The 72,089-nt window shown below is 35.9% G+C and overlaps 5 protein-coding genes and 1 non-coding gene across 9 annotated transcripts in view; 3 read left to right on the forward strand and 3 right to left on the reverse strand.

The window, feature by feature from the left end:
- Positions 1-12,653: 12,653 nt before the first annotated feature.
- Trnaa-agc lies at positions 12,654-12,726 on the reverse strand. The gene has a single exon. It is a non-coding gene; the product is annotated as a tRNA-Ala (tRNA).
- An 8-nt stretch (positions 12,727-12,734) lies between these two features.
- On the forward strand, positions 12,735-19,271 carry LOC117345359 (39S ribosomal protein L51, mitochondrial-like). Of its 4 annotated transcripts, none has more exons than XM_033908429.1 (4): positions 12,735-12,864; positions 13,641-14,029; positions 18,364-18,468; positions 18,946-19,271. In XM_033908429.1, the coding sequence occupies exons 2-4, from the start codon at positions 13,699-13,701 to the stop codon at positions 19,167-19,169; spliced, it is 660 nt and encodes a 219-aa protein (XP_033764320.1). In that variant the 5' UTR covers positions 12,735-12,864; positions 13,641-13,698; the 3' UTR covers positions 19,170-19,271. The 4 variants fall into 4 exon arrangements, with proteins under 4 accessions (XP_033764320.1, XP_033764323.1, XP_033764322.1 ...); XM_033908432.1 differs by having other exon boundaries at positions 12,781-12,852; XM_033908431.1 differs by lacking the exon at positions 12,735-12,864 and adding an exon at positions 13,011-13,089.
- A 3,645-nt stretch (positions 19,272-22,916) lies between these two features.
- Positions 22,917-28,420, reverse strand: LOC117345361 (transmembrane protein 107-like). The gene is made up of 4 exons (XM_033908435.1): positions 28,093-28,420; positions 27,117-27,184; positions 26,699-26,799; positions 22,917-25,373 (listed from the first exon to the last, which is right to left on the reverse strand). Exons 1-4 carry the CDS (start codon positions 28,174-28,176, stop codon positions 25,210-25,212), a joined length of 417 nt encoding a protein of 138 aa, XP_033764326.1. The 5' UTR covers positions 28,177-28,420; the 3' UTR covers positions 22,917-25,209.
- A 37-nt stretch (positions 28,421-28,457) lies between these two features.
- Positions 28,458-51,096, forward strand: LOC117345360 (coatomer subunit beta'-like). The gene is given in 23 exon segments (XM_033908434.1): positions 28,458-28,579; positions 29,324-29,461; positions 30,372-30,458; positions 31,013-31,139; positions 31,928-32,076; positions 32,967-33,113; positions 33,889-33,988; positions 34,443-34,585; positions 35,013-35,114; positions 35,116-35,213; positions 35,518-35,717; positions 36,315-36,421; positions 37,792-37,935; positions 38,814-38,944; positions 39,705-39,912; positions 40,083-40,193; positions 40,479-40,693; positions 41,231-41,323; positions 42,140-42,320; positions 43,131-43,259; positions 43,894-44,004; positions 44,006-44,041; positions 50,856-51,096. Coding segments are annotated over 23 exon segments (2,796 nt in total). The 5' UTR covers positions 28,458-28,576; the 3' UTR covers positions 50,892-51,096.
- Positions 51,097-52,942: 1,846 nt separating this feature from the next.
- On the reverse strand, positions 52,943-56,436 carry LOC117345362. The gene is made up of 2 exons (XM_033908436.1): positions 56,356-56,436; positions 52,943-53,929 (listed from the first exon to the last, which is right to left on the reverse strand). Exons 1-2 carry the CDS (start codon positions 56,357-56,359, stop codon positions 53,478-53,480), a joined length of 456 nt encoding a protein of 151 aa, XP_033764327.1. The 5' UTR covers positions 56,360-56,436; the 3' UTR covers positions 52,943-53,477.
- A 6,222-nt stretch (positions 56,437-62,658) lies between these two features.
- LOC117344682 (nose resistant to fluoxetine protein 6-like) overlaps positions 62,659-72,089 on the forward strand; it is a 20,454-nt gene continuing 11,023 nt past the window's right edge. The window contains exons 1-7 of the mRNA XM_033907509.1: positions 62,659-63,101; positions 64,066-64,320; positions 67,701-67,794; positions 68,265-68,413; positions 69,076-69,243; positions 69,588-69,684; positions 71,099-71,191. Coding sequence (XP_033763400.1) covers positions 62,756-63,101; positions 64,066-64,320; positions 67,701-67,794; positions 68,265-68,413; positions 69,076-69,243; positions 69,588-69,684; positions 71,099-71,191 — 1,202 coding nt within the window. The 5' untranslated portion in view covers positions 62,659-62,755. The remainder of the gene's footprint in view (positions 63,102-64,065; positions 64,321-67,700; positions 67,795-68,264; positions 68,414-69,075; positions 69,244-69,587; positions 69,685-71,098; positions 71,192-72,089) is intronic.

Raw genomic sequence — 72,089 nt, forward strand, 5'->3', positions numbered from 1 at the left:
TCATCATCGCCATAATGGAATATGATGAAGGAGTTCATCGTCTGGCCAACTGGTAAATAACACACAATCTACCTTTTACGATGCCATCTACTTTCACTTTTGAACTTGATAGAATATAATACAGTCAAACTTCGTTAACTCGTACTCGGATAACTCGAAAACCCCGTTCAACTCGAAGTTTTACTCCGGTTCCGGCAAAAATCCTTTTTCTTAGTAATAAAAACTCTGATAATTCGAAAAACTCGGTTATTCCGAAGTAAAATATTGGTCGCGATATTATAAAACCTATGTAAAATGTACCGGTTATCCCGAAGTTGAAAACATCATTTTCAATTTTAAACAAAATGTGTCAACAAAATACTCATCGTACATTTGTACGTCTTGGTTAAATTGTTTACAATTTCGTGCACGGGAAATATCCAGTTTTTGTTTCGTTTTGTAATTAAATTACCTTTAACATATCTATTTTTACTGTAAAAACCCGTCTTTTTTAAGATCTAACAGTATTGATGTTGACAAACAGAACTTACATATTCCCTTTGATGATTAAAGCAGTGCGATAATTATACCCAAGTTACACCCAAGCTGGCGCCTCTGTACAGCTGTCTAGGTTACCATGTGCGTTCAGGCGGAACTATCCGACACACCTAAAATCACAACTATGGCCGGGTAACGTGTGAATTAATTCCAGGACTTCGTTTCTGATCGAACTATGATAAACTGTGCATTTTCTGCTGCTAATGCACTTGTCAACACGTGATCTGTGCCGATACATTTGTGTATGTATTATTTGCCGCAGACTTCGTATATTGGTTTTTTTTTTTTGATTTTTAACGATAATATAATTTTTGTACCACGACAGAAATTATTTAAATAGATTTTAAAGTGATGAAATTTTGTGTTAATCTTCTCGTCTTTCACTCACTTAGAAATGGCATGTCGGACACGCCTCCCAATCACAAATATACTGGCTTACTGGATTTCAAAACGATATGATAGTATTGTATCATATATAATTTACTTTTTAGAAATGTCGTGTCTAGCATAAATAATAAATACGATTTTTTATAATTAGTATTTGGAATCAAATAGGCGTGTTTCTGTTAAGGATGCGTTTTTATGCAGAGATGTAAATGATTTTTATAGATATAATATACCAACACGTCTACCTTGAAACTCGGTTAACTGGAAGACTCGGATAACTCGAAGTTTTTCACGATCCCGACGACTTCGAGTTAACGAGGTTTGACTGTAGTTTAAAATGGTCATTTAAATCTACTTACGCGGCACAACGCCGCAAAATAGGCCACAGTACATAGTCCTCGTCCTCCTATGCCGTTTCAGTCAATTCAAAACAATGCGGGTTGAAAGTTCACAAGAGCGATAACTCCTGCAGGTGCATTCGATCGACACAATATTACTAGGTAAACCTTGTCACATTCAAATTCGATGTAGCTATTAACAATTCCAGTTTAATTACCGGCAAGTGTTTCGACAGACTTTTTTTTGAATCATCTGGATATCAGCAAAATCGTTAAGGAAGAAAATGATAGTAAATACAATAATAGAACATTCTGTTGTAAACGGTCTAATATTGTTTTTTAAGACTGGCCAAATCCAAAGACTCGCCCCCTTTCTTCAAATATCTGGTTTCATATTTCAATATACAATATCATTATTTAATTTACTAAATGTTAGTTTGATCAGAAATAAAACTATCAACAAGTCATTCCTAAATGCCTCAGAGTAAAAAGAAATGGTTTTGGCTAATGATCATCCCAACGGTGGTTACAAAAACGTTATACATAAACGTTTATGTAGGTGTTGAACATCACTGCTCCAACATTGTGATTGGAAGTTTCTGATAGATACAGTAGCATCGCCAAACATGTCGAGAAGTAAAAAGTATTAATAAGCCATGATATTTAGAGATCTGAGGTATGTTTGTCTTCTCCCCTTAAAAATACCTTTCATTATATTTCACATTTAAATTAAATTTCAAGGAACTCGACGACAGATGGTCCAGGAAAAGTTCAAGAGGAAACATGTTTTATTTTAGAAATGCTTAATTTAAATAGACAGAAATATTGGTCCATTAGTACACGTGTATATGTATAGTCAGACTACCTTTGGAGGCAGAGGAGTAAGATCTATTCTCTGACCCGTGCTTTAGCCCTGGACAGGACTGACCAGTACAGCATGTATGCATGTGCAGATGCATGTATGTATGTATGCATGTATGATATATACACTTTAATGAAGTATCCACCAAAGAAGAGAAAAAGATTAATTTTATTACCCTATTGTCAATGAAGCCAGATTATTTCTAATCTGCCATCAATCTGTACAAAGGGACGAAATGTACCGAAACATGTTTTATTTTAGAAATGCTTAATCTAAATAGACAGAAATATTGATCCATTAGTACACGTGTATATGTATAGTCAGACTACCTTGGAGTCAGAGTAACAACATCTATGCTCTGTCTCCGAATAAAACTGCATTCAATTATACGTGTGTCCAGACCTTTCATTTTCAACACCACATCATTCATCTATAAGGTGAATGCTTTTCCCGGAGATGTTGGTGCCATTGACGGGACGCACATTTCCATAGCTGAGCCAAGCATTCATAAAACCTCTTACTTCAACAGCAAAAAAAAATCTATAGTGCTACAGGTACAAAAACATTTCTTTTAAATAATGCTTTATTCATACCAGATTAAAAGAACTTTCTTTCAGTTCGGCGTTTACGTATCTTTTTTTCTAATCAAAAGTTGCTTGGGTATTCATTTTCAACGAGGTTCAATGATACGAACATGTTTTTAACCCAAATACATAAAAGAAATGAAACATGAACACCTACTTTTAATGTACATTTTATATCTGTACAGACAGTGGTTGACCATATAGGATGGCCAGGCTCTGTACATGACGCCAGGGTTTACAAGACAGGCGCGGTTGGACCCAATGAGGATTCAATGTAACTTGGAAATTACCGTTAACATTGCATCTTTGACCCATATATATATATACATATAAGTATATCTACTGTTCTGTGTGGCAAGTGCGTATGCGTGTTTTGGGTAGCCAAACGCATGCATGTCGCACGCACGGCGGGCCGTCCTAAAATTGTACCTTTGCTGTTAATAGGACGTTAAACAAAATAAACCAAACCAAACTGTTCGGTGTACTTGTGTCGGCTTGTGTCAAGATGAAGATTCGGACTGCTTCGAAAATGACAACTTTAATTTATACATGAATAGGGCACAAGTAATATAAAATAAGATAAATTTTCTTTGATAATTTTACTTTTATGCCAAAATTATATGTGATGTTTTACAATAAACAGGATATGAATGAATTTAAAATGTTATACCAATATCAAAATGTCTACAGCAATTATTCATCAGCACAAAACAGGTGTAGATAAATATATGTGTTGGCTGATGCACATACATGGTACCAAGTTTACAAATGCAATTGTATTGTGACAAGACTCGCTAAACTGGTAATTTAAGACACAATATGTTAATACCAAATATGTGTATGTTTTTTCGTATAAAAAATGCCACAATTTCCATTTTTTGGCACCAACCAATGTAAGTGGTTTGAAATTCTCCATTTCTTACAGGTATAACTTACATTAAAACCAAGCAAAAGACCAGTTGGTTGCTATCTACAACGTTAGCCTAGTTAACGTTAACGTCGTTGTGTTGAACGAAACCGTCTGCGCAGGAACGTCGTCTACTCGATATCAAATCAATAACTTATGGATACTTTTAGGCATTTGTGATTCATTTGACACACAGTGCACTGAAAGTATTATAAATTTTGATCATTATTTTCACACGCTTTCATTTCTCCCGTGTTTGTTGACAAAAAACGCACTTCGCCCGGATATAGCCTAAAGAATAGAGGCGTAAAATCCGGCAAAATAATAACGATTTACGTCGTTGAGTTCGCCATGAACGCTGAGAATACCTTAAATATTATGCAACATGTACTAATGCAAATTCATCGTTTTCTGTTGAAATTCGACTCAAAGATCTTTCAACGGCGGCCATATTGGTTCCAACATGGAACCCTCAAATGAAACGTGCCAGACGAACCGGTTCGTTCCAGCGGAACGTCGCATTCCATTTACCGGAACGGCCGGTTCGAACTGGAACAACCGGAACGTTCCGCTAAATGGAACACGCTGCAACAGACGACAAAAAGTTTTTATAAATAATTGTTATTCGGATTTTGGTTTGATACATGCTGGCGTCCCTCAAGGTTCCATTCTTGGGCCTCTATTTTTCTTAATATTTATCAATGATATCTCAGAAATTCTTCAATCTACTGCACGTCTTTTCGCTGACGACACCTCTTTGAAAGTCTCTTCATCTTCATGTCTAGAAATACAAACAGTTTTAAATAGAGACCTGGATGCTTTAAACAGATGGGCGAGTACTTTGCTAGTTACTTTTAATCCAAATAAGACGGAAGTTATTTTTATTTCTAATTCGGATAACGTTGATGAAGATCTGGAACTGATTTTTGATGGCCATTTTTTAGATTTTAGTAGTAAGCATAGACATCTTGGAGTTACATTAAATTCAGATGCTAAATGGGCAGATCATATAAATGAAATTATAAGTCGGCTATGGGAAAAGTAAATATTTTGCGAAAACTTAAATATACATTAAAGCGTGATGCTCTTTTACGAATTGATAAAACTTATATTTTACCAGTTTTAGAATATGCGTGTGAAGTTTGGGATGGGTGCACTTCAAGTGATTCAGAAAAGTTAGAGAAGGTTCAGCGGGAGGCAGCTAGGATAATAACATGGTTACCATTATTTGCTAGAAACGAGTCATTGTATTCAGAAACAGGTCTAGAATTACTTTCTGTTAGAAGGAAAAGACGGAAATTACAATTAGTTTACAAAATGGATAGACATCAAACTCCAAACTACATTACAAATTTACTTCCCTCTACAGTCGGTGAAAACAGACAGGGTCTAAGAAATAATGAAAAATATAGAATCCCAAATTTCAGACTGTCTATTACAAACCAATCTTTTCTACCTTCCTCTTTGACGATGTGGAACTCTATACATTCTGATATTAGATCCATGCCTTTTTCTGCTTTCAAGTCAGCTTTAGCCCCTAACTTATCATGCTCAGTACCCCCTTATTACTTAATTGGTGATAGAAAACTTAATATTATTCACACTAAATTAAGACATGAATGCAGTTCCCTTAATCATGATCTTTACCGTTCAAATCTGGTCCAAAACTCAAATTGTGTAAATTGTGGCTATTATTGTGAGAATGCCTATCACTTCTTCTTTGAATGTCAATCTTACACAAATGCTCGAGTTGTGCTTTTAAATCATTTAAGTGATTTAGATATAAATATATCTTTAAGATTATTACTTTTTGGAAATGAAAATATGTCTTTGGATTTAAATTGTGTTGTATTTAACAAAGTACAAAATTTTATAAAATCCAGCGGAAGATTTTAACAAGATTTTAACAATATTTAACATGTTTGAAAATTTTATTGACTTTGTTATATTATTTTGTGTGAGTGCCTAATGTTATGTAGGCCTATATCTCTTTCGTACTGCAGTTGATCAGTCTGTAATATCATCTGTTGTCTATGTAACTATTGTAAGGAAATGGCTTCATAAGTTGTAATAACTTGTGCCAAATCCTATTTGCAAATATGTGTAAATAAAATATGTTTAAAGTAAAGTAATAGTAAAAACCGTGTAGTTATTTTTTTCTTATCTTTTGAATTTAAACTTATTTCAACTTATTGCTAAAGGTATTAAAGAAAATCATTTGACAAATTCAAACAATGACTAGCAATTCTACAAAATAGTCTTCTTCGAAATGTCATCTGCACACAGGTACAGGTACTAGTGTAAATAGTTTATATGCTTCTATTTTAGGCCAACGACGCCATAGGCAAATATTTACATTAGGAAGCGTGTTCTAAATTACTGGCCAAAGACCGCAGTTAATTTCCATCTATGTTCTATTGAAGAAACAAATTCAGAATTTTGAAACTTTGCATAAAATCTGGTTTCGATTTCATACTGTAGAACTATTCTCTCAATTTCAATTTCAATTTCAAACTATTTTGATATTGGGATAATACGGAAGCGTATTAGGGCCACTATCAAAAAAAAATATTAAATCGTACGTACGATTTACTAATTCGTACGTACGGTTTACTAATTCGTACGTACGATTTACTAATTCGTACGTACGCTTTACTAATTCGTACGTACGGTTTACTAATTCGTACGTACGCTTTACTAATTCGTACGTACGATGTATTGATTCCACTATAAACCAGTTGGTAGACATAACTAATAGATTTTATTCGGCAATTGATGATGGCAAAGAAATTCGGGTTCTCTTTTTTGACATTAGCAAAGCATTTGATAAGGTATGGCACAGAGGTCTTCTTCATAAATTAGAATATATAGGTATCACTTACAAAGCCCTACAATTTTTCACAAATTATTTACATGGACGTCAACAATGTGTTGTTATAAATGGTGCTTCTTCATCTCTTAAAACTTTGTATGCTGGAGTTCCCCAGGGGTCTATTCTGGGACCAATTTTATTCTTAGTTTTCATTAATGATATTGTTAATGAAATTACTTGCGATATTCGTCTTTTTGCAGATGACACAACACTTTCCATTGTAGTAGATAATCCCATCGCCGACTCTAAACTTCTCTCTTCTGACATAACAAAAATTTCTAACTGGGCTAGTTCTTGGCTTGTTACATTTAATCCTAACAAAACTGAATCATTGATTATTTCCAAAAAACTTTACAAACCTTTTCATCCAACTCTATATATGCTTAATACCCCTATTTCTGAAGTTGAACACCACAAGCACCTAGGTTTAAATTTTAGTAATGATGGAAGATGGGATGAACACGTTGATACAATAATTAATAAATCACAGTCAAAACTTGGAATTATGAGAAAACAAAAATTTTTATTAGATAGATCTTCTCTAGAAAAAATATTTATATCCTTTATAAGACCCTTAATTGAATACGGGGACGTGTTTTGGTCTAACATCCCACAAAACCTTTCAAATTTATTAGAAAATATCAATATTGAAGCCGCAAGAATCGTCACTGGCTCGACACGTCTAGTTAACACTGACAAACTTTTACGAGACGTAGGTTGGGATACACTTGAGACAAGACGTAGACACCATCGACTGATATTATTTCATAAAATGTATCATAGCCTAAGCCCTTCTTATTTGTCGAACCTTATTCCTCGTCTTACTGACCATCGCTATCAGACAAGACAGGCTAGAAATATACCTACAATCCTCTGTAGAACTGCAACATATTTCAACTCATTTCTTCCTTGTGTCATTCGCGAATGGAATGCATCGCCTGAACATGTACAAAACCTAACGGTCCCACAGTTTAAATCATATCTGTCTAGAAATAAGGTACAAGTTCCAAAATATTACAACAGTGGAAGTAGATTGGGTCAGATATACCATAGCAGATTACGACTTGGCTGTAGCAGTCTCTCACAACACCTCTTTCTCAAAAATATTACTGATAATCTGCGGTGAAGTAGAATCTCCTGAACATTTCCTCTTTCATTGTCCCCAATATACTCGTATTAGAAGAGAAACAATAGATACCCTCCCTTATAATGTTAACTTAAAGTCTGCTCTCTGTGGGGACAGTACTCTTCTTCCAGATCAAAATGAAGACATATTCCTTACTGTTCAACGTTTTATTCTAGAAAGCAGACGCTTCTCAAATTGATATCGTATATCAAGAGCTCGATCGGGTGATTCTTGGAGCTTTATCTGTCTTTCAATGGCATCATATCTCTAAATATAATATATATATAACTTGTTTATCATAATAATGTATTAAATAGAATATGCGCCAACATGTATCATGTACATACTGGTACTGACACAGTTGGGACATGGATTAAGATTTTGAATTATGATTTTCATTATTACCTAATTTTTCTGGTTTAAACTTTGTATTAAACTTACCATATCCATGCTCTTTTGACTTACCGTCGCCTGTATATATTTTGCTATTTCTTTTATAAGAAGACGAATTAATATAAGCTTTAGGCTTGTTTTCGAATCCTTACATTCATGTAATGTGTACAACTTTGCTGTTTACAAAATAAAATACTGTTTAAACCAAAGGGATGTCCCAAGCGAGTTAGAGCAGATATAGGCACAGAGAACGGTTATATTGAAAATATGCAAAAATGTTTGAGGTATGAACACCAGGATGACTTTGCAAGGAGATCGTTTGTTTAAGGATCGAGTAATCACAATCAGAGAATTGAGGCATGGGGGTGTTTTCTTCGACGACACAACGCCCAGTACTGGATAAATAGTTTTCAAGGCTTAAGAGACGAGGACCTTTTTACTGGAGATTTTCTTGACAAAAAACCTCATTCAGTTCTGTTTCATGAAAATTATACAGGTAAACACATTTTTGGTCATATTAACTAAGCATTGACGGTGATAAATTAACATAAGTTTTACATGTAGACAAATAGGCATGGTTGTCACTCACAAATATGGTATGTCACTTTTCAAATTACATAATAAACATGCATGTAAAAATAGGCTACAAGTAGCATTTATCGTAAAATTTCATGTCATACAATGAATGATATCGTATTTTCAGAAGTTAAGCAATTAGCATTTGGCTCGCAGAAATTTTATTCCATTGATAATAGATTCGAACCCATGACCTTTCCATCTGTACGTAGTAGTAGTAGTAGTAAATCGTACGTATGAATTAGTAATTCGTACGTACGAATTAGTAATTCGTACGTACGAATTAGTAAATCGTACGTACGAATTAGTAAATCGTACGTACGATTTAATTTTTCTTATATTGGTCCTAATACGCTTCCGTAGGATAACACCATTTTCTTCAATTTTCACATTTTTTACAATTGCAACTGTGACAGATAAGAAGAATTAGAAAGTTTAGACAGTTATTGTAATTGCAGGCCTCAGACTGCAAGTAATTACCCTCTATGTTCTACTTAAGAAAAACTTAAGAAAAATAGTTTTGAGACTTTGCATAAAATATGGTTTCCATTTCATATTGTAGAACGATTTTCTCAATTTCAAGCCATTTAGATATAAAGAAACACATTTTCCCATAATTTTCACTTCTTTGGTACTATTGGCAATATCTATTAATTATTGAGAGCCGCGATGGCCGAGCGGTTAAGGTACACCGGTGGTTTTTCTCCGGGTACTCAAGCTTTCTTCCACCTCCAAAACCAGGCACATCCTTAAATGACCCTGTCTGTTAATGGGACTTTAAACCAAATACACCAAGTTTATTATTATTGTAAATTATCCTTCAGAAGAAAAGGAAAGTTGACAATCAGGCCGGTATGTGCTGTCGTGGTTGTGTCTTTGGGCAAGACCACTTTACCCTTATTGATCTGGATGGCATGCGACGGGTCTCTTGTATGTTGTACAGTGAAGTAGTCACCAACTACTACAAGGAGACTCTGCCTCAAAATGACCCTGGCTGATCTTTGGGTGATAAACCAAGCAAACATAATAAAACAAACATATGTAAGAGTAAGACATGCTTCCTTAATTATAAAAGGTTACTGAAAACGTTATTTATTATGCTTGATTAAGCTTCATTTACATTAACTATTGCTCAAAATCACATAAAAAACATTTCAAAACTTGCTAAACACCTAATTTGTCATTTGGGATGAATAAAGGTTAATGATTCACTCATTTCTGGTCATGATACTAGATTGATTATAATGTATTGATAATTGAATAACTATTCTTTTTTGTATAACAAACCCAAGATAACTGATTGGGTATCGCACAATCCCTATAGACTTAATCCTGGTTTATTTTACCCGCTCTGTTAACCAGTAACAGTATCCATGGAAACAAATAAAGAAACTGGAATTTTTGTTTTTTGTTTTTTCAATTTTTTTTTTTTTTTTTTTTCAACAGATTTTCGTAATAATATACGGTATGCGTCAATTAAAATTTGATTTATTACAGCAGGAGCTTCATCGTTTAAGGTCACCTGAGACAGAGTGTCAACCTATTCCAAGGCCTAAAAAAAATGTTTTTCAATTAACCCTACCGACCCTGTATTTGCAGTGGCGTAGGAAGTCGTCAAAAAGTGGGGGGGGCAAATTTTTTTTTAACCTTAAATTTTACGCACTAAACAAATCGTATGCCATCTCCGCAAAATTAGCCAATAATTATCATTTCAACATCCCATGATAATTTTGATAATTTATGTAGTACAAAATAAGTTATTTACGCAAATCAGAATATATATATTAAATATAGCAAAACATGAATCACCAGGCCCGGCCAGGATTTTCGAAAGGGGGGGGGGTCCAGTAATTTAGTAATAATGCGAGCGCCGTAGGCGCGAGGCGATTTTTTTTTTTGCGGGGTCCGAGGGGCCGCCCAGCGGGTCCAGGGCAGCGCCCTGATATGGGGTTCAAGGGGGTCTAAGCCCTCCGCGGAAAATGAATATAGCACATTTCCAATAATTCGGGATCAGGCGCGGATCCAGGAGTTTTCGAAAGGGGGGTCCAGTAATTAAGTGATCAAGCGAGCGCCGTAGGCGCGCGCCGATTTTTTTTCCTTTTTGCGAGAGGTCTGGGGGCCGCCCAGTGGGTCCCAGGGTGGCGAAGCCCCCCCCCCCCCCCCCCCCTGTAGATCTGCAATCGAAAGGGGGGGCAGTAATTTAGTGATAAAGCGAGCGCCGTAGGCGCGAGCCGATTTTTTTTTTGTATTTCCTCGTACCTGTCGGTAATTAATATCACTCTATTCACGTTAAAACCGCGCATTCTTCTTCATGTTGTGTTTCTGTCTTTTTCTCATTATGAACTCAATTAACTTCACAAATTATCATCAACTTATTGAATCTATGTGATGATGTTAAGCAAAATTGCGTATTAAGATATAAATATTGACTTACCAGGCTATTGCAGACGACCGACACACAGGTCTGAGGATTGATATACTAGTATAAAAGTCGGAATGTTCCGGATGTACAAGATAAAGTTTTTATCGTTGCCTTCAAGAAAACATTATCGGTTCGGAAATATACAGATATTTATCGAAATGAATATATAAATTCGCGTTTTATCCCCTTTTTTTAGATTTTTGATGTCAAAAAGTGGGGGGGGGGGGGGGGGGCAAAAAGATATGTTTGCCCCCCCCACTGAAAAAAGTGGGGGGGCAATTGCCCCCCCCCCCCTCCCCCCGCTTCCTACGCCACTGCTTTGTGTGCCTACCTTGAAGGTGTTGTGGTTTTTTTTGTCATTTTCAAGAAAAGAATTAAAAGACAAGTTTCCTTGTCTGTATAACTTTTGTAACTTTGGTAAAAACTATTTTAGAAATAAAAAGAGCTCCCTACCTACCTGCCCTATTTTTTTTTTTTTTTTTTCAGTCATGTTAGCGGAAACACTCGTAATTATTGTCTAGGCCTAATTGCCCTTTGTCCTTCGTCGTGCGATGATCTTGCGTTGTGATCATTGTTTGTTATAGACATGTATAACCAGGGAGGGGGGGGGGGGGGGGGGGGGGGGGATTATTTTGAGGTTGAATGATGCATGACATTTTTTAAACTTTGATGGTATGTCACTATTTATCGATTAGAATAGGGCAAGTGCATTTCTTTCTAAGCTGAACTTAGATTGGTTTTGTTTGCTGGTTGTATCACCACATATATCAGTCAGGATCATTTTGAGACTGGGTCTCCTTGTAGTAGTTGGTGACTACCTCATTGAACAGCACACAAGAGGCACTGAACTTACGGTTGGATAGATGCCAATTGATGTCTCATTATCAATTAAAGTGTCATATTCCAGAAATCTGTAGAATTGTGAGAATTATTACACTGGTATCCCCAAAACCTTCAATTTCCTCGGGCCAGTATTAATTTTTAAACGTAATTGAGGGTTTTAAATGTCGCGCGAGTATTAAGTGCCAATGAGGAAATTAAATGAAAGTGAGGAAATTAAGTGCAAGTGAAGATAGCTAGGTATTAATGCTAAAGGAGGGGAATTTATTTATTTTCATCCGTCTTTTGTGCTCAAACAGAGTTATCGCCACTCACTGCACTTCATTCATTCTGTGACACTCCTTTAGGTGTCACCCTGCTAGTATGCATAGATTCGCAGACTCGAGAGGAAACTATCACAAGAAACAATCCCCAAAAGGTATATTGGATCCTTCGGGATGCTACACAACCGGTGATACAGGAATTAACGATGATTTCACCGTCGTTCAATTATAAATCTTGTCGACATTAAAATGACTTTTCTGACAGGTTCGCCGTGAGATCAAGACTACCGCCTCATGTGACGGGTAGTCTAAGATTACAGATTCGTGAGATCCAAACTATTCGTTTCATGATGAGTCCTTGGTAGTCATAACGGTTTTTGTTGGTTTTTTATTTTATTTTATTTTTTTTTTTTTTGCTTATTATATATTTATTTAAAATATATCTGGATCTATCTAAATGTTTCTCATTTAAAGTACTACAGTCTAAGTTGTAGTAAAAGATACATTGTACGTCGGGGACCAAAAAGGAAGAGAGAAAAAAAAATTTGGAGAATCCGGGTATCGATCCCGGTACCTCTCACATGCTAAGCGAGCGCTCTACCACTTGAGCTAATTCCCCAGTTACATCGACACTGGTAAAAACTTTATCTTGAACTCGTACCAGCTTCTGAATGGTCCCCTAAATGTTTGAAGGTAGATCATGGTCACAAAGCAGCTTGTTTAATCACGAAGAAGAACACGAATGGTTAGTTATTTTGTAAGTATACAGATAAATCATATCACACTTCCGATGAAACAGATAAACGGCTATGACACCATACCTATAACTATTTGCTGTAAGGAAGATAAACGGTTTCTGGTGAGAGTGCATGCGCGTCAGTTATCTGCAATAAACATTCCAAGGGAAATAACTCAAACGTACGTCCACGCTGTTACAGTCCTTTCGATTCCTATCTGGCTATGAATATTGTCGATTCTCCAGGTACTCTCTTTTGTGAACTTAACCACAGGTGAATAGAAGATGTATTTAATAGATTACTGTATAATTCAAAATTAGTTAGCTAAGGTGAAAGCGGGTCGGCCAATTTATTATGCCGGCTGCGACATAAGGTCACCTTATTCCTATAACATAAGAGGCCGCTGGTCGGCTCTTTTTCTATCGTAATGACGACTGTCAAAAGAATCTCGCCGTGTAAAACCTCTAACATTGTTATCCTGTTTTTTTGTAGGGGAAATAAAAATATTTATCAACTTTCATTTCATTTTGTTGAACTATTCAAACTGAGCTTTAAAAAAATAAATGTGAACTGAAAATTACCACATGTCCTGCATTTAAGATATACTTTTATATAAATATCAACACCTCACTTTATTAAAAGGGAAAATTACAAAATATCACTTCTCAAGCCTTGTTGACATGGTCCAGGGGAAACTGAGAATTTGTTAAAGTTTTGTATATGGTCCTAGCTGTTTAAAGTGTTTAATTTTAGTGCTGCCTTTGTAACCATGATGTTATTATTTGTTTTCTTTCAGATGGTATTTAGATGAACTTTAAGGGAGAATTAGACAACTGATCCAAACAACACATACCATGGCCTGTAGTTTAGGAAAATTACTTGGCTATCTACCAAAACCTTGTGCTGCGTCATTTTCTAAACTCTCTATTGCTCCATTGTTGGTAAAAAAAGAGCCATTACTGATTCGTCAGCCATTGGTGTCATGTATGCCAGTGTCGTGTTGTAGTACCTGGTCACAACGCCAAAAACCCAAAGCCAACAAGAAGAAAAAATTTGAAAATGAAGATCACTCTCAAATTCCCGGAACAAGGTTTCAAGATGGACCAAACAAATACCAGCCAAAGTCACCATTCAAGATCAGTACCCCGAGGTCATATGGATTTCATGAAAACTTGTTCAAGGGAGGTAAGAAAGATCAGCTATCGCAGCGAACCTCATTTCATATATATGTACATGTATTTTCATTTACATTGTACATATATCACAAGACCAGCTACCAAAGGGAACCTCACTTATATAGATGTCACACAAAGTAGTTAGGGGAAGTAAGCATATGATGATCCTCATTTAGATAGATATCACTCTACTAGTTAAGGGGAGGAAGGAAAGATCAGTTACAGACAGGATCCTCAATTAGATAGATATCACACGGGAGGTACAGTAGGAAAGGTCAGCTACGTACATACAGACAGGATCCTCATTTAGATAGATATCACATGGGAGGTACAGTAGGAAAGATCGGTTACAGACAAGATCCTCATTTAGATAGATGTCACACGGGAGGTACAGTAGGAAAGATCAGTTACAGACAGAATCCTCATTTAGATAGATATCACATGGGAGGTACAGTAGGAAAGATCGGTTACAGACAGGATCCTCATTTAGATAGATAACACACGGAAGGTACAGTAGGAAAGATCAGTTACAGACAAGATCCTCATTTAGATAGATATCACACGGGAGGTACAGTAGGAAAGGTCAGCTACAGACAGGGTCCTCATTTAGATAGATATCACACGGGAGGTACAGTAGGAAAGGTCAGCTACAGACAGGGTCCTCATTTAGATAGATATCACACGGGAGGTACAGTAGGAAAGATCAGCTACAGACAGGATCCTCATTTAGATAGATATCACCTGGGAGGTACAGTAGGAAAGATCAGCTACAGACAGGATCCCCATTTAGATAGATATCACACGGGAGGTACAGTAGGAAAGGTCAGCTACGTACATACAGACAGGATCCTCATTTAGATAGATATCACATGGGAGGTACAGTAGGAAAGATCGGTTACAGACAAGATCCTCATTTAGATAGATGTCACACGGGAGGTACAGTTGGAAAGATCAGTTACAGACAGGATCCTCATTTAGATAGATATCACATGGGAGGTACAGTAGGAAAGATCGGTTACAGACAGGATCCTCATTTAGATAGATAACACACGGAAGGTACAGTAGGAAAGATCAGTTACAGACAAGATCCTCATTTAGATAGATATCACACGGGAGGTACAGTAGGAAAGGTCAGCTACAGACAGGGTCCTCATTTAGATAGATATCACACGGGAGGTACAGTAGGAAAGATCAGCTACAGACAGGATCCTCATTTAGATAGATATCACACGGGAGGTACAGTAGGAAAGGTCAGCTACAGACAGGGTCCTCATTTAGATAGATATCACACGGGAGGTACAGTAGGAAAGATCAGCTACAGACAGGATCCTCATTTAGATAGATATCACACGGGAGGTACAGTAGGAAAGATCAGCTACAGACAGGATCCTCATTTAGATAGATATCACATGGGAGGTACAGTAGGAAAGATCAGCTACAGACAGGGTCCTCATTTAGATAGATATCACATGGGAGGTACAGTAGGAAAGATCAGCTACAGACAGGGTCCTCATTTAGATAGATATCACACGGGAGGTACAGTAGGAAAGATCAGCTACAGACAGGATCCTCATTTAGATAGATATCACACGGGAGGTACAGTAGGAAAGATCAGCTACAGACAGGATCCTCATTTAGATAGATATCACACGGGAGGTACAGTAGGAAAGGTCAGTTACAGACAGGGTCCTCATTTAGATAGATATCACTCAAACTAGATCAGAGAAGGTAGGAAAGATCAGCTAGACATTATCCTCACGATAGATATATCACAAAAACTAGTTAATGGGAGGAAGAAAGATTATCTATACATGTAGATGGGATCCTCATTTATATCATGAAAACTAGGTTAGAGGAAGTAATAAAGATCAGCTCTAAATTTAGATGGGATCCTTTATTAAGATAGATATCACACAAACCACATGTAGTTTAGGGGAGGTAAAAAAGTTAAGTAACTAAAGATCATCAATTATATACTATACAGCTATAAGCTAGATACCACAAAAACCTAGGCTTGATTCTGGTAGTTAAAGAAAAATAAAAGAAATATTTGTACAATCATTATGCAGGTACATGTACGTAGCTAGAGTAATATGAAACTTACTTCAAAGGAGATCAGCACTCCTTTTGATTAGCGCGCTTCATTAAATTTGCCTTCGTCCAGTTGGCATTCATCAGCCCATAACTTCCAAATGAAAGCAGTTCAATGCTTATATATTTACATTTGACAACGAATTTGAAAGACTATATCCAGGAATTTTACTCTGATAATGAATAAACAAATTATTATCGTCAAAGACGGAACAGCCTTTTCAACAGCCATCTTTCGTTATCGCCGACGTTACAATTATGACGTCACTATAATAATGACGTCATAATAAAGATTTGGAAGTTATGGACTCAGTGAGCTTGGTAAAGTTATATAGTGGGGCTGCAGTGTAAATGTAAATATATAAGAACAAATTCAGACAGGGGAGGTAATTATAAGAAATTGTACTCCTTTCTCATAATTCCACGGAATTGCTTATTTTTTGTTAAATTTGATCAGAAAGCCATTTTAAAATAGGTTTTTACGTGTGACAATGTTGTGAAAAGTAGTGGCTACTTTGTGGAACAGCTAACCATCTGCTACCAGGAAGTTGAAAACCCTTGCCTACTTCAAGAAGATTGAAACTCACCTGATTACCTCTGCTTTTTAGCCTCTCACTCAGATATCCTGTTCATATTAATACTATGCATATGCTATATATGTCTGTACTTGTGTAACACTTGTAGTGCATTGAAGTAATTTTACAAATTAGATAGAGCCATATATAAATGTTGTTATTGTTGTATTTGGTCACCAGAGCCGAAAGCTCATGATGGTGTTTTGTCTGTCATCATGCGTTGTCTGCTTACGCTAACTGTAAATAGAACATATTTTCATGAAACTTGGTATTTAGCCTTATATCAAAAAGATCTCATGTGACCTTAACAATCGGGCCAATTTAACCATAACTTACAGAGTTATGATCATTTGTATCTTTATTGCCATTGGACCTTGTGCACACGATAACCGAGTGAAAAATTAATGGATTTTCATGAAACTTGGCTTGCAGTCTTATATCAATAAGATCTTGAATGATTTTGATAACTGTAACTTACAGAGTTATGGCCCTTTGCATTTTTATTGCCATTGGACCTTGTGAGCATAACTTGTATAAATATGAATGAATTTTGATAAAATTTATTACGGCGTGAGCTTTACCGTACTTTGGGATAATTTGGCATTTTTTGCTCAAAATAGGGTGGTTAAATATTGGTGTCAAATTTTGGCATTAACCATCAGGTGTGTTAAATTTTGGCACTTACCTGGTACCTCTGGTAAGCTCTGTGGCTAAGTGACAGGATTCGATCACATACCTGAGATATAGCCTTTGTTTAAATAGGTACTTTCTGAGAACACTTCAGTATAAGTCTTTTGTATTTCGTCTCACCTGGTTGCACAGGAAAAGAGTCTTCGCTTTGTAAGTTACACAAGCTAATCAATCGATCGAGATGCGACTTTTCCTTGAACACAGCTAATTATACATCAATCAATATGAAAACAATGTGAGTGAATTTATGACACATTTAGATGAAAATATACCTTTATTGATGTGTTTTTATCAAAAAAACAATATTCCAACACACATCAACACAAATCGCGGAAGCTAGTAATGCGTATGATGTAAATGAACAGAAAGACGGTTGCTATAATCTTGATATTGTTCCGACAATTTTTTTTGTGAAATTTTGGTGTGTTTAATTTTGGCTCATTCACTCCACGCGCCAAATAAACCAAAATATAACCACATTCAAAATATCCCAAAGTACGGTATATCAATGAGATCTCAAACAATATCCATTTTGGGACCAATGCAAGCTGACCATAACAGTTTATGACCCTTTGCACTTTAGGTATATAAGGGTCATTATATTGGGCCTGTAGCTATAGCATGCTGGAATGAAAGATTTCCATACTTATTCAAATTGATTACCTTTGCCTTCTTTCAAAATCACGGGGTCAAATATGTTAAATCTTAAAGCAAAAGTCATTTATCAGTATGTATATATATCAGAACTCTGGTGCCCGATAAGGCCCACATACAGGCCTCTTGTACTCAGGTGATCGATAAGGCCCATAAGCCTCTGTAAGCTTGTACTCTGGTGATCAATAAGGCCTGTAGGATTCTTGTACTCAGACGATCGATAAGGCCCACATGCTTCTTGTAGTCAGGTGTTCGATAAAGCCCATGGGGCTCATGATCATTATTTCTTTTACTACATCAGCTATTGATCTAAGCAATTCATGGTTTTTTTCAGGTGTTCTTCCACGTGATGACAAGCCATTCAGGAGCATGAAAAAATATAGACCAGTTAATAGGTGGGATGAAAAGCACTCCTTATTTGGACAGAATGACTACATAGGTAAGTTAGAGAACATCAGGGCAAATTAATGAAACCATTTTCATGCTTAAGCATGATCCAACTTTCATTAAACTCGCTTAATAATGAAGTAGCAGTTTAAAAGAAAAAACTTAACATTGAAAATAATACCACACTTGAACTCTTCTAAAATTTCTTCAAATAAATGAAAGATATTAATTAAGTTATCATATTTACCACCAAACGTCTTCGAGTCAGAGCACAACATGTTTATTGTAACATGAGGACAGTTTCATGAATCCCAGGCCCCGACTTCATCAAGTAGGAATATTGATGAAACTTAAATTGTAAGATTGTAATTCCTTATATTTAAAAAAAAAAAATCTGACCTTGATCTTCAAACCCTAAAGCTCTTAGTTTTATTAAAGTTGCTTACTGACCTTGAACTTAGAACCATGAAAATAAAACAGATAATATGAAAGAAATGCATTGCCATAATAATCCCATCATGCTTTTCAGATATTCTCGGAGATGGGGATGTCCACCCTGCAGATCTTCAAAAGGGTCCGTCTTGGCTTATTGGTCAGAAAGACAGGTCTGAACTACACCGACTAGTCAGAAGACTTCGTATGACAGGGGGCAAGATGAAGAACATGTATCCATCTAAATATGAGGCCATGAACAAGAGAGTGCAGTATCTATATAGGAGATATAACAAACACCGATCTCCTAAAATAAGTTAAAGGTTTAGACATGAAATTTAAAGTAAGAGTTTTCACATTGGGGATTTATTATTGTGCATGTTTACAGGTGACAAGATATTGAAATTAAATTTTATAATTGAATTTGTTTTTTTGTATTCATTACATTGTTTTACACTTACACACTTTTTATATTTAATAGGTATGCAAGTGTAGAACTTGTGATCATGTTTAAGTGCTTTGTAACTAAACAAGAGATCCCTGAGGGATCTTGGGGCCCACTGTTTAGAAGTTCATGGAATCTATGCAAGTTTCATCTTCTCTCACCTTTTCTCCTAGCTCTTTCCTCTCAATAATTTGCTGAAACGACAAAAAATGAATGCACTTTTGGTCTTCTGGAAAAGTTGAAATTGAAGATGTACAACTAATGACAAGAGGAACTACAAATCAAATTATATATATCCAACTACTATATTCGGATAAAGATAACAAGTTGTAACATTGTCAAAATCTGTGATAGCTGCTTGTCCGAAATCCGATATCAAAATTTAGAAACAACTTTATAGCAAAACTAATAACAGAAATAGTGATAACAAATTTCAACAAGAGATCCCAGAGGGATCTTGGCGCCCACCATTGAATGATCTTTATAAGTTCCATGTCAGATTGATCTTTTCTATACTTTTCCCTTCCTCTAAGTCTTACTAATCTGTGTAAATTCAGAAACAGCCCAGACCAAGAGGAACCTACAAATGAAATTTGAGAAAGATCCCTTCAGTATTTTCTGAGAAATAGCGATAACAAACTTCAATTGTCAAAATCCAAGATGGCTGCCTGTCGGCCATGTTGTTTTCCTATTGGTCCCAAAATGCAATATGCATAACTAGGCACCAAGGGGAACCTAGAAAAAAATTTGAGAAAGATCCCTTCAGTACTTTCTGAGGAATCGTGATAACAAACTTCAATTGTCAAAATCCAAGATGGCTGCCTGTCGGCCATGTTGTTTTCCGATTGGTCTCAAAATGCAATATGCATAACTAGGCACCGAGGGGTACCTACATATGAAATTTGAGAAAGATCCCTTCAGTGCTTTCTGAGAAATAGCGATAACAAACTTCACTTGTCAAAATCCAAGATGGCTGCCTGTCGGCCATGTTGTTTTCCGATTGGTCTCAAAATGCAATATGCATAACTAGGAACCAAGGGGAACCTACATATGAAATTTGAGAAAGATCCCTTCAGCACTTTCTGAGAAATAGCGAGATACAGATACAGATATAAAGATACAGGTGGGGTACACATTGTTACCTTATAAAGATACAGGTGTGGTACACATTGTTACCTTATAAAGATACAGGTGTGGTACACATTGTTACCTTATAAAGATACAGGTGTGGTACACATTGTTACCTTATAAAGATACAGGTGTGGTACACATTGTTACCTTATAAAGATACAGGTGGGGTACACATTATCTTATAAAGATACAGGTGTGGTACACATTGTTACCTTATACAGATACAGGTGTGGTACACATTGTTACCGTATAAAGATACAGGTGTGGTACACATTGTTACCTTATAAAGATACAGGTGTGGTACACATTGTTACCTTATAAAGATACAGGTGGGGTACACATTATCTTATAAAGATACAGGTGGGGTACACATTGTTACCTTATAAAGATACAGGTGTGGTACACATTGTTACCTTATAAAGATACAGGTAGGGTACACATTGTTATATAATAAAGATACAGGTGAGGTACACATTGTTACCTTATAAAGATACAAGTGTGGTACACATTGTTACCTTATAAAGATACAGGTGTGGTACACATTGTAATCTTATAAAGATACAGGTGGGGTACACATTGTTACCTTATAAAGGTACAGGTGTGGTACACATTGTTACCTTATAAAGATACAGGTGTGGTACACATTGTTACCTTATAAAGATACAGGTGTGGTACACATTGTTACCTTATAAAGATAAAGGTGGGGTACACATTGTTACCTTATAAAGATACAGGTGTGGTACACGTTGTTACCTTATAAAGATACAGGTGGGGTACACATTGTTACCTTATAAAGATACAGGTGTGGTACACATTGTAATCTTATAAAGATACAGGTGTGGTACACATTGTTACCTTATAAAGATACAGGTGTGGTACACATTGTTACCTTAAAAAGATACAGGTGTGGTAACATTGTTACCTTATAAAGATACAGGTGTGGTACACATTGTTATCTTATAAAGATACAGGTGTAGTAACATTGTTACCTTATCAAGATACAGGTGTGGTAACATTGTTACCTTATAAAGATACAGGTGTGGTACACATTGTTACCTTATAAAGTTACAGGTGTGGTACACATTGTTACCTTATAAATATACAGGCGAGGTACACATTGTTACCTTATAAAGATACAGGTGGGGTACACATTGTTACCTTATAAAGATACAGGTGTGGTACACATTGTTACCTTATAAATATACAGGTGAGGTACACATTGTTACCTTATAAAGATACAGGTGGGGTACACATTGTAACCTTATAAAGATACAGGTGGGGTACACATTGTTACCTTATCAAGATACAGGTGTGGTAACATTGTTACCTTATAAAGATACAGGTGTGGTACACATTGTTACCTTATAAAGATACAGGTGTGGTACACATTGTTACCTTATAAAGATACAGGCGAGGTACACATTGTTACCTTATAAAGATACAGGTGGGGTACACATTGTAACCTTATAAAGATACAGGTGGGGTACACATTGTTACCTTATAAAGATACAGGTGAGGTACACATTGATACCTTATAAAGATACAGGTGTGGTACACATTGTTACCTTATAAAGATACAGGTAGGGTACACATTGTTACCTTATAAAGATACAGGTGTGGTACACATTGTTACCTTATAAAGATACAGGTGTGGTACACATTGTTACCTTATAAAGATACAGGTGTGGTACACATTGTTACCTTATAAAGATACAGGTGTGGTACACATTGTTACCTTATAAAGATACAGGTGTGGTACACATTGTTACCTTATAAAGATACAGGTGTGGTACACATTGTTACCTTATAAGATACAGGTGGGTACACATTGTTACCTTATAAAGATACAGGTGGGGTACACATTGTTACCTTATAAAGATACAGGTAGGGTACACATTGTTACCTTATAAAGATACAGGTAGGGTACACATTGTTACCTTATAAAGATACAGGTGGGGTACACATTGTTACCTTATAAAGATACAGGTGTGGTACACATTGTTACCTTATAAAGATACAGGTGTGGTACACATTGTTACCTTATAAAGATACAGGTGTGGTACACATTGTTACCTTATAAAGATACAGGTAGGGTACACATTGTTACCTTATAAAGATACAGGTGGGGTACACATTGTTACCTTATAAAGATACAGGTGGGGTACACATTGTTATCTTATAAAGATACAGGTGTGGTACACATTGTTACCTTATAAAGATACAGGTGTAGTAACATTGTTACCTTATAAAGATACAGGTGGGGTACACATTACCTTATAAAGATACAGGTGGGGTAACATTGTTTAGGGTAAGGGTTAAGGTGAAAGAGTCTGTCATTGCCATGGCTGCCATTCACCTGACTACACTGCCATCCCATTACAGAATATGCACTCTTTCAAAAGCTTGCAAACACAATGTTCAATTTTTTATTAAAGATTATCACTTTACCAAGGAAATAGATATTCTTTTACAAATGATAAATGACACAAGAACTGGTGTATCTAGTTTTTATTAAAAAATACAGTCAAATTCAATAACTATACAATTTTAAGTACTGCCAATACATGTAACACTGTAGATAAAACTTCTGATTGGACACAGTCCAATTCATAGCCCAATCTTTCAATTTGCCAATCCAGTACAATAACATTTAGAACTTTCAGTTTTTATTCCAAAATATGCTTCTTTTTCCCCAAGAAAAAAATATTTGCATGACAAAACATACAAAATGGAACATTTATAATTATGAAAAATTTTCATATTGAAATTGTTTCAACTTGATATGCATGTACAACTATCCTCTCTTCTAACTTAGCATATGCCGAGACAGAAACAAATGTGAAGTGTGCAACTTTTCAGAAGTTCGCTTGTCAAGACTTATTTATGGAACAATGCATACCTGTTATCTAATCAACCATGTGGAACCATGCATACCTGTGATTAAATCAACCATGTGGAACAATGCAGCATACCTGTGATTTAATCAACCATAAGGCAGCATAAAAATAAAGATTGCCACCTTAGGTTTGGTGTTTATTCACGTGACAGTACATTGTATTACTCAGCAATAAGACTTTCGTGTCTGGAACCTTATACTGAGTCTGTGACTTAGCCATAACATATCCCAAGGTTGCCGAGAACGTATGCAAATCAAAGCCTTTGGATATCTAGGATCTGAATTATATGTAACTATTACAAATTTCAATTCTTATTTAACAAAATGATTCCATCTACAGTTTATCATACCATTTGCATAGTAGTTGTTCAAGGAAGTCATGCTATCTATCATCAATGATGCATGAAAATATGGACGGCAGTATATACAAGTGTACATATATTTAAATTGTATTCTAAAAATCACAACCATGCACACCTGCATACATATATATAAAATTTATATATTATAAATGTATATGATATTATATTTCTCACCTAATCTTCATAACAAGCTCTCTATAATCCTCTCTTACTATCAAATCTATTACACAAAATAAGATACTACAACAATTCACAGTATGTTAATATTACAATGCTAGCATCAGCCTTTAGTCACCACATCCGAGCTGCAGAGAAAGACATTCAATATTATAATAAATTAACCTACAGAGTATATTTTATAGCAAATGTATGCAATGCTTGTTACAGTAAATTATTATAGACATCTAGACTCATGTGATTTGGTGTAGATACTTGCAGGCACTTACTTTCATGAAACTGGACAAAGATTTTACCGTAGATAAATAATATGACTATTAATTTACTGATGTGGCTGTTGTTCCTGTCTAAATGCAAACTTTGGCAGCTTACAATACTGATAGTTCAAACTAAAAACTCCTCTGCCAATAACCCTTCTGTACGAGATATACAGGACATTTTCCAATAGAGTAAGCTATTTACTTGTGTAGGTCTAGACCATATTGTCATATTGGGCAAAATCTGTCACGCCCATAACCTGTGTGTATAGACAGACTATGGGTGTTGGACAACATCAGATTTTTTAATTAACATCAATAATTGTCATTTTCTTTACTAGTCTAAGTGTTTATAGAAATAATCAGATTTCATACACATCATGAGAAAAAGAATAAGTTAACAGATATTAAGTGCTTTCGTTAGCAATTGAGTGATATTGTTACATTGTCAGTTATTCTTTGTGAATATTAACCAACATTTATTTATGGCCAACTTTCACCTTTGAAATTAACAAATCACTCACTAAAAAAAAAATTGTCAATTAGATAAAATAATTTGATGACATAATTTTTCATGCATGATGACAAATCTTGTACATGTATACATGTTAACCTCATGGACTCTGGTCATTTTCCATCATCTTCAGGACACTCTCCAAAATACTGACTGCAGAGACCTCGAACTGTAGTGTTATTCTTCACGATATGCCCTTCCTAAAGAATGCGACTCCAATCATTGTTATGATTTCTCCAACGGCTGGCAGAGCCACACAGAACGCGAACACGTACCAGTAATAGTCACATGACCATAATTGGAAGAGAAAGAATACTGAGAGTCACCGCACCAGAGGCATGAGCTGCTGTAGCTGGTATGTTGTCAAGGAGACAATAACGTTGAAGGGAGGTAACTCAGTTACAGAAAATTGGCTATATTTTTTTTACTGTAATTACAGTTGTATAAAGTAACTTCAATTCTTATTCAGGTCGTATAATTTCTAGCAGACAATCACAATTTGTGGAGAAAAATATCCTGATGTTATCAATGCATAATGTTATGATGATGATAAATTTGGTTTCCTAATTGATGAGAATGCTATAACCCACGCCTACAGAAACCAATGCCGATCATGGTGATGATCTCCGTCACTGTGGGCAACGCACTGCAGAAAGCAAACACGTACCAATACCTATAGCATGGCCAAGACCAAAACAGGAAGTAAGACAGCGACACACACGCCCCACAGTGAGCACTTATAGCTGAGTCAGCAGTCAAGGAGGAATAACGGTCACGACAGACTTCCTTACATTCATCATGTAACATAGGGCTAAGGGGAACATGATTATATTCAACTTTGGACATTTTTAACTGATTTAGGAACACATACCTGAACATAATTGTTTGTTTTTAGCCATTTTAAACTGATTTAGGGACACACACCTGAACAAAATTGTTTGATTTTGGCCTTTTTTCAACTGATTTCGGAACACATACCGTATTTGACCTAATAAGGGCGCAGGGCACGGGTAAATGACAGTGGGGGCGCCCTTATTAAGATTAGTTATTCTGAAGTTTTATGAAACAGACTATACCTTATAGCAGAATACCCAAGGTTGTGGAAACGGTAAAATATTCAGTCATAAAAATATTCCAGATGAAGATATCTATTCATTATCATATATTAATTAAGCTTAAACATCACTTGAATACTCCTGTAAACTTGTAAACCATGCCAGCTGATCTTTAGACCAGAGAACGTGTGTTCCACCATTTATGTTCAAATGGAACTCTTTTGTGTTCTATTTATAGAAACAGGTGATTTCCCAGATCATATCAGACATCGTTTTCTTTGACCTAATAATTGATTTACAATGTCTTTTACTAGCTTTCTGTTCTGAACAAAAGTTATTTATCAACAAGAATGAAGTCTTTACTTTATCTTCAAATAAAGATGGTAAGTTATTATTTGTATGTGTGTTTAGTTTTGGGTGCTGAGAACTTTGCACTGACATGTCATATGTAGCCTGTAGGAATACACAAAATGTGGCGAAAACATGTGTTCCAGTTACTTAATTTGCTGAAGAAAATTGAACACATAAGTAGTAAAATATTTCACATGAATTATTACTTTTTAACACCATTTTGACACTCAGTCATAGATTTATTTCCTTGAAAAAAGGTAGGGGCGCCCTTATTAGGGTAGGCGCCCTTATTAGGTCAAATACGGTACCTGAACAAAATTGTTTAATTTTGGCCATTTTAACCAATTCAGAATTTTTTATACCTGTAAACAATTGTCTTTATAAATAATACTTGTTACATTACAACTTTTCCTCTACCAATTGAATATCAGTAAAATGCATTGAACAGAATTCCAAACAGGCTTCCCAACATAAACTCTGTCTCAATGATAACATCAACCAAGAACTAACTGAAAACACAGTGTTAATTAATACTACCAGATGTTGCAATGGGCACCACACAATATCTCTAGGTAAAAATATTATATCTATAATTGATATTATACTGTATGTTTAGATACCAACCATCATTGTAAAACTGGTATTCTTTATGAAAAGGATACAAAGTAGACTTTGGAATGGCATAAACATGGAGATACCACCAATGAAGCCGATAAGTTCTATGACAAATAGACCCAGTGTCACAGATAGTCCAATAATCATTCTGTAATAGAGGTAATCAAATTGTACAGAGAAGTTAGTGTTATTATGTTACCAAACAGAAAATAATTTCATACCTGTGATAAATCCCATTTTTTTTTTTCTTTCTCTTTTTTTTTTAATTCAAATAAAAGTATGGACACATGTTGTAATACAGTGACAAATAAAATATGATCCAAGTGATTATTTAGTTTTCTGAAAAATAGATACATATGATAAATACATAAGAATATATCATTCATATATATATTTATCAATATAAATAAAAAGTTGTAATAATGTTTGAAAGTAAGAACAGATAAAATTGCCACATATACTTACTCTGTGTCCTTTGTGTTGTATTCATCTACTGTGTAATCCAAGGGGAGGCATTGCTTAACATTATCCTCCTGGCAAAAATAAAATAAATTAATATAACATCACATCAAGTATGTTTTGTACACTGATTTTATTTTAGGACTTTAAGAATTTCTGGTCAGATATCTATATTTCAGTAAAGAATATTTAATATAATCTGTCCAAATGGATGCTCAGAAGATGTTTAAATATATATAATAGCCTAAATATAAAATGACCCCTCTGACCTTAAAAATGGATCAAGCTCATTCGTTTGAATGAACATTGTTGGCCTTAACACTATCAAAGCATGTTACAATACACACCCAAAATCCTGACCGACCCTATGCCTTTTGATTATTAAAAAGTTATCCAAGATTGAACACATCAACCTGATAGTATATATCAGAAGATGATCTGTATCTTATTCAGAATTTGCATCCCATTGTGTACCTACTGAAAAGAAGCCAAAAGTATCAAATGTTTTTTCCTACTACAACAATGAAGGGGAGAAAGAATTTGCTACTTGTAATTGTAATCACAGCATAGATTCACAGCAGAGTAGCAACACAGGCGTCTGAAGTTCTGACAGTAAACTTTCTTTTTTTATAGTAGATACTCTTATTTTTTCTATGGTATTATATCTCAGTTTACTGTCAGAACTTCAGACGCCTGTGGTAGCAAGTTATATGATACGCCAAAAAAAGTGGAAAATATGCATCCGGCTAGTGTTCGGAGGTCCCGGGTTCGAACCCAGGTCTGGCCGTGCATTTTCCACTCCTACTACAAATATGCAGGATTTCCACTTTTTTTCAGCAAAAAAAAATCCCGACCATGAGCATTTCTATGCATAGCTTATCAGGCCTATCATTCAGTAAATATATGTCAAAGGTGGGCGATTATTATCGTTTGAAATACAAAATCAACAATTATTATCGTTTGAAATACAAAATCAACATACTCGTGACCATAATATTACTATGACGATGACCATATGTGCAATGATCGTCAGAAATCGAGCTGGGACGAGGCCGTTCACCCTCATTTTGGCGAATTATCCTCTCAAGGCTTGAAGACACCTGTCCGCTTCCTTATCAACACGCTATAAATGTTGCAAATTATTCAGTTCTGCGTCCCTTATCAAATCTAATTATTTGTTTTCAGGATTCATGTCATTAAGGCTACATCTAGTCCGAGATGTTGCGATGAATCAATCTTCAAAACCAGCGAAATCTAATTTACAATGAGGAACGCGATAGTGTCTGTGCTTGTTTCGCGGCCATTTTCCGAAGCGGTCTCGCGTCGTTCTCGACAACGAGATTTCCGGTAACGCATGGGCAAACACGAAGCCGGACGGAGCCACGTAATTCTAGCAAACGTACACTTATTTTACGGTCTTGAAAACAGCAGAGTTTCTCTGCCTGCAAACAACACAACAGACAAAGATGGTAAGGTTGCGGAAAGACATCAGATAAAAAGTAACGATACACGTTACCATTATCTGGTAAACGAACTCTTTGAACTTGATTATATTCATTTCACACTAATGTGTCAAACGTGCAGGGGGGGGGGGGGGGTATATTTTTGTATTAAAATCAGTGTTTTGTAGATAGATGTTCTTCACGCTAGACCAGCGTTGGGAATGTTATATAAAAACTTATAGTATTAGTTATATCATGTTGAAGTAAATGCTAAGATTACCTAAATGCATCATACCATAATTAAGTAAGCTCAAGCTGCCATATACGATATGTCTTACCGGTGTTTTAACAGTCGCCCATTTATATAGAAAAAAAACGTGCCTGTACTGAGTACAGTAGTTTTCCAGAATGAAAACCTTGCTTGGTAACAAAGCCATGTTTTTGTCCTGTGTATTCAACGTCCTTACCATTGCTACAATTGTTAAATCAATGCCTCCACTATAGCAACTAAACTCTTGAAATATGGAACCTAGCCCAAGTTTACTCTGGACCTGACACCATGTCTAATGTAGGGCCATAACGCACCACTATATGTAAATGTGGAATTCTCTGACATTGTTTTGTAAAAACTTACGATTAGTCTCTCCAAAAATTGACATGTGTTTCTAATTTAAAAGAATTCTAATTTTCCAGATGAAATGCATATTAACTGAATTTATTACATGCATCTTTTCTGGTGTAATGATAATTTGATTATGATTTTTTTTTCAGCCGCTTCGTTTGGATATCAAGCGGAAACTGTCCGCTAGATCTGACCGAGTAAAATGTGTAGACCTGCATCCAAGTGAGCCATGGATGTTGGCCAGTCTGTATAACGGCAATGTCCACATCTGGAACTATGAATCACAAGTAAATCAAACTCTTATTAAATTGTGAACTGTCATGCAGGATTATATCTATATAATTATGCACTGTATCTTTGATGTTTGGGTGAAATACTTGCGAAATTGTACAGTGAAACCCTTGTAAGCTCGCCATGATGAAGTTCATGGAAGCTATTGCTATACCCCTGGCATCAGCATTGTCCAAAGACAGCTATGTTTAAGTGTTGTAATACTTTTGAGGATACAGCTTAGGTATTTGCTATGTGTGTTAAGACCTTTCCATCATAACTACATTTGCGGAACTGCTGATCATGGTTATGACCTTTGACCTACTTTTAAAAAAAACTTAAGCCTTGGCCACTGTATGTTAACTGTACAGGATAGGGCTTTCGTATTTGGCATGTGTATTCCTTGTGACAAGACCTTTTCATTGGAACTACATTTGCGGACCTGCTGACTGTGACCTTTTACCTACTTTTATACAACTAATTACGAATTTCAAACCACTCAACAAGATATGCTATCTTCTGACAACTCGTTGAATTTAGTTGATTAGAAAAATATTTATATGAAAGACCTTAATCACAATTTCTTGAGGTATTCCATCCAAACATGTATATATATATATACATTGTATATGTAATTACCGACATCAAAAGGTTAACTCATGAGTGGGTACCTTATGTACATGGTGCCCACATTGATATTTCTCTCATGTTTACCAAGATCAAGTAAATGTTTAGAAGTTTACACATTGAAAATATTCTTCTGTTATTGTTCAAATTGTTTTGAAAACAAATGTTTTTGAGCAAAAATGTTATTTCTACTTGTCATTTAAACAAGTGAATTTAAATAATTTTTGTATTGCATAAACATTTTATCTTTGTCACTGAAATCAGTTTTCTTTGTGTAATTTTGTTTTTAACTCATTTCAGCAACTGATAAAATCGTTTGAAGTATGTGATCTGCCTGTGAGGTCAGCAAGATTTGTTCCAAGAAAGAATTGGATAATAACTGGATCTGTAAGTGAGAACTAAAGTGAGAACTAGAATATCACGAGTCACAACACACTGTTTCTGGATTTTAATGTTATTTGATAGATGGAAATACCAATATTCCGTTATCAGTAGACATTTGTTGTTTCAAGTGTGCTGACTTGATCATTGCAGCAATTCATTTTATCAGACACAAAAAATGTCTGATTCTGCTAACCTGGTAGTAGTGGTTGACCCTGTAATCTTTTTTCCATCCTGTAAATTTTTTTGGCGTTTTCAAGGAGGGACTTCACTATTTTGGTAGATTCCTTCTCGTTATAACCCGCTTGTAAAACTTTTTTAAAAGTGGAAAGATTTCATGGCTTTTTGTTGGTGGAAAGACATGTCTATAATTTTAAATCTGCTACTATATACAGTGAAAGATCCTGAATGATATCCATTACATAAAGTAAATATAATTTGTAGTAATTTAAAAGTGATCCAAAGGCCACTCATCATTTATTTCAGTATTATACAATTAAACCTCAATGACATTTATAAAATTTTGTGGCTTTAACTGATAATTATTTCCATTTGCACAGGATGACATGACAATCCGAGCATTTAACTACAACACACTTGAAAGAGTTCACCAATTTGAGGCTCACTCTGACTACATCAGGTCCCTGGCTGTCCATCCAACACAGCCATTCATCCTCAGCAGCAGTGGTCAGTTTAAAACATATGTTATCATTTGATAAATTGTACTTAAATGAAATAAATGATAATGTTGATATTATAGTAATATGTCTTGGTTCATATAGAGACCTTGAAAAGTGGTTGAATTTCAGATCAGTGCTTGAAACATTTTCATTTTTTTCTTAGAAGTCCTTGAAAAGTGCTTGAATTGTCATATTTTTTTCCTTGAGATCTATTGAGAGTGTATGATTTGTTTCATGTGGACTTAAGAAAAAATCAAGGACATCTTATTTTTGCTTTAATTTTCTAAACGTAGTGCATGGATTTGATTTGTTCATGAAAGTAACTGAATTCGGACAAAACAATGCATGTGAAAAAATGCTGGAAAAGTGCTTGCATTTTGATATGAAAAATATTTATGAACCATGCATATCAATATTTTTGTATAGGCAATATATTTTACAGCAACATTTCAAAATATCTGGACACCTGATATATAATAGATATATGTAAAGATTCTGGATTCGTGTACCTTGGATGGTTAAATGCAAATTTGTTATCATCCATCCAATAAGCTGTACAGAAATGACCAGGGTATACACAAATGGGTTCTTTCTGTTTCTTCATTTGTTCAAATTTTGTGAGGGAAAATTATTTTAATACAAATGGGCATGATCCCTCCTTTTGAAATTTAGTAAGTTTTTTAGTGGGTTTCATCCATCTGTTTGTCTGTACAAAATCAGGCATGTGATGAACATGCTTTTTGATGTTTGAGTACCATAATGATTTTATTTAACATTCACTGTGTTTATTTACAGACGACATGTTGATCAAGTTATGGGATTGGGAGAAGAAGTGGACATGTACCCAGGTGTTTGAAGGACACACCCACTATGTGATGCAGATCATCATTAATCCCAAGGACAATAACACATTCGCCAGTGGATCTCTCGACAGGACAGTCAAGGTATGGGGGAATCTTTTGTAGACACATTAGTATATTTATCAAAACTTTTGCCTGTTAATAACCCCACCCATGTCTATAACAAATCTGACAGTGAAAAAGCTAACAAATCCCATTGTCCTTGTTCTGTCTGCGTTTTAGTAAAGTTTTGTTTGTCCCTTTGACTTGTGAACTGATAAATATTGTACATGTGTATGAAAAATAAAATTGTGATTAGAGCTGTTCCAAAATCATCTATGTATGAGGGTTGGGCTTTTTTTTTCGGAGACCCTACCAACCATCAAAAAAAAAAAAATCGGGAGACCCTACCACCCGTAAGAAATACTAGGAAAATGGGGCATTCTTCCACCGCCCCATCTAATCTTAATACAAGAGCCTCCCACCCCTTAAACACATGATTTTGGAATAGTCCTTTACTGAGTTTGGTTATAAACCGCTGGATTACTTAGATATCTCCTTCAGATTTGGACAGTGAAATTGACTCCTATTAAAGGACGAGATATGTGAATGTCCGACTTAATCAGTCCTTATTCACAAATAGGACTGTGTTTAGATAAACTGCGCAATGAGATATTAATTATTAGATTTATTGACTTTTGTTAATATGTGGTGCTTCATAAATGAATTAATAATGTTAACAATATCATTGTAAATGTAAAGTGAATGATAGTTACTACACCGAGATCAATATTCAGGTTTAGTAGATTTTATTTTGATGGGTGTCATAACTTTCTTAGAAATACACGGGCAAGAGTGATAACAGTAGATTTACACTAAAACCTACATGTAGACTTAACTTTAAACCATTAGACATGGGTAAGATTCACACTAGTAGATTTTGTCAAATCTTCTTGAAGATTATACTTCAAATGTTGTACGTTTGCCTTATGTAGGTCTGGCAGCTGGGTTCCCCAACACCAAACTTTACACTGGAAGGACACGAGAAAGGTGTTAACTGTCTGGATTATTACTCTGGCGGAGACAAACCATACCTAATCTCGGGGGCTGATGACAGACTTATTAAAATCTGGGATTATCAGGTAATCAGAACATACAACAGTACAAACATTACAGTGATACATCAAAAGCCCACTTACTCAATCCTGTATTACAGCATTTCACTACAATAAAATGCCACTTACTCAAACTTGTATTACAGCATTTCTATACAGTAAAATGCCACTTACTCAAACTTGTATTACAGCATTTCTATACAGTAAAATGCCACTTACTCGAACTTGTATTACAGCATTCTCTACAGTAAAATGCCACTTACTCAAACTTGTATTACAGCATTTCTCTACAGTAAAATGCCACTTACTCAAACTTGTATTACAGCATTCTCTACAGTAAAATGCCACTTACTCGAACTTGTATTACAGCATTTCTCTACAAAAGAATGCTATTTATTCGAACCAGCTTTAAAACATTTCTTAACAATAATTTCTGTATTTTCCTAATGAAGGTTCGAGTCAGGATAGAAAATGCCTCTTAGACAATATCTGACTCACTGTTTGTTCAGTATACATGTTACATACTAGTTTCTCTTGTACAAAAACCAGATTTAACATAACTGAATTTAGGTACATATTCATAGTCTACAAGCCTTTTAGTGTTGCTGAATACTTTCTGAAATTCCAGTTCTTTCATCACAGACAAACATTTCATTATATTTGTAATAAATGCATCCAAGTTATGATTCTATGGAGAAACAGAAGTACATTTTTCTAGATAAGCAAATCTCATGCTCTCTTGAAGGAAGATGGAAATTACATAAACAAGTTTGAATCAATAACATCATTTATGTTTTGACAGAACAAAACCTGTGTACAGACGCTGGAGGGACATGCCCAGAACATTTCAACAGTTTCTTTCCACCCTGAGCTACCTATTATCATGACAGGGTCAGAGGATGGTAAGTTTTGTTTTGACAGCGTTTGGTAATTAAATTAAAATTAGTAACTCAATATGGTTGCTGACAACAAAACTAAAGATTCAGAAACACAGAAATGTCTACCTTTATAATTATATGAAGCATATGGGCGAAAAAAGCCAAATTTGGATGACTTTCGGAATTGTTATTATTTTCCTTGAGATTTAAATGATTTAAATATTTTGTTTTCATAGTTGCTTATTGATCCACCTCTCCAAGTGTAGACCTTTGTGATATATATATATATATATTGTTATTTCAACTCGATTGGTTAAAAGATCTTATCAAAATAAAGAAGCAAGTACATGTATGATTGTCTGCAATTGCACAGCATGGTCAAAGCAGTGGTGCAAAATGTTTGTTTTTGTGCTGTTGTCCAAAATCAAGAGTCATTAAAAACAAAAATCCGGTAATGTTTATTTTCATTTCCTTATAGGGACAGTTCGTATCTGGCATGCTAATACCTACCGATTGGAGAGTACGCTGAACTATGGACTAGAGAGGGTGTGGACTATTGCCTGTCAGAAGGGGTCAAACAATGTCGCCCTCGGCTATGATGAGGGAAGCATTATCATCAAGGTAAATATACAACAAAGGCAGGAGTAATTGTCTAGTCGTATACAATACATGTCTGTACCGGTAATAAGTTATTCTGTCTAGTCATAGAAAATATGTGTCTGTACCGGTAATAAGTTATTCTGTCTAGTCATAGAAAATATGTGTCTGTACAAGTTATAAAGTTATAAAATATGAATTATGATGATGAATAAAATCCAGAAACATTTTGCAAATTTCAGTTCTCTCAATAGCCAATGAAGCATTATATATATATATATATCAGAAAGCCAAAATTACTAGAAATTGTGTTTTAATGAAAACAAATACCCAGAAACAGATTACAGAATTTTTCTCTGGCTTGGGAAATAATTTTTGAATTAAGAATACAAAAATGATCTTACAATGAAAAGCCCTATGCAGCAGTAAAGATTTATTGATTTGTCACTAGCTGGGACGAGAAGAGCCAGCAATGTCGATGGACAACAGTGGAAAGATCATCTGGGCCAAACATTCAGAGATCCAACAAGCAAATATCAAGGCCATCAGTGACACAGGAGATCAAAGACGGCGAGCGTTTACCACTGGCTGTCAAAGATATGGGAAGCTGTGAAATATACCCTCAGAATGTCGCCCACAATCCAAATGGAAGGTAAGTAGTACTTTATCAGGGTTTGCCCTCCAAAGGTGGCCTTCAATCTAAATGTAATGTAAATAGCACTTTGTGTAGGCAGGGAAAATTATTGTTATTTTTTTCCCTCTGTGCATTAGATTTGAAATTGTAAAGGCCGCTACATAGATTGCTCGCAAAAAAAAATTAGAATGGAATACAGAAGACACAGACACCTTAAAGTAAAAAAAACTGGGATACTTAATTTAATTCTATGACATGAACAATTTTAGTTTATGTTAATGTTAAATTAATAGAGACATACACGTAAATAATGTTTTTGTAGATTTGTTGTGGTTTGTGGAGATGGTGAATACATCATATATACAGCTATGGCCCTGAGGAACAAAAGCTTCGGGTCAGCCCAGGAATTTGTCTGGAGTAACGACTCGTCAATCTATGCTACAAGGGAGAGCACAAGCATGGTCAAAATTTTCAAAAATTTCAAAGAGCAGAAATCCTTCAAACCAGATTTTGGAGCAGAAGGTATGATGTTCATTTTCATATGCATTATGTCTTCATGACACATGGAAATTCATGGAAAATTAGTTCCAGTTTAGAAAAAACTGATAGGGATATAAATTTGAATTTTATCTTATATAAGTTGTCTGACTGAAAGAGTCAGGATGACCTATATCCATCATGTTTTGTGTGTTACGATGGATACAAGTTCAGTGACAGTAAGATCCTCTTTGTTTGATGCAAAATAAACGACTTTCAAGTCAGCAAGTTCTTCTGAATAAACCAACTGATGTGAAAAAGGGTATTTCTGAGCTGTACGAGATCAGAAAATGTCCTAATTTGTTGTAATCTGCCTTTAAATTTTCACACTGACTAATTGTTGGTTTTAAGCTCTGATGTTCTCGAACAGATTTTCTTAATCATTTTCAGTTATTATCAATGATCAGCACTTTTTGCTTAGATTCATCACTACCTGCCCTAACTGTTAATATATGTATATATTTACGGTATGTTATTTAGGGATATACGGGGCCACATGCTCGGTGTACGGTCTGACAGTCAGTGGCCTGGCTTATAATGATACATGTTATTATATGTATATATTTACGGTATGTTGTTTAGGGATATACGGGGGTCACATGCTCGGTGTACGGTCAGTCAGTGGCCTGGCTTTCTATGAGTGGGACTCCACAGATCTCATCAGGAGAATTGAAATAACACCAAAGTTTGTAAGTATAAACATGAATTCATATTTTATACCTACCTTAAACTTGCTTATATAGCACGCACCTTTTTTCAAAATATGACAAGTGAAAAAATCCACTTCGCACTAAACACAGGAACAAGCCTTTGCTAGTCAGATGCATGGATGTCATGAATGTGATTTGAGATTTGTAATCGTCATTATAGGATTATGATTTAATACTTAAAATAATAATATAAAAGTGAATAATGAACAAATAGTCAAGAAAATGTATAGCTGTTTTTTATGTTTAATTCCTTGAAATTGTGTATCTATTTATCAGCAATTACAAGTATTTATCTTTGTTGAGTCGCACATTTCACACATGCTTACAATCTCGCTTGAGCAACTTGTCATACTCAGGTGCATCACGATGTAAAATGGCTCAATTGACAAACATGAAATGATAACTCATAATTCTAATTAAATCACCTTAATAATTTTTGCCTGACACTTATGACTTTCAACATGTTTATTTATGAAAGCAACATAAGGCATATGCAATTCGGCAAGATAACACTAATGCCCAGATTGTGTGCGGCAGTCACATAACCAACTGGCCCTATAAATTATGACCTGACTGTGAAAACTGCGTCTGCACTGCACAAGTGATCCTATTGACATGTGTATTTCAATGATATTAAAATAGTGACCAGAAAACCGACAACAGAATTTTTCTATATACCAAATGGCGGCCAGTGTTACATTACATAGCCTACACTTGCGTTCAGCTTTCCCATCAATCTTATTATAATTGGGCCTTATCAGCATTGTATACGTTGTGTAAAGATACCATAAAAGATCATACATACGTGAAAATCATGAGCCAATTGATTACACAAAGAAGGATGAATTATTTGTTTGTACAAATATCATAGATGGGACCACTCCCATTTCCATGCTGACTAGGCCTATTGCGATGTATTGTAAACAATGTGTCAGTCAAATGTTGTCAAATCTGACGGATGATTTCATCTAAAGGATATAACATAGTTTTAAGTTACAGATTTTTATTGTTAAATGCTGGAGTATTCAGCTACCTTGCAGTTAAAGGTAAACATTGAAAAGAAAACTAAAAAAACAATACCTCCTATTTTTTCTGAAAATGGAACTCAAATACATAACTGCGCACAATATGAACATATTAACATTAATTATGCAACATATTGTTTGGATATTCTTGCTAATGACCACAATCACAATACTGTATTATTGTGTTAAATATTCAGTCATATTTCACCACATTTATTTCAAAAGTGGGATTGCTGCTTAAAGCTGACAACGCGAGTTTAAAAGATTTCGTTTTCATATTCCCTGTGATCAATATTTAATGAGTATATTTTCTGAATGTTTTAGGTGTCGTGGAGTGAGAACGGTGAGTTGGTGTGTATATGTACAGACGACTCGTTCTTTATCCTCAAGTACAATCCTGAGGCAGTGGAGAAGGCTAAGGAGAATAAAGAGGACATCACAGAGGATGGAATTGAGGAGGCATTTGATGTATGTTTACTACCTCATCAGTAACATTTACATTAAATACAAATGAGTATTCCAGAATGAAGATGAATGTAACATCCATTTTCTCTATTTCTCAGGAGCATACATTTGTAGACTGGCATATATGTGTATGTATTAACCCTTTCACCCCTTTTGACCATATTGGACTTCAAATTATGAAAGAAGGGCAGAGTCCACTTAAGTTTCTAAAGGCTGAAAGGGTTAAAAATTGAGTTGGAATCACAAGGCATGTTTAGGACTATTCCAGTAAAACATATGTTCTAATGGAGGACTCAAGGGAATTCTATACCTGGTGGATGCTGGAGAAAATGCAACATATCATATGGTGCTGTTTGAATTAAATCTCTTCTTTTGGTGGTTCCTGTTTGACAAACCGGGATACCTCCAATTGGTTAGATATTTACTGGAATAACCCCTACAATAATTCTATCGGTTTAATACATTATAATCCTTAATTGACGATAGTGATTTTAATCCATTTTGATTGTCAAGGGCAGTCGTTTATAGCCTGGCCAACATTCAGAAAATGGGACTGGTGTATATTTTAGAGGTGATAGATTTATATTTTCCCTGGCAACCACAGGATGACCCTGTGAAGTATGTGAGAAATGTATTGCTTTAGCAATATCCAGCATGCTTGTTTTTCATGAGTTCATGAAAAGAATAGAACATGATTTTTTCTTCTATTATGTTGTCTCCCCTGTGACGAAACATTGCTACACAAGATTTCAGAGTGTCACTTTCTTGGCAGCAATGGCAGCAACAGCAGCATCACAGTCAACATATCATGAAAGTATTGACTTTAGATCTGTTAACTGAAAAGTATCTTGTTGTAATTCAGACCTGTGATATATTTGTAGGTGGTGGGAGAGATTGAGGAGACAGTGAAGACTGGTATCTGGGTTGGAGACTGTTTTATCTACACCAACAGTGTCAACAGACTCAACTATTACGTGGGAGGAGAGATCGTCACAGTAGCTCACTTAGATAGGTAATAGTAACTGTCATTTATTAATATCAATTTCATATTAATGAGGTTTTGATGTTATTTAATAAAAGTGTTTGTCATTTAAGAATCAAATGTTTAGTCTATTACATGTGTTCCTATTTCCCTTTGTCTTTTCTGTTCATTGTAATACCGTGCTTAAACTGAAGTTAAAGAATGATTAATTAAATGTCCAGTATGTACAATATCTGGGCAGAGAGTCATGTAGTGAATAGTTTGATAGGGAGCAAATAACTACAAGGTATTCATGAAAAGTAATATGTAATGTACATTGTGATATTGCCAAGTAGATGGTAATGTAGATTCTGGACATCACCAAGCAACAGAGCTTTCAATCCATAATATCAGCTGAGATTAGTTTAACAGAAACTTTCAAAAGGGTCATTGGAATGCATCAAGAAAGATCTGTAGTTGCTTGAAAATTGTGTCAAGTAATATCAGCCAATATATATGCTGAGCTCATCGGTTATCTCCAGAACACTGTAAATCATTTACATTACATGTGGAATTTATTTTCTCCTTGATATTCTAGGAGAGTCAATCACGAAATCTTAAGTGATTTACAGTATGCTGTAGAAAAGTCATTGTAATTCTTTGAATACCCTTGTGTTCCGTGATATCAGATAATGTTTGTATTATGTACAAAAAAAATTATCAAAGTGACTGAATATATGAAATCCTTGCAAAATATACACAGTATGTACATGTATAACAGCGACTCATGTTCTGTTTATTACTATTACAGGATGATGTACCTGTTAGGATACATTCCCAAGGACAACAGACTGTACCTCGGTGATAAGGAATTAAATGTTGTCAGCTATTCACTGTTATTGTCGGTACTGGAGTACCAAACTTCCGTGATGAGGAGAGACTTTGAGACGGCAGATAAGGTTCTACCTACCGTTCCCAGAGAACATCGAACAAGGGTGGCACACTTCCTCGAAAAACAGGTTTGGTGATGTTTTCATTGTTGCCAGTTAAATATTTTTCAAATCTTGTTATTTTAAGAAATAATCATGAAAATAATGGTTTAATTTTATTCTGAAAAAATATTAATTCAGCATTTTCCACATATGTTTTACTGTTTTGTGAGAGTGAAAATATCTTTGTTGTTTTCCAGGGATTTAAGTCTCAAGCTCTAGCAGTAACATGTGATTCTGAACATAAGTTTGAACTTGCTGTACAACTAGGAGATCTGAAGATTGCTTACCAAATAGCTAAGGAGTCTGAGGTAGGGTATTAAGGACTTAAATATGAGAGGACTCCAAAACAAGTAATTCTAAGAATTTCTGAATATATGTAACGATTTCTGAATACTGAAACTTGGAAGCTTTTTAACTTGCACTGACAACTTTAATTGAATGGCTTTGTATATTGCATATCATATCATTAAGATGATATCTTTGTTATGGTGTACTGTGTATGGCCCAGATCACATTACTTCATTGATGGACTGTACAAGACTTTAAAGGAGGAAGTAACAGACAAATAAGTTAATTCCTCTCCCACATTTCAGGCAGAACAGAAATGGAAACAGCTGGCAGAGTTGGCGATTAGTAAGTGTGAGTTTGGACTAGCCCAGGAATGTTTACACCAAGCACAGGACTTTGGGGGTCTACTTCTCCTTGCCAGTTCAGCAGGAAACAGTCAGATGGTGGCCAGACTCGGTGAAACTGCAGCAAATGCTGGTCAAAACAATGTAGCTTTCATCTCTAACTTTGTACTGGGAAAGTAAGTCTGAATCCGTATCAATATGATATTCCTGAATTGACTATAATTAGTGATTATAAATCTTTATCAATATGATATTCCTGAATTGACTATAATTAGTGATTATAAATCTTTATCAATATGATATTCCTGAAGACTTGTCATACCAATTATATTTAGCAAGTGTAAGTCTGTATCAATGTGATACTCTTGAATAGACTTTCATACCAACTATATTTCATTAAGTATAATTCGTATCAATATGATATTTCTGAATAATAGACTTGTCTTAATGACCAACTGTTTATGAAGGAGATTAATTAATCACGAAAAGAAATGTTGTTTTACTGAATTTGTTTGTCAAAAGGAGTAATATGATAAACTAAGGTACTTTTCTGAGACATGAACATTTTCAACAGTTGAACCTCCCTTAAAGAAATTACAAAAAGTTGGTAAATTTTGGAATTCTATCATATTAAATCTATGATTTTTTTTTCCCCATACTTATTGTTTACATTTACTTATATATTTTTTGTCACAACTGTACTTTATTTATAGACTAGAGGAGTGTTTAGAAGTATTGATAAGGACAGAACGGATTCCTGAGGCAGCCTTCTTTGCTAGGACCTACCTGCCCAGCCAAGTATCAAGGTAAATACAAGTGTGAAGGTTTAGCAATACTTGTTCCAATTCATATTCTCACATTTTAAGTGTAGAGTTGTGCCAATTTGAGTGCATAGCGGCAGTGCAAGAAAGGTTGTGTTTAATCTGTTAGCGCCGAAATGACAGCTCCGACTGTATCCGCCCCGGGGAGTTGAGATAGACATTGGCTGGTTGCTAAAGGCCCTGTCAGTATCCATTGATGATTGTTTCTGAATTGCTTGAAGACAGTTACATGTTGTTGTTATATAATGGTCTATAAAACGGCAAATCATTATTATTTATTATACACCTTTCTAGTACAGGGTAATATTATAGTAATTGTTTTGTCTGTGTATCTGCATGTGTACATGTGAGTGGGTGATGAATGATAGCGTCGGTGTCCGTAGCACAAAGCTTGTGTACAAGATATGTCATGAACTCCACAATGAGTTGAATTCATACACCATTTTCTCATGATATCATGTAACATCTATTTAGATTTTGGTGGTTCTGGATCAACTTTAAGGGTCAAAGGTAATTTTTGACCACTTTTGAAATAAAAAGGTTAATTTACAAGATGAACCTCTCAATCATATTCGGATTTATACCATGTACCATGGTGAAAGAATGGAGAATTGTATCCAATCATAGATCTACTAGGTGTTAAATAAATGATGGAAGTAGCTTGGTGTATGTAGGTTATGATATGATACTGATGACAGGATGTTATACCATTAGGATATAATAATATTTGTGTAAATCTAAGTCTGATGAACTGAAAAACTGATGTATGTCGACTTAAGTATCTTATTGGTGATGTTTTAGAGTAGTAGAATTGTGGAGGGAGCAGTTGTCTAAAGTGAACCAGAAAGCCGCAAGTTCTCTGGCAGACCCTGGCGAGTATGAAAACCTGTTTCCAGGACTTAAGGAGGCGCTGAAGACTGAACAATATCTACGGCCACAACGGTCACAACTCCTCCCCGCCAATAGTTACCCAAGTGTGCCGGTAAGTGGCAACTGTGACGGACAATATGTCTGGTCTATTCTATTAAAGTCTACCTCTTTTAGGACTCGAAAAAACATCTGATAAGTCAGAATGTTGACCAATCAGAAGTATTTTACCGTCTGTAAATAAGGAGAGATGCCTAACTCCAGTTGGAATATTGACCAATCAGAAGTATTATGTCATCTGTAAATAAGGAGAGATGCCTAACTCCAATTGGAATATTGACCAATCAGAAGTATTATGTCATCGGTAAAAAAGGAGAGATGCCTAACTCCAATTGGAATATTGACCAATCAGAAGTATTATGTCATCTGTAAATAAGGAGAGATGCCTAACTCCAATTGGAATATTGACCAATCAGAAGTATTATGTCATCGGTAAAAAAGGAGAGATGCCTAACTCCAGTTGGAATATTGACCAATCAGAAGTATTATGTCATCTGTAAATAAGGAGAGATGCCTAACTCCAATTGGAATATTGACCAATCAGAAGTATTATGTCATCGGTAAAATATGGAGGGATGTACAACTCCAGTCAGAGTATTAGACAATCAGAAATTTCTTACAGCCGGTTAACCCGGCCAGTTAACTTAAAATATTTTGTTATACCTGAAATTTGGTATAGGGGTTTAAAATACTAAAGGTTTTTCCAAATTTCGGATTTGTTTTACTTCATAACAATATGTTAAATATGGACATGGTTTTACCCTTAATGTATTTAATAGTTGTTATTGGAACTTTTATATTTGTATTACATATATATCGTAAATCTGAATTTACTAATTAGATAACCTTTGTGTATATACTGTAGCTTAACACGAGTCGTGTACCAGTGGAGGAGATGAATCAGGCTGAAGAAAGGGGAGCATTCAACTTCACACCAAGTGGAGTACAAGATGAAGATGAACAGTTTGAGGAAGCATCAGCCCCTGAACCACAGGTAACATTTTACTGCCACTTCCAGTTAGACCCAACCTGGACTAGAAGTTACTCTACTGGACTTGGACAGTAGCTATTATTCATCCCCTACCAGTACACTGGAGGGAATTTTAGATTTTGTCTCCATCTGTCACTGTAAATAGACTTCAATACGGACAGTAGCTATGTTTAGTCCCCTATCAGTAAACTGGAGGGAGGTGATAGATTTTGTCTCCATCTGTCACTGTAAATAGACTTAATACGGACAGTAGCTATTTTTAGTCCCCTACCAGTAAACTGGAGGAGGTGATAGGTTTTGTCTCCATCTGTCACTGTAAATAGACTTCAATACTGACAGTAGCTATTGATAGTCCCCTACCAGTACACTGGAGGAGGTTATAGATTTTGTCTCCTGTCTCAGTCTGTTAGACTTAGAACCTTGTAACACTATTACTTTAAACTATAATTATTGAGTTCTTTTGAGCAAGTGTAATTTATTGGAAAACTGGTATTTAAAGTTAAACCTTCACTTTTCAGGGATGACTACAGCTAAGCTAATCACTTAAAGTAACATAAAAGCCAATTACGGAAACTGAAATGATAATAAAAAAATAATAGAAAAAAGTATTTTTATTTCTTTACTTCTATTAAAACAGGAACCCGTTGCAGCCCAAAAACCCTCGGAGCAGCCAGCTGACGCTCCAACACAGGATGGACAATTATCCAGTGCAGACATGGCAGACATTGAACAAGAATTAGAACTGGACCTTGGAAAACCTCAACATAGATAACCTGGACTCAGTGGTAAGTTTTAATTGGCTTCACTGAAATAACGCTAACAAATCTGAAGCACTTTCTGTTTGTTTTTTGTTTTTTTATATTTTCGGCTTTTTCATGTAGGTGATTACATTTAATTAAACAAAGTACTTTTGTTATAATTAATGATGTTAGTTGTGTGAAAGATGTGAGGATGGCTTTTAACAAAACATCTTTTATACTGTTATCAGTAAACCAATTTTCTTTAAAATAACTAAATGCTTTACTGTAACTTTCATTGCTTTATTGTTTTCATTTCATAATGTTTTGCGGGGCTTTTGGTTATCATTTAATTTTCTTTATATAATTTGGTGCTTAACAATTACTGTGGCTTTGGTTTGTCCTCATTTTGGAATTAAAAATTTCATTAATGGCTCTGATTTTAGGAAGTAGATGACAAAGAGTTAACAAATTGATGAGGTAAGAGGGTCACTGTATGACTGATTTCTACATATCCTTTTACTTTTGGTGTTTAGGTGCATTTTGTTTTAGTTTGAATGCTTCTAGTTGTATGTGATTTATAACATTTCATGTTGATAAATTTCAATCAATCAATCCAATAAAAGTATGAGTGTAATCATATCTGTGTCACATTTGAACTCCATTTGGCTTACTTTTATTTGCCATTGAAAAATCAAGCTCGATAGTAAAACCACTGACAAGAATTGGTAAACACAATTTACTTTCATAGGTCAGAGATAGCAATTATACAAGACAGATTTTAATACTTTTATTGGCCAGATTTAGTAATTATACAAAGCAGATAAATAACTTTATTGACCATATTCATTCAGCAATTATACAAAACAGATTTTAACACTTTAATTGGCCAGATTTAACAATAATACATAACAGATTTGAATGCTTTTACTTTAACTTGTTACTAATAAAGATATGTATGTATAACAACTTCTATACAATATGCTTATTAGGGCCCTGTATCAGATAGGGGTGTCCTATAATTGTTATCTGTCTGTCTGTTGTATTAGAGATACAGGTATCCTATAATAGTTATCTGTCTGTCTGTTGTATTAGAGATACAGGTATCCTATAATAGTTATCTGTCTGTCTGTTGTATTAGACATACGGGTATCCTATAATAGTTATCTGTCTGTCTGTTGTATCAGACATACGGGTATCCTATAATAGTTATCTGTCTGTCTGTTGTATTAGAAATACAGGTATCCTATAATAGTTATCTGTCTGTCTGTTGTATTAGAGATACAGGTATCCTATAGCTTAGTAATCAATAAGTCCACCCGTCCTTCTGTCCACAAATTTAGTTTGCGGCTGATATCTTAAATATTTGTTGACTGATACATGAAATTCGGTCAAGATGTTAAGTTTACAAAAATACTGAGGTCAAAATTCAAGGTAAAATATCAAGGTGATTGGATGCAAAGCCCTTGGTTCAAATTTTGTACAACCCTTCACACGAATACTAGATCTCTTGACTGGAGAATATTTTGTTGTGACATTATCAAGCAAAGTTGTTTGGAATGATACAAAAAAAACCTGACCAAAAGATGAGGTCAAATGGTCAAAGATTGAGGTCAGTTATTCCAAAGGTCCATGTCAAATTTGTATCTTTTCACTAATAAATATTTTGTTATGATACAAATTCAACTGACCAAAAGCCATGGTCACAAGATCAAAGGTCAAGGTTAGTAGGTCAAAGGAGGTCAAATTCTTCTCACTGTCCGATGAATATTTTATTATGATACTCATAAGCAAAGTTGATCAGAATTAAACAAGGAGACAACTGACCAAAGGTCAAGGTCACGGTGAAATGGGTTAAGGGAAGTTTGGGGATATATAGCCACACAGCAGGCCCACTGCTGATCTGTCAGTGTTTTTGCTGCATATTGAAATTGAATGGACCATCATACTCAATTTAAATGTTTTGTTGTTGTTTTGATTTGTAATTTTCTAAAAAGTAACAACTAACATTATAATGAGAATATACATACATGCATGCTTTGTAAAACCACATTTCTCAGCTGAAAATAGGCTCTTTCTGGGTTGAGATTTAAATGTTGGTTTGAATGTCCCTACATTATAAAAGGGGAGGATAAAATAGCTTTGTTTCATGAAACCTTCAATAGATTAAGGTCACATCCCCACTTTAGACTCCATTGTAAATATGTATGGTGGTCTTTGGTTTAGATGTAGGATGTCGCTTGGGGGTTGAGGTGTAGGGTGTCATTTGGTGGTCAAGGTGAGGGGCGTCACCTGATGGTCAAGGTGATGGGCATCTATGGTCTCATGTGATGGTCAAAGTGTAGGGTCTCACGTGATGGTCAAGGTGTAGGGTCTCACGTGATGGTCAAGGTGTAGGGTCATGGTGATGGTCAAGGAGTAGGGTATCACGTGATGGTCAAGGTGTATGGTCATGGTGATGGTCAAGGAGTAGGGTCTCACTTGATGGTCATGGTGATGGGTGTCATTTGATGGTCAAGGTGATGAGCATCTAGGGTCTCATGTGATGGTCAAGGAGTAGGGTCTCACGTGATGGTCAAGGAGTAGGGTCTCACTTGATGGTCAAGGTGTAGTGCGTCGCTTAACTGCAGATGACAGTATGGGAAGAATTTCTGTGTTGATCACTAACTTGGCTTAAATGTTGTGGACTCAAAACTATTTGAAAAATTCTAGGTTGGACTACTAGTATATATGAATAAATTTGAAGTTTTTGATTCCATTATTGAATTGCCTCATTATATAACCTGCTTTTAACACCAGGTTGCTAATACTTGGTGTCTGATGTGGAAGTTAACATCAATTTAGTGAAGTTTTATTTTTTTTAAAGAATATTCATAATGTGTTTTCACTTAATTACTGGTATTTGGAATATTGGTTTAATATTGTATAGTAACTGCTGTAGCATACAATACATTATGGATATTGGGAAATTAAGGAGACTGTTTTAGGAGGAAAAGCGAATTTTCACATGATTTGGACTAAAGCGTTTTTTGGCTTAATTCAACTTTAAGTTAGAGATTATACATTATACGTTCAATGCCGGATATAATCAGCATAGCAGATGTGGCATTAAAGATATAAGTTTTCGAATATTTTGTACATGTGTCCTCTACATTTGTCAGTTTACACCTGACTAAAATACTTACGGATCATTTAACATTTGATTGTGATATCTACTAATGCTATATCCTCCCTGACAGCTTGTGACGCACACCTGTGATAATTCCATGAATCATGTTAACAGCTTGTATCAGTTATCACTACGTAAACCTGTTATTTATTGAGTGGGATGGTGTGTGAATATCACGAGCATTTGTCATGAAGATTTATTTTGCAGGTGAAACAAAATACTAACATTATACTGCATTGTGGAATGACAAGTCATTCCCTTGCAATGGTTTCTTTTCTTAAGATAATGATTTGTAGCCTTTCCCAGATTTAAGTTTTAACGAGTAATTGATAATATTAACTGATAAAGGTGCTCTACTATAAAAAAGATTAACTGCTAACAAGTTTCCAAACAACACATGTACAGTTCACAAAATATGTTTGTAAATCCTACAGTTTCATAAGAATTTATTTTCATATTTATATAAGGAATTATTATATACAGTTAAGTTATGCATTGTTAGTTCAATTATACAGGATATTCAAATCTTCAACTACCGGATCAACAAACACTTTATGTACAGTCGAATCTGTATTAAGCGACCACTCAAGGGAAGTTAAAAACGGTCTCTTAATGGAGAGTGGTCTCTTAATAGAGATGGTATCTTAAATTTAATAAATGTTCATAAGCTTTTTATTCGCTTTATAAATTGGCAATAATGATTCATAATATATATGAAAAATGAACCACCACTTTGAATAAAACAAAACAATTTTATTTTTTATTTTTTTGTGTATTTTTTTTTTTAATAATTATTACTGTGCTAATTTTTCATCACTATATGTATTTTTTGAAATTCTTTCAGCATAGCAAAATAAATCGATTTAACATGAGAAGTATATTTCATTGGTTAATTAGATTACTTTCAAATTATTTATATATTTTTTTTTAATTCCTGAAATCTTGGTCCGGATTTCCGCTCCGATTATTATTTACGTTCCTGCATTTCCTACTTTAAAAACGGCGACTTTTTCACTGGCAAATATCTGTTTTAATGTCTCAAAAAAGATAACAAATCACGATTTAACAGTAAGTTAACTGTTTATGCATTCCTTCATTGTTATATTTCGTATGCAAATTGATATATCGTATATAAAACGTCTGAAAATCGTCAGAATTCCAGACGGTCACTTCGCTTCATCTCCCGTCCTTTAGCACGAAAAGTAAAAATACTTGGGTGTGATTAAGGCGAAAATGGTTATGTAAGGCATTTTGGAGACTTCTGGTCGCTTATTGGAGAGTTATTTTCATCACGGGAACGAAAAATTGTGGTCGCTGGTCGCGTAAAGAGAGGGTCGCTTAATAGAGTTAAAATATATAGCGACTGCACTGGACAATCACTGGGATAATACCAACAAATAACTTGTGTATATATATGAAAAAGGACAAATTAACTCATTGCACACCAGATGTATATCACATTGTAAACATTGTAATATCAATTGATATGGACATAGAGGCTTACAGCCTGCATCCATTATTTATCGTATTAAATCGTATTAAATCGAAAACGCTCGGGAGGAATTGAAATGGTCGCTTAGAACAGAGGGTCGCTAAATAGAGATGGTCGTTCGGACAAATTCGACTGTATTTGAACTCTGAATATATATTATAACATAGACAGTTTTTGACTTATGCCCTGACCGGTCCTCAAGCTCACAATCTACAGCATCAAATCCCCTAGTCAGGAAAAACCAAAGCTGCTATCATTAAGATATGCAAATAATTAATTCACAAAAAGAGATATTAAGATCTTATGAAAGAGTAACATAAAATGATAAGTGATACCACTAGTGAGAGTTTTTTACCCATTTTTAGCTCACCTGTACGAAGGACAAGTAAACCTTTCCATTGAAATAACTGCTTAATGACAAAGAGGCCCAGAGTACTGGTATTACATTGAAATAACTGCTTAATGACAAAGAGGCCCAGAGTACTGGTATTACATTGAAATAACTGCTTAATGACAAAGAGGCCCAGAGTACTGGTATTAGGCCTGTAGCCTGCTGGGGTGAAGGGCTTCCAAGTTTGATCGAATATGACCTTGTCCTGCCTTAAAGGTCACAGGGGCCAAATGTGCCTAAATCTTGAAAGGTCTTATTATAAAGAGCCCCAGAGTCCTTATAAAGGGCATGAAGCATGCTGGGGCATACGGCTACCAAGTTTGTTCAAATGAATGACCTTGACCTACTTTTTAGGTCACCAGTTGTACTAAAATAAAATAATTGTACTTATGATGTGGTAATCAGTATAGCATCTGCATTAATGAGCTAAGTCAACTTACAAGTTACATTAGAAGCAGTTGAGCAATATAGGTCCTTTGAGCCTCTTTTTAGATTACCTATTTGAAGATTAATGCGGTTAAATTCAATTAGCACAATCATTGTTTAGTCTTTGTGTGAAAAGGGGGCTGAAATATAGAACAGTAGAGCGTGAAATATTTTGAGTTCACTTTCTTTCACAGTTTGAATTTCATGCCATTTAAAGATAGGTATGTTAATGGGGTATCTTAAGAAATTGCAGTCTCATATTTCAACTAAATTAATTTTGCTGTCAAAACCAAAAAAATTATATACACCACACACATGTGATACTATATACGGTAAGTCAGTTTCGCTTCATGAAAATAATATCACAATTAAAATGAAAATACAGTTATAGTTGTTATTACTGTATACCTGGTATTGTTCGCCCCTGGTTATTTTTGCCCTTGAGCAACACAAAAGATATTCGGCCCATTTTAATTTTGCCCTAAACTGCTTTTACAATCGGAAAATTCCGTTCGGAATTCTCAATACAATTGCACTCTGAACACTCGGGATTTATCGAGTTCCCCCATTTTCTTTTCTTTGCATATCCCGCTGAGGTGTGAAATGTAATCAGGTGTGAAATATACAACGTTTACCTGTGTTTAGATTTACTTTTGTCCTATATTGATTCAAATAGTATCAGGTATGCATGGTCAATTTTAAGCAAACATGATGAGTGGTAAGTTCACCGTGCCGTGACTAATTACTAACCAGTGTTTTCTCTTGTTCATTTGTCATCGATGGAAGCCACAAGCGACAGTGAACTCATAAAATAAGTCTTCACAATGGCAAGAATTTGATGCTATTTTGTGTGCATCATTTTAAAAATGACTGAACTTTAAAAGTTACTTAGTATTTAGAGGTTTTTTTTTAAATCAAATACTGTATACTAAACCTAGTACGCTGGCTTAGCCCATATTCTCGATTTAACTCAACGTGATATTGTAAATTGACTAGGTCTAGATTTAGATCTAGATTTTATTTCACATGTATAGATTGGAATAAAAAACAATACATTATTTTGTAAATTTATTGTAAATATATAACACGTGTTGCTTGTAATTGTATAGAATAAAACACACTTGAAAACTACGAGGGTATGTTTTGGATCCGACAACAATTAGTCTATGTACGATAACTTGTAAATCCTGCAATTGATCTTGAAATTTTCGCTGTCATCTTAAATTCGCCCTATCATCAAAGTGCGAAAATGGCGCAAATTAAACAGGGGTGAAAATTACCAGGTATACAGTATTACATTTCGCATGCTGTAGTTTATGTAAGTTGGCTGTTAAAAAGTGTAAAAATGGTAAATTTAATACTCGAGGTTCTTTTTCTGTTCTAGGATGTGAATTTGGATGAAGAGTTTCTTGAGGATTGATGGAGACATATTGATATAAAGACAGTGTGATATATTGATACTGGGAACAAGGCAATGTATACAGACAAGAGTGGTCGACAGAGATTCCACACATCATACATGCTCCAAGTGATCTTCAGAAGAACAATGATTCAATCCTTGTCTCAGTTCTCTGAAAAAATTCCTTGTACGATGGAAAGGTTTTCGTATTGGAAGGAAATTGTTTATGAACCAATAAGTACTGTTATTGGAATTATATTTCCGGACGAGGAGTGATTCATGAATTTTTATCTTAGCATATATAACAGAAAAGAATTTGTATGCTACTTTATCAATAGATTAAAAATAATCTTTAGGATATAAATTTATTCTTTCCGTTCTTCATCAACACTTCATTGCTGACATCACCTAAATAGCATGTTTTCTCTAAAAAGTCTAACTGGATAGTGCTTTTAAATCACTAGTTCAAAATTTTGATGTTTTGTGAGTTCAACGTTTTCTGGAAATGCCTTCAATTATTGTTACTTATCATTCAAAAATATTTTGAATATTAATCAGCATGTTAATAAACAGTAGATCAGGAAAAAAACATCAAACATAAATAGTTTAACTGTGATGTTCATCAATATTGCTTTAAAAGTGATTGACACTCCAGGATACATTGTAATTTGCTTCACATTACATGGTGTGTGATAATAGGTGTATATTGTATTTTATCGTAAATAAATTTCACAGTCTCTTTACGATAATGACATTATTTATATTGTTTAAAGTGTGTATTTCAATTTTTGAAGGGAGAGAAATTGGAAAGGTTAAATGTGCAAACACATTTCTTTTATTATATTTAATGGTTATGTTTCTTATTGTGCTTTCTTAATTAAGTGCTTTGTAAGAACAGCTGTATTATATAGAGAATCCACCCCAGCACTGATTTCATCTTTTTTTTCCAAAAAAACACAATAATGGCCCATCATCGATATTCAGTAACTCTTCAGTTTTGAGGTTTTTAATGTACAGAATTTTACCAAAAACTTCACATATGTCATCAAAACCGTGAATAAACAAAGGGGTATTGTTCCAGTTAAAGAAAATAATGTGAACTGATTCTCTTTGTAGTAAGTATGTGTATGTTTGTGCGATGTAAGGATAGAGAGGCATGAATGAATAAACAACTCAAATATATAAATGGTCTTCATGTTTTAATATATATACATTTATTAATACATGTACAATTTGTATCTGTGCCCTAATCACAATGTCCAACCATCAATCCTTGAACAAGTCTACAGACAACAAAGGGAGATAAACCTTGGAACAAGTCTACATAATCAAGGGAGATAAACCTTGAACACATTTCCATGAGGGTATGATTATATATTTCATGGATCAAAAATGGAGATTAAGTTTGAAGAGTCTACATGCAACAAGAGATAAGCTTAAACAAATCAACATGCAACAAGGAGATAAACCTTGGACAAGTCTACATAAACCAAGGGAGATAAACCTTGGACAAGTCTACATAAACCAAGGGAGATAAACCTTGGATAAGTCTACATACAACAAGGGAGGTAAACCTTGGACAAGTCTACATACAAGGGAGATAAACCTTGGACAAGTCTACATAAACCAAGGGAGATAAACCTTGGACAAGTCTACATACAAGGGAGATAAACCTTGGACAAGTCTACATACAATAAGGGAGATAAACCTTGGAAATTTTACAAACAACAAGGGATATAAACCATTGGCAAGTTCACGAGAGAAAAGAATCGAACAAAGAGATAAAACAATATATTAGCTCCTCTACACGTAGAATAGGACGTGTATCGTTAATCTCAAGTTGTGAGGTTATTTCAAAAGTCTACATATTTAATTGACAAGATAAAGAGACAAACAACGAAGGTTTTTCTAAGCATGAGCCCTTTAACTTTTCATATATGTATATAACCCCTGTAACACAAATGACGAAGGAAGATAATTTCATGATTTGTGCCCTTATCTGACCACACATCTACGTTTTTATAAATATATCTGATATAAATCTATATATACAATTACGAATGTTTGTCGGGAGTACGGAGTCGTCTAATGATAATGGAGAGATATTCCCTAGGATACCTATATGATAACTCGTCACTGTCATGAGCGATTATTCCTACTACTATCAACAACTTATTACAAAGTCGTCCCAATGGCGATATATATCTCATCTGTGGAAATTTAGCATAAAAATAAAATTACAACAAACTTGCATCACAGTGAATATCGCCACTTTCTATTCAAACCCGTCCCTATGGCGATAAATCCCCATCGTCTATACATATTCGTTCCAATGGCGATACTTCTGCAATGTATTTACATACTCGTAATAGCGATATATCGCCACAATCTATACATACTCGTCCCAATGGTGATATACTCCAATGTATATACATACTCGTCCCAATGGCGTTACATCTCCAATCTATATTTCCAATGTCTATACAAACTCGTCCCAATGGCGTTACATCTCCATTGTCTATACAAACTCGTCCCAATGGCGTTATATCTCCAATGTCTATACAAACTCATCCTAATGGCGATATGTCTCCCAATATCCATAACAATTCATATGAGAGTAAAAATACCTGTCGCCATGCCATATGCGATTGCCATGGTAACAACAGCCGTGTTCACTGAGAATCGCCAGGACCCGGAGTTAGCAGGCTTGTTTTCGGTGTCAGAACCCTCCTGTTCTGTTTTTGTTGGAGTTTCCATTTCTTGTCTGATTTTAGTCCCGTGCACTGGTGCTATGGCGTTATTATCAAGTATACCTATGGCGCTACCAGGACTATCTTCATAGCTGTCAAATATTTCCATAACCGGCTGTGTTAATGAGTCATTACTCGGATCCGAGATGGAATCCAAGGGTTGATCATGATTACTTGGGACCTTTCCGACAGACTTTTCGGTGGTGCTATATTCCTCGGGTTCTGGTCTACCTGGGTTCTGAGGAGGTGATCTTGGGATTATTGATAGTGCAACGGTAGAGAAGGTCAGGAAAACAACCACCTGTATCCCTGAAATATCCAATTACAAACACGGTAAAAACTATGGTAAGCAAAGTTTTTATTCATGATGCAATGTTGATCAAGTAATTAACAAAATTTTATAATATATCTTATATATTTGTGTGTTTTATCTTATGTTTGCATACTGAATAAGATATCTTTATACATAATATCTTACTTATAGTTTATGAGATACAAAACTGTACCTAATATTTTATAAAATATCTCATAATATATAAGGCAAATCATAAAAGATATAAAACATCCAAAATGTTTCTTTATCAGATATCTTATAAACTTTTTGATATATCTTTATTTTATATAAGATCTATCTTAATAAGATATTTTATATCTTTTATCAGATATCTTATATAATTAATAAGATATCTGATAAAATAAACCATTTAAGATCTCATATCTTTTATGTTAAAAGTATTAGGTATCTCATAAACATAAAATACGATATGATGTAAACATATAAGATTTGGTTGATTACTGGATCAACATTCCTCCATGAATAAATGGCAACTTGGTTTGGTATCAAAAAAACTCACGAAGGATTAAAATATAGAATTCGGAAAAGTGAAAAAAAAAAAGAAAACTAAAAACAAACAAACAAACAAACAAACAAACAAAACAAAAGTGTGGGTGGTCAAAATAATAATCTGATAATTATAAATTAATTATAACTATTGATTAACAATGAAGATAAATATGAACTAATGTTTGACCCATTAGACACTTAGTAAGGTAATAGAAACAATTTTTGCTAGTTTGGATATTAAACCATAATGGAACAAAACAATTGACTTTCTCCGCGTCAATATGGTTTCGTCGCGGGTCAACATTTCTCTCTAGCTTCATAATATGTTTGATGATTGTGCGTTGGTTATATTGCAAAAAAAATAAATAAAAACACCAAATTGTATAGCCCGAGTTTCCTCTGGCCCTGACATCATGTTCGGTGAGCCCAAGTTTCCTCTGGCCCTGACACCATATCTGGTGTAAGGCCCATACACCATACCTGGTGAAAGGACCATACACCAGACATGGTGTCAGGGCCAGAGGAAACTCGGGCTACAAATTGTATGAATATACAGGAACCCTAAGCTGTGAATTCACTCCAATCAGAAATTGAGCGACATTTCGCTCTTATGATTTCATACAAGAATGTGAAAATTCATGGATATCGGTCGGGCATTCGAAGAATATAATTTATTTCCTTAAGGATGAACCACCCTGAAAGGTGCAAAGAGAAAAAGATTTTGGGTGATGATATGTGTACAACAATTAGAAAGGTATATATACTCCATATTAGCAATTATCCGAATTACTTTTCAGTATTTTAATGATAAAAAATCTCTAGTACAGATTCATTTGGGAATCCGCATGAAATAAAAGATGTCGAAATGCTGGAACGAGTCCAAAGGAGAACTCACGATTTACCCGGGTTTGGGGATCTCATATCCGAAGAGGCTAAAACAAGGAGATATGCTGCAGTGTTTAAGGTAATCGGTAACATGTATGATAGCAGAGCGTCAAATCCCATAGGCAAGAACTCAAGATCATACAAAAAATTAACTGTTTAAAAGCAGAAAAACGAAAATCCCCTTTGTGTATTACGTGTACTATACGGATTTGACGCCGTTTCCCAGAAGAGGTGGTAAAAGAATCGTAATTGAGCATTTTTACAAAACAGATTAAAAAAATCACTGGTTCCACTAAGGAATTTCGTCCAATGACAGAGCTAACGTTCAGATCTAGTGGACAATGGGACGTCACATTTCACTTTGAGTACTATAAAGTTCCGGTCAAAAGTCTTTCCGCATAGCCTAATTCTGCTACGATTTCTTTGTATTTTCAGATTTTTTTTTCAATCATATACACTGCCTTCATTCATGTTTGTATTTCATTGAAATTTTGTGTGTTGAAACAGACATTCCTGCTGTAAAATTTTGATGCATAATACCTTATATGCAGGTAGATATCAAAAGTTACAACAAAACCAAAATTCCTTTGGCACCGTCATCATTCATGAACTTACAAAAATATCACCAAAATAGCGTTACAAATATTCATATTTTAAGATAAATTTGAATTCTTCAAATGAACGACAGCGGAAAATGCTCAAAATACATGTATTGTCAAATGAAATTTAACCAAAACTTTTCAGCATACAAACTTTTGTTAATATCGGCCCATTAAAAAATCCACGAAAATTCCTTGAACACATGTCTAAATAGTAAGATTATATGACAGAATTGGAATGCGCGGAAAGACAGTGTATATATGATCATGTTTATATCAAAAATAAAAAAAAAAACTGTTTTGCTTGGAGTCCGGTGAAGAGGGATGATATTCAGATCCTGTATCAGGAATAATAAACTTGTACCCGGTATTCATTATAGGTATAAACTAGTATAAAAATTACTTACTCATATTGTATAAGGTCGTTAAACTCAGCTGTGTTCCCCAGGTGCCGACAGAGACTCCAAGACGGTCTTGATAAAACTGATGGTCCCTCTTCCTGTATTTGATATATATATATTGGCTTCGCGAAAACGCTTGGGGATACTTTCTGATTTCTGTTACATTCTAACATGTCGATTTTTAGTGGATAAGTATTGGGTGTGTAATTTTTAGGTTTACATTCTCAGGCCTTCCCTACGTCTGATGATTGGGTTGGCTATCAGGTAATGATTGGGCGTATGACAACACGGCGTGATTTTTATTGATAAGTTTATCTTTATATATAATTGAATGTAAATTTATGTTTGAGAACCTCAAATAACGAACTCTGGTTACGACATAGATGATATAATCTTCTTCTCATCGTGACAGGGTTTTGTCCGTTGTTGGTTCTGTTGTCTCATTTAGATCTATCAATTTGTTTAGTTTTCCTTGGTTTCATGGGAATTTATAAATCACTAGACTTTGTATTTAGGAACGGCTAAAAGTTTGTTTGTTTACGGGTTTATCGCCGCGTGAACAGCCAGTGTCATTTTGAGGCTGGGTCTCCTTGTAGTAGTCAGTGACTACCTCTCTGAACGACATACGGGAGGTCAGAGTTATATGGGTAACGTGTCTTGCCCAAGGACACAACCACGACAGCACATACTTGTCTGTTTCTCATTTTTTCAGTGTTAGTGGTCTCACCTCATGTACACCTCCCTTCGTAATGAGGTCTCCCCTCGTGTTAGACTTCCCTCGTATTAGTCTCCCCTCGTGTTAGAATTCCCTCGTGTTAGTCTCCCTCGTGTTAGACTCCCCTCGTGATAGACTCCCCTCGTGTTAGACTTCCCTCGTATTAGTCTCCCCTCGTGTTAGAATTCCCTCGTGTTAGTCTCCCTTGTGTTAGACTCCCCTCGTGTTAGACTTCCCTCGTATTAGACTTCCCTCGTGTTAGAATTTCCTCGTGTTAGACCCCTCTCGTGTTAGACTCCCCTTGTGTAAGACTTCCCTCGTGTTAGACTCCCCTCGTGTAAGACTCCCCTCGTGTTAGACTCCCCTCGTGTTAGACTCCCCTTGTGTAAGACTCCCCTCGTGTTAGACTCCCCTCGTGTTGGACTCCCCTCGTGTTGGACTCCCCTCGTGTAAGACTCCCCTTGTGTAAGACTTCCCTCGTGTTAGACTCCCCTCGTGTAAGACTCCCCTCGTGTTAGACTCCCCTCGTGTTAGACTCCCCTTGTGTAAGACTCCCCTCGTGTTAGACTCCCCTCGTGTTGGACTCCCCTCGTGTTGGACTCCCCTCGTGTAAGACTCCCCTCGTGTTGGACTTCCCTCGTGTTAGACTTCCCTCGTGTTAGACTCCCCTCGTATTAGACCCCCTCGTGTTAGACTCCCCTTGTGTAAGACTCCCCTCGTTTTAGACTCCCCTCGTGTTATGGACACATATCTCATAGTATGTGTCCCTTCGTGTTAGACTCCCTCGTGTTAGACTCCCCTCGTGTTAGACTCCCCTCGTGTAAGACTCCCCTCGTGTTAGACTCCCCTCGTGTTAGACTCCCCTCGTGTAAGACTCCCCTCGTGTTAGACTCCCCTCGTGTTAGACTCCCCTTGTGTAAGACTCCCCTCGTGTTAGACTCCCCTCATGTTAGACTCCCCTCGTGTTAGACTCCCTCGTGTTAGACTCCCCTTATGTTAGACTCCCCTCGTGTTAGACTCCCTCGTGTTAGACTCCCTCGTGTTAGACTCCCCTCGTGTTAGACTCCCCTCGTGTTACACTCCCCTCATGTTAGACTCCCCTCGTGTTAGACTCCCTCGTGTTACACTCCCCTCGTGTTACACTTCCCTCGTGTTAGACTTCCCTCGTGTTACACTCCCCTCGTGTTAGAGTTCCCTCGTATTAGTCTCCCCTCATGTTAGACTCCCCTCGTGTTAGTCTCCCCTCGTGTTAGACTCCCCTCGTGTTAGACTCCCGTCGTGTTAGACTCCCTCGTGTTAGACTCCCCTCGTGTTAGACTCCCCTCGTTTTAGACTCCCCTCGTGTTATGGACACATCTCTCATAGTATGTGTCCCTTCGTTTTAGACTCCCTCGTGTTAGACTCCCCTCGTGTTAGACTCCCCTCGTGTTAGACTCCCCTTGTGTAAGACTCCCCTCGTGTTAGACTCCCCTCGTTTTAGACTCCCCTCGTGTTATGGACACATCTCTTATAGTATGTGTCCCTTCGTGTTAGATCTGCCACCATAACAGACGTCCGTTATATTAAGTCATTACTCATGTTAGACCTGCGTATTAGGCTCGTGTTAGATTTTCCCTCATGCAGACATCCCCTCGTGTTGATATCTTTGTCCACTGTAATGAACATAAATATCGAGCAGGCCTATTCTAGTCACTGTAATGGACATGAATATCGAGCAGGCCTATTCTAGTCATTGTAATGAGTATGACTATCAAGCAGGCCTATTCTAGTCACTGTAATTGACATAAATATCGAGCAGGTCTATTCTAGTCCCTGTAATGGACATACATATCTAGCAGGCCTATTCTAGTCCCTGTAATGGACATAAATATCGAGCAGGCCTATTCTAGTCCCTGTAATTGACATAAATATCGAGCAGGCCTATTCTAGTCACTGTAATGGACATAACTATCTAGCAGGGCTATTCTAGTCCCTGTAATGGACATTTATATCTAGCAGGCCTATTCTAGTCACTGTAATGAGTATGACTATCAAGCAGGCCTATTCTAGTCACTGTAATGGACATACATATCTAGCAGGCCTATTCTAGTCCCTGTAATGGACATAACTATCTAGCAGGCCTATTCTAGTCACTGTAATTGACATAAATATCGAGCAGGCCTTTTCTAGTCACTGTAATGAGTATGACTATCAAGTCGGCCTATTCTAGTCCCTGTAATTGACATTTATATCTAGCAGGCCTAATCTAGTCACTGTAATGAGTATGACTATCAAGCAGGCCTATTCTAGTCACTGTAATTGACATTTATATCTAGCAGGCCTAATCTAGTCACTGTAATGAGTATGACTATCTAGCAGGTCTACTCTAGTCACTGTAATGGACATTTATATCTAGCAGGCCTAATCTAGTCACTGTAATGGACATTTATATCTAGCAGGCCTATTCTGGTCACTGTAATGAGTATGACTATCAAGTCGGCCTATTCTAGTCACTGTAATGGACATTTATATCTAACAGGCCTATTTTGGTCACTGTAATGGACATAAATATCTAGCAGGCCTATTCTAGTCACTGTAATGGACATAACTATCTAGCAGGCCTATTCTGGTCACTGTAATGGCCATTTATATCTAGCAGGCCTATTCTAGTCCCTGTAATGGATATAAATATCGAGCAGGCCTATTCTAGTCACTGTAATGGACATAACTATCTAACAGACCTATTCTAGTCACTGTAGTGGACATTTATATCGAGCAGGCCTATTCTAGTCACTGTAATGGACATAAATATCTAGCAGGCCTATTCTGGTCACTGTAATGGACATAAATATCTAGCAGGCCTATTCTAGTCACTGTAGTGGACATAAATATCTAACAGGCCTATTCTAGTCACTGTAATGGCCATTTATATCTAGCAGGCCTATTCTAGTCACTGTAATGGACATTTATATCTAGCAGGCCTATTCTAGTTACTGTAATGGACATTTATATCTAGCAGGCCTATTCTGGTCACTGTAGTGGACATTAATATCTAGCAGGCCTATTCTAGTCACTGTAGTGGACATTTATATCTAGCAGGCCTAATCTAGTCACTGTAATGGACATAAATATCTAGCAGGCCTATTCTAGTCACTGTAGTGGACATAAATATCTAGCAGGCCTATTCTAGTTACTGTAATGGACATTAATATCTAGCAGGCCTATTCTAGTCACTGTAGTGGACATAAATATCTGACAGGCCTATTCTAGTCACTGTAATGGACATAAATATCTAGCAGGCCTATTCTAGTCACTGTAATGGACATAAATATCTAGCAGGCCTATTCTGGTCACTGTAATGAGTATGACCATCAAGCAGGCCTATTCTAGTCCCTGTAGTGGACATAAATATCGAGCAGGCCTATTCTAGTCACTGTAGTGGACATTTATATCGAGTAGGCCTATTCTAGTCACTGTAATGGACATAAATATCTAGCAGGCCTATTCTAGTCACTGTAATGGACATAACTATCTAGCAGGCCTATTCTGGTCACTGTAATGGCCATTTATATCTAGCAGGCCTATTCTGGTCACTGTAATGGCCATTTATATCTAGCAGGCCTATTCTAGTCACTGTAATTGACATACATATCTAGCAGGCCTATTCTAGTCACTGTAATGGACATAACTATCGAGCAGGCCTATTCTAGTCACTGTTGTGGACATAACTATCTAGCAGGCCTATTCTAGTCACTGTAATGACCATTTATATCTAACAGGCCTATTCTAGTCACTGTAATGGACATAACTATCTAGCAGGCCTATTCTGGTCACTGTAGTGGACATAAATATCTAGCAGGCCTATTCTGGTCACTGTAATGGCCATTTATATCTAGCAGGCCTATTCTAGTCACTGTAGTGGACATTTATATCGAGCAGGCCTATTCTGGTCACTGTAATGGCCATTTATATCTAGCAGGCCTATTCTGGTCACTGTAGTGGACATAAATATCTAACAGGCATATTCTAGTCACTGTAATGGACATAAATATCTAGCAGGCCTATTCTAGTCACTGTAATGGACATAAATATCTAGCAGGCCTGTTCTGGTCACTGTAATGGCCATTTATATCTAGCAGGCCTATTCTAGTCACTGTAGTGGACATAAATATCTAACAGGCCTATTCTGGTCACTGTAGTGGACATTTATATCGAGCAGGACTATTCTAGTCACTGTAATGGACATTTATATCGAGCAGGCCTATTCTGGTCACTGTAGTGGACATTAATATCTAACAGGCCTATTCTGGTCACTGTAGTGGACATTTATATCTAGCAGGTCTATTCTAGTCACTGTAGTGGACATAAATATCTAGCAGGCCTATTTTAGTCACTGTAATGGACATAAATATCTAGCAGGCCTATTCTAGTCACTGTAATGGACATTTATATCGAGCAGGCATATTCTAGTCACTGTAGTGGACATTTATATCTAGCAGGCCTATTCTAGTCACTGTAATGGACATAAATATCTAGCAGGCCTATTCTGGTCACTGTAATGGACATAAATATCTAGCAGGCCTATTCTAGTCACTGTAGTGGACATAAATATCTAACAGGCCTATTCTAGTCACTGTAATGGACATAAATATCTAGCAGGCCTATTCTGGTCACTGTAATGGGCATTAATATCTAGCAGGCCTATTCTAGTCACTGTAGTGGACATTTATATCTAACAGGCCTATTCTGGTCACTGTAGTGGACATAAATATCTAACAGGCCTATTCTAGTCACTGTAATGGACATTAATAATTAGCAGGCCTATTCTGGTCACTGTAATGGGCATTAATATCTAGCAGGCCTATTCTAGTCACTGTAATGGGCATTAATATCTAGCAGGCCTATTCTAGTCACTGTAATGGGCATTAATATCTAGCAGGCCTATTCTGGTCACTGTAATGGGCATTAATATCTAGCAGGCCTATTCTGGTCACTGTAATGGGCATTAATAACTAGCAGGCCTATTCTAGTCACTGTAGTGGACATTTATATCGAGCAGGCCTATTCTGGTCAATGTAATGGGCATTAATATCGAGAAGGCCTATTCTGGTCACTGTAATGGGCATTAATATCGAGCAAGACTATTTTCATCACTTAAAGAAACATTAATATTGAGCAGGCCCTTTCTAGTCTCTCTTTCTCGCGAATCAACATAACAGTATTAGAAAGCATAAACATTCGAAGAAGTATTCAAAGAGCCGTCCCATAAGATCTTAAAACCGAGAAAGTTGATCACAAAGTTAAAAGTGTCGAATCATTGTATTAATATTTGCATATTTGATTTTTCAGGATTTGATATTGTGTATTTGATATTTTTGCTGCAGATAAACAGGCAAATGTCGTCAAGTAAACACATGTTATCCTTTTATGATTGATAGCGTTATGCAAGTTGACCTGCCATGATCACACCATCGTACCATGCACGTTTTCTACCGTACTGTATCCTGACAGGGGCCGATACAACCATCATGGTATACGTGTGATATCTCTGTATGTATATGTTGATAAGCTATCTGTCTACATTATCATTAATAAGTATATCCACTACCAGTGTCTGATACAGCTAAAATGTTTATTTATTATTGCGAAATGTATTCCTAGTTATTTCACTGACTTGCTTTGGAGGAGGACAGTTCTATAAAACACTTAAACATGGCGACTGTGACGAAACCGATTTGGATTTTATTTCTCATATATATTGTTAAAACCGAAAGTGCCGAAGACATGTCGTACCAGACTTTGCTTTTGGAAGGAATGGAGAAAATTCATGCTTCTCGTCAGTCATCAATACCCTCTGATATAAAAGTTACTCCCGCCCAGCTCAGAGAAATACGGGATTCCATTGACCCCTACAGGATATTGACTGGATCCCCGGGGCCTCAGGCAGGCCCCGGGGTACGGGCTGTCGTCGCTGGGTTTAACGTATCGGACACCTGTTATAACGACACCCAGATGATCGGTTCTAGTGCTATGTTAGTACAGTTGTGGGCCCTCAAAAGTAAGTTTTTTTTATAAACTCTTTGTTTAGTCATGAAAGTAAGTTCTAATAAACTAAATTAATTTGTTTTAGGCACGCCTTTATATTGAAACAAGAGACCCTGCAACGCTCACCTGGAATAGCCATTTAAAGAATTACTTCTACTGCCGATATGGGACCCCGCGCCTCCTATCCCAGGGGCTCAGAGTCACCATGTACACACGATTTGTTTTCCGTTACCCAAGAATGATTCTGACCAAATTTATTCAAAATCGATTTAGTCGTTCATGAATTGTAGCGATTTACAGGAAAGGTTGACGGACGCGGGCGGATGCCGATATGAAAACAAATCGGCCATTTTGAAGTAATTAGCCGCCCAACTTTGCTGTGTATTTATTCGTTTTTGATGTTCATATATTACACAATGAAAATCATATATTGAAGGAGAGGAATGAGTTTTTCCTTGTCATGGGAAACAGAGCAAAAACAAATGTTTGTTTACAAGCATTTTTTTGCTCGCGTCACCAATTTTTTCGGATACATACCTTGGGCGCCACCCACATTTCCCTATTTTGTATTACGTAAGGGTCAGCGTTTAAAGGTAAAATCTAATTGGTCACTAGTGCCCAAGTCTTCATCAGAGAAAGAAATACTGTCGCCATCTTTAAAAATATGATTAGTTCAATCCAAATATTTGATTGATATTTACCTGGATTAACATATACGGATGTCGATAATGTCAACATTACCCCCCCCCCCCCCCCCCCCCCCCCCCCCCCCCCCCCCCCCCCCCCCCCCCCCCCATTCCCCCTCTCCCTCCCGCACCTTATTCCCGATCACACAATTTTATTCTTCGTGTACTTTTGTACTTTTTTTCAATTTAGTTTTCATGTAAATCTTTTGTTTATATTTGATCAATTGTCAGTTAAAATTATTCCTCCCTGTCCCCCTGTATTCCGTTGTTTACGATTTATTTTCTTATCAGTGGTGGACGCCGGCGGAAAGCCACCCAGTGACATTTTAAACGGTAACCAAGGCTGGCTCGGTTCCTATGACGAATGCCTCAGTATTACAAGCGACAAGTCCGAATACGACCAACAGCCACCGCCTTTTAATGGGAAGTACTGTTTAGTGAATCTACCAGTGACTATTCTTAACCTACCTCTACCAGATGCAACCCTAGGACTGTGTCTGCCAGATTCCTGTTCACCCTCAGATGCTGTGGCACTAACTAACGCAGGTATACTATGACCATAGACTGTGTGTCGTGATCTGGGTGGATGCCCTAACCGTTTTCAATTGTTGCTGACGTTGGTATATTTTGTTTGTTGACGTAGGTATAGTTTGCTTATTGACGTTGGTTATTTCGTTTGTTGACGTTGTTATATTTTGTTTGTTGTGTTAACGTTTGTATATTTTATTTGTTGACGTTGGTATATTTTGTTTATTGACTTTGGTATATTTTGTTTGTTGACGTTGGTATATTTTGTTGATGAAGTTGGTATATTTTGTTTGTTGACGTTGGTATATTTTGTTTGTTGACGTTGGTATATTTTGTTTGTTGACGTTGGTATATTTTGTTTGTTGACGTTGGTATATTTTGTTTATTGACGTTGGTATATTTTGTTGATGACGTTGGTATATTTTGTTTGTTGACGTTGGTATATTTTGTTTGTTGTGTTGATGTTGGTATATTTTGTTTGTCGACGTTGGTATATTTTGTTTGTTGTGTTGACGTTGGTATATTTTGTTGTTGACGTTGGTATATTTTGTTTGTTGTGTTGACGTTGGTATATTTTGATTGTTGTGTTGACGTTGGTATATTTTGTTTGTTGTGTTGACGTTGGTATATTTTGTTTGTTGACGTTGGTATATTTTGTTTGTTGACGTTGGTATAGTTTGATGTTGACGTTGGTATATTTTGTTTGTTAACGTTGGTATATTTTGTTTGTTAACGTTGGTATATTTTGTTTGTTGACGTTGGTATATTTTGTTTGTTAACGTTGGTATATTTTGTTTGTTGACGTTGGTATACAAAAAATGTATTTTTTTGTTAACGTTGGTATATTTTGTTTGTTGACGTTGGTATATTTTGTTTGTTGACGTTGGTATAGTTTGTTGTTGACGTTGGTAAATTTTGTTTGTCGTGTTGATGTTGGTATATTTTGTTTGTTAACGTTGGCATATTTTGTTTGTTGACGTTGGTTTACAAAAATGTATTTTGTTAACGTTGGTATATTTTGTTTGTTGACGTTGGTATATTTTGTTTGTTGACGTTGGTATATTTTGTTGTGTTGACGTTGGTATATTTTGTTTGTTGACGTTGGTATATTTTGTTTGTTGACGTTGGTATATTTTGTTTGTTGTGTTAACGTTGGTATATTTTGTTTGTTGACGTTGGTATATTTTGTTTGTTGACGTTGGTATATTTTGTTTGTTGACGTTGGTATATTTTGTTTGTTGACGTTGGTATATTTTGTTTGTTGACGTTGGTATATTTTGTTTGTTGACGTTGGTATATTTTGTTGTGTTGACGTTGGTATATTTTGTTTGTTGACGTTGGTATATTTTGTTTGTTAACGTTGGTATATTTTGTTTGTTAACGTTGGTATATTTTGTTGACGTTGGTATATTTTGTTTGTTGACGTTGGTATATTTTGTTTGTTGACGTTGGTATATTTTGTTTGTAGATATTAGTATATTTTGTTTGTTGACGTTGGTATATTTTGTTGTTGACGTTGGTATATTTTGTTGTTGATGTTGGTATAGTTTGTTGATGACGTTGGTATATTTTGTTTGTTGTGTTGATGTTGGTATATTTTGTTTGTTGACGTTGGTATATTTTGTTTGTTGACGTTGGTATATTTTGTTTGTTGACGTTGGTATATTTTGTTTGTTGACGTTGGTATATTTTGTTTGTTGACGTTGGTATATTTTGTTTGTTGACGTTGGTATATTTTGTTTGTTAACGTTGGTATATTTTGTTTGTTAACGTTGGTATATTTTGTTTGTTGACGTTGGTATATTTTGTTTGTTGACGTTGGTATATTTTGTTGTTGACGTTGGTATATTTTGTTGTGTTGACGTTGGTATATTTTGTTTGTTAACGTTGGTATATTTTGTTTGTTGACGTTGGTATATTTTGTTTGTTGACGTTGGTATAATTGTTGTTGACGTTGGTATATTTTGTTTGTTGACGTTGGTATATTTTGTTTGTTGACGTTGGTATATTTTGTTTGTTGACGTTGGTATATTTTGTTTGTTGACGTTGGTATATTTTGTTTGTTGACGTTGGTATAATTGTTGTTGACGTTGGTATATTTTGTTTGTTGACGTTGGTATATTTTGTTTGTTAACGTTGGTATATTTTGTTTGTTAACGTTGGTATATTTTGTTGACGTTGGTATATTTTGTTCGTTGATATTGGTATATTTTGTTTGCTGACGTTGGTATATTTTGTTTGTAGATATTAGTATATTTTGTTTGTTGACGTTGGTATAGTTTGTTGTTGACGTTGGTATAGTTTGTTGTTGACGTTGGTATATTTTGTTTGTTGTGTTGATGTTGGTATATTTTGTTTGTTGACGTTGGTATATTTTGTTTGTTAACGTTGGTATATTTTGTTGATGACGTTGGTATATTTTGTTTGTTAACGTTGGTATATTTTGTTTGTTAACGTTGGTATATTTTGTTTGTTAACGTTGGTATATTTTGTTTGTTGACGTTGGTATATTTTGTTTGTTAACGTTGGTATATTTTGTTTGTTGATGTTTAAAGTTACAGTCTGTCATTTGAAGGTGTAGTTCATATATATTGGGTCTATGTTGACGTTATATGGTGTGGGCTATAAACACCCCCTGTATCTGTATGTAGCTATATTTTAAACCTTTTTGAGGTGAACCTTTCGGACCCTACCTTGTAGCTGTATTTACCTATTTTATAAACCTTTTATATACTCTTCGGAACACTTTTGACAATGACGATCATTGTTTATATGACGAAGAATTGAACATTTGCTTTTGTATGACTTTCGGCTCGCTCAATGCGTTTAGATGATTCATCCATCCAGCGACCTATTTATAGACAATCTAATCGCATGTCTCAGATGACGATGTATGTTTTATGTCAACAATTATTTTTATGTTGGTCTTTGACCACTCGGCAGAGATAATTTATTATCCGGGTAATTAGAATAGCTAGGTTCAACAGCATGCAATGTCTAAAACGGTAAACTATGCAGAGGGACTAGAGTGGACTGAACGCAAAGATGCTCAAATGGCTGTAGCGAATGTCTAGATTTCGGAGGTCTGGGGTTGGAGTCCCTGTCTGGTCGCCTCATTCTTTCTCACCTATTATATAAATATAAGTACAGTTGAACATCTTATCTCGAAGTCAATGGGACGCATGAAAACCTTCGAGATATCCCGAATACTCGAGGTAACATGAAAACCTCCGAGGTATCCCGAATACTCAAGGTAACCGAGTTTATTTTACATAGAATTATACCGTCGGAACTGAATGTTTACTTCGACTTAAGCAGGGTCTTCGGGTTATCAGACTTCGAGATACGAAGTTTTACTGTAAATGTCAAAAACAAATAACATGTAAATCTATGTGTAGCACTGGCAACCATTCAGCCCGGAGGGAAGCTGTCAAAGGGCGCGGAGTGTAAGAAGGAAGCCCTTGAGTTTGATGACAAGGCTATCGGTGCAGTGTAAGTATTTGATACAATGGCCGTGAATTTGTTTTATACATTCTGAACATAATTGTAATTGTTTTGATACCCAAACAAATCATGAACAAAATCATTATTGTGAGATGCTTGTCGAAATGCTTTACAAGGTGTATATCTAAGGTTATCTTATTTTATCGATATTCGCGTGGAAAACATTCCGCTAATGCGTTAATTAGCGTTTTGCACGACTCGAAAATCATCGCTTTATTTTTGCTTTTTTTTTTCTTTTCTCTTTTTATTATTTATTTTATGTTGATGTTTTTATGTGGAATGAACTAAATTAGTTCGTGTCAAAACAGGAACGTTTACATTGTAATAAAAGTATCTGTCTGATATTTGTAAAACAACACCCCTGAGAAATAGTACAGGTATATTGTACCATAAATCAAAAGTTCCGTGAGAAGGACTTTATATATCTATATGGGAGACATCATGACGATTTCTTTTAGGATTGTGTGTGGATTTATTCTCGGCATGATGATAGTAGGAACAGCGTACGATGTGATCATTGTAAAGGGCGTACTACAGAAGATCATAGCCAGCCCCACAACGCTACCCGACAAAGTGGACACAACGACGTTTGTGTCGGGGACAGAATGAAAAGACGAAATTAATATCAAACGAACACACTCCGCAGCCCGAAGTGTCACGTGATCAGCCTGAAGAGCTGGGTGAGTACCGTGTCAGTGTCACGTGATCAGCCTGTAAAGCTGGTTGAACAACGCGTCACTAGAAATGTCACGTGATAAACCTGAAGAGCGGGATGAAATTCGTGTCAGTGTCACGTGGTCAGCCTGTAAAAGCTGGGGGAGTAATGCGTTAGTAGCAACGTCACGTGATATACCTGAAGAGCTGGGTGAGTATCGCGTCAACAGTAATGTTAGGTGTCCATCCTCATCAAAAAAATTGCATCAACATGAAGTCAAATGCACCTTCTATACATAGTAGAACCATATGGTGACACTGACACATCGGGAACGGCAATGAAAATTAAAGTTTACTGAGGGAAAAGCCGGACCATCGACTTTGTTTGAACTCCATTTTAATATTTTCAAAACTGTCCCAAAACTTTTGGACTCGCGCCTACGGCGCTCGTGAATCCACTTAATCAAGGGCCCACCTACGCCCCTGACTAGAGCGTCACCCACAATCACAATATAGAAATATATTTCATATTTAACACCACCATGTTATGATGATATGCTATGTTTAACATTAATCGATTTTATTGTGATTTTGTTATTTATCTTTTTCTCTCAGGGGTGTTGTCGAACATATTGGTGGCGTTCTCCGTCTATACAAATGGTGCCAAACTGTTGAACACCAGTGCTCCAGCAGGCAGCCTGACTGCTCTCAACGGTATCCGCTTCCTCAGTATGACATGGGTTATTCTTGGCCACACCTACTCGACTGGGATGAGATACGCCCGTGAGTATTTTTCTTTGCCTCGTTTTGATGCTTGTTGGCGTTTCGAAACATTCCCGGGTAACAACGGCAATTTTCACCGAATATTAGCGGAAACTTACCCGAGATATTGCGGTTGACGTCCTGGCGTTTAATTTAGTAACACTATTTATAGAAATACTAACCTGTTGACGCTGTGGTATATTTTGTGATTTTGTGTTGTTATTTGACATCGAGGTATATTTACCCTTTTTTATTGACACTCTGTAATACTGTATCTTTTGTTGTGGTAAACATTCTCCTCGTGTTGACGGTCTGGTATAAGTTGGCATTATATATTGAATATATTTTTTCTGTTTTACTTGTAGATAATGTTAGCACATTTTTGCCACAAATGGTCGACAGATGGACCTTCCAGGCTATTATGAATGCGTTGGTTTCCGTGGATACCTTCTTTGCTCTAAGGTAATGAAGAACCCGCTAATCTGAATATAGAACCAATTAATATGTGAATACCCGCGGGATCAAAGTAGGTACTTCTATTTGTGTAGAAACCTTGCTACCAATACTACGATTTATAAGCTTGATACCCACCGTAGGATTTCTTAAGAAATATTTTAATGAAAGCCGTTAATTCAGGGAACTGGTACATATACCAGCTAAAAAAACAGCGCGAATTTGACAGTAATTCTTCGCTGCATCAGGATCTAGTTAATGTTAATGAAACCCCTCGTCTGTGTCCACATTCTTTGTGATGTTAAACTAGATTCTGTTCTATTTGCACCCATCGTGTATATATGAGTAAAATGAGAAACATGTGAAAACGGAGCCAACAGTCATCTAAACGCTCACTGACCATCTCTAACTTCACACAAGGAAAAAGAAGTCATCTTCCAATGAGACGTGAAGACGACCAAGACATAGCTTACTAACATGGCCATCAAACCTTTCTATCCAAATCGCAAAAGGTGCTTCTACATTTTTGCGGTTTTTTAATCATGTTTAATCACCAGGTTTCCTTGTGCGGTATGACGTTGGATGAGTTCAATATTCGTTGATATGACCTCTGGCTCCTTCACGTTGCCTCCATATTTTGGGAACGTGACAATACCTGTATCGACCTAGATATACATCGCTGGTGTCGTCCATTATCAGAATACGCTTCGCCTTTCGGAACACCTGGGCCCATGAAACCACTCTAGTGCTCAAACATGGAATCTATGCTCAACCAGACTTTTGTAAACTCGCTAAAATCATGAAATATCAGTTTAAAAGAAAAACCGTAAACATTGAAAATAATATTTCACCTGAAGTTTTTTTTTCTGAAATGCCTTTAAATCGTTGAAAAAATGAATTCAGGTATAAGTTTATCATCAAAAGTATTGAAGTCTGAACAAAAATGTATATGAGCATGAGTACGTTGTCATGAATGCGTGTCCTGGTCTTGTTTCTGTGTAGATCTATATTTTGTGAATACCCCCATGTTGTCGACTTCGAGATTACACTACGGTTTTGATTACATGCTTTGACAACCATAACACAATATGTACTGGTGATAAAGGGAGACGAAAAAGTCTTTAATTACACAACTACTTAATTCAAAGTCAGTTATTTAGAACATTTCCTATGAAACATCAGTATCTACCTGATATATACTCCAAATGATATAGAACCTTAATTGTGAAATATATTTGAGTCTACAGTGTGCTGCGTTAGAATGCACGTGGCGTTATTGTTTTAATCTTGCTGTAACAATTGAAAACTAACAGCCAATCAAATTCCTAATCGGTGATATGAAACGTGTGCTACGAGTTCATGGAGCCGATCATGTTTGTGTAATGGGAAAGAAACATGTTATCTACATTTTTTATCCTACCAGTGGTTTGCTGGTTTCTTACCTGTTCATGCGCGAGATGGAAAAGGCGAAGGGAAAGATGAACTGGGGACTGTTCTACTTCCATCGATTCTGGAGGTAAATATGTTACAAATGGACATTAAAATATTCTGCCTCCTTCAACACTAAACTAATATATATTTATTTTTTGTTGTTGACAAAATGGTGGATATTCTCTACTTCCGTCGTTTCTAGCGAAATTCTACTTTTTGCAAATTGGAAGTAAATATATTTATTTCCGGTGATTCTCAAACTAACACTATTTTTCTTCTTTAAGAAATGGAGGTAAATATATTCTACTTTCGGTGATTCGCGAGTCAAGTATGATATACTTTTCCAAATTAAACATGGTAGTTTTGTCTCTATCTACCATGTTTCCCCTAGTTTTGTCTCTATCTACAATGTTTCCCCTAGTTTTGTCTCTATCTACAATGTTTCCCCTGGTTTTGTCTCTATCTACCATGTTTCCCCTGGTTTTGTCTCTATCTACCATGTTTCCCCTGGTTTTGTCTCTATCTACCATGTTTCCCCTAGTTTTGTCTCTATCTACCATGTTTCCCCTAGTTTTGTCTCTATCTACCATGTTTCCCCTAGTTTTGTCTGTATCTACCATGGTTCCCCTAGTTTTGTCTCTATCTACCATGTTTCCCCTGGTTTTGTCTCTATCTACCATGTTTCCCCTGGTTTTGTCTCTATCTACCATGTTTCTCCTAGTTTTGTCTCTATCTACAATGTTTCCCCTGGTTTTGTCTCTATCTACCATGTTTCCCCTAGTTTTGTCTGTATCTACCATGGTTCCCCTAGTTTTGTCTGAATCTACCATGTTTCCCCTAGTTTTGTCACTATCTACCATGGTTCCCCTAGTTTTGTCTCTATCTATAATGTTTCCCCTAGTTTTGTCTCTATCTACAATGTTTCCCCTAGTTTTGTCTCTATCTACCATGTTTCCCCTAGTTTTGTCTCTATCTACCATGGT

Source organism: Pecten maximus, chromosome 16, assembly GCF_902652985.1.
Source record: "Pecten maximus chromosome 16, xPecMax1.1, whole genome shotgun sequence".
NCBI classification, from domain to species: domain Eukaryota; kingdom Metazoa; phylum Mollusca; class Bivalvia; order Pectinida; family Pectinidae; genus Pecten; species Pecten maximus.

Bases quoted from the DNA above. Each gene is read 5' to 3' on its own strand.
- LOC117345361 (XM_033908435.1), bottom strand. From the start codon at position 28,176: ATGAGGGTGAACGGCCTCGTCCCAGCTCGATTTCTGACGATCATTGCA. The intron at 27,185-28,092 runs GTATGTTGATTT...TATTTTTGCCAG, and splicing joins TAGTAATATTATGGTCACGA to GAGGATAATGTTAAGCAATG. The intron at 25,374-26,698 runs GTATCCTTTTCA...CTGCTGACTCAG, and splicing joins GCCATTCCAAAGTCTACTTT to CTATAAGTGCTCACTGTGGG.
- LOC117345359 (XM_033908429.1), top strand. From the start codon at position 13,699: ATGGCCTGTAGTTTAGGAAAATTACTTGGCTATCTACCAAAACCTTGT. The intron at 14,030-18,363 runs GTAAGAAAGATC...GGTTTTTTTCAG, and splicing joins TGAAAACTTGTTCAAGGGAG to GTGTTCTTCCACGTGATGAC. The intron at 18,469-18,945 runs GTAAGTTAGAGA...CATGCTTTTCAG, and splicing joins TGGACAGAATGACTACATAG to ATATTCTCGGAGATGGGGAT.